The 72,089-nt window shown below is 34.3% G+C and overlaps 6 protein-coding genes and 1 pseudogene across 6 annotated transcripts; 5 read left to right on the top strand and 2 right to left on the bottom strand.

Annotated features, from left to right (window-relative positions):
- Positions 1 to 19,133: 19,133 nt before the first annotated feature.
- On the top strand, positions 19,134 to 22,310 carry LOC111399020 (histone chaperone ASF1B-like). The gene is made up of 3 exons (XM_023026217.1): positions 19,134 to 19,455; positions 21,597 to 21,712; positions 21,790 to 22,310. Exons 1-3 carry the CDS (start codon positions 19,347 to 19,349, stop codon positions 22,174 to 22,176), a joined length of 612 nt encoding a protein of 203 aa, XP_022881985.1. The 5' UTR covers positions 19,134 to 19,346; the 3' UTR covers positions 22,177 to 22,310.
- Positions 22,311 to 23,368: 1,058 nt separating this feature from the next.
- Positions 23,369 to 24,517, bottom strand: LOC111398377. The gene has a single exon (XM_023025290.1). The coding sequence runs from the start codon at positions 24,515 to 24,517 to the stop codon at positions 23,369 to 23,371; it is 1,149 nt and encodes a 382-aa protein (XP_022881058.1).
- A 1,769-nt stretch (positions 24,518 to 26,286) lies between these two features.
- Positions 26,287 to 26,867, top strand: LOC111398376 (ATP synthase subunit beta, mitochondrial-like). Its single transcript, XM_023025289.1, has one exon. The coding sequence runs from the start codon at positions 26,382 to 26,384 to the stop codon at positions 26,865 to 26,867; it is 486 nt and encodes a 161-aa protein (XP_022881057.1). The 5' UTR covers positions 26,287 to 26,381.
- A 40-nt stretch (positions 26,868 to 26,907) lies between these two features.
- On the top strand, positions 26,908 to 31,224 carry LOC111399018 (ATP synthase subunit beta, mitochondrial-like). The gene is made up of 9 exons (XM_023026215.1): positions 26,908 to 27,464; positions 28,470 to 28,545; positions 28,635 to 28,723; positions 28,835 to 28,952; positions 29,039 to 29,142; positions 29,230 to 29,388; positions 29,480 to 29,704; positions 29,792 to 30,103; positions 30,726 to 31,224. The coding sequence occupies exons 1-9, from the start codon at positions 27,000 to 27,002 to the stop codon at positions 30,837 to 30,839; spliced, it is 1,662 nt and encodes a 553-aa protein (XP_022881983.1). The 5' UTR covers positions 26,908 to 26,999; the 3' UTR covers positions 30,840 to 31,224.
- A 525-nt stretch (positions 31,225 to 31,749) lies between these two features.
- On the top strand, positions 31,750 to 37,026 carry LOC111399019 (fruit protein pKIWI502). Its single transcript, XM_023026216.1, has 5 exons — positions 31,750 to 32,471; positions 33,749 to 33,848; positions 33,974 to 34,069; positions 34,200 to 34,280; positions 36,644 to 37,026. The coding sequence occupies exons 1-5, from the start codon at positions 31,903 to 31,905 to the stop codon at positions 36,704 to 36,706; spliced, it is 909 nt and encodes a 302-aa protein (XP_022881984.1). The 5' UTR covers positions 31,750 to 31,902; the 3' UTR covers positions 36,707 to 37,026.
- A 744-nt stretch (positions 37,027 to 37,770) lies between these two features.
- LOC111398375 (LIM domain-containing protein A-like) lies at positions 37,771 to 41,292 on the bottom strand. Its single transcript, XM_023025287.1, has 5 exons — positions 41,228 to 41,292; positions 41,113 to 41,128; positions 40,241 to 40,319; positions 39,877 to 39,969; positions 37,771 to 38,999 (listed from the first exon to the last, which is right to left on the bottom strand). Exons 1-5 carry the CDS (start codon positions 41,290 to 41,292, stop codon positions 37,975 to 37,977), a joined length of 1,278 nt encoding a protein of 425 aa, XP_022881055.1. The 3' UTR covers positions 37,771 to 37,974.
- An 11,787-nt stretch (positions 41,293 to 53,079) lies between these two features.
- Positions 53,080 to 54,899, top strand: LOC111398374 (annotated as a pseudogene).
- The last annotated feature ends 17,190 nt before the right edge of the window (positions 54,900 to 72,089 follow it).

Below are 72,089 nucleotides of genomic sequence, written 5' to 3'. Positions count from 1 at the left end.
TATGTACGATTTTGCAAATACCTTATTAGTGCCATTCTCCCACCATTTCGATCCTTCTCTTACCAGGAAACAGATACATTGCCCTTAGTCTAAAATCTCCAACCCTGTTCTTCACCTTGCATTTAAAATCTTCTGTTTTTCACACACAACGATTTAGCAGAATATTCTTGCGTTGAAGGAAGCGAATTTTGAGTAATGGGTTACATTGAAAGTTTTTATTGGAAGGGGTATTTTCGCAGCGAAGTAGATGCCCGGAAAAACGATATTTTCGACTTGATCAATGCTTCGATCACTCTCGCCTCTATCGAGGACCCGAAAGAGTTTCGCTCGAGAAGAATGCAGATTATTGAGTCCCTTTTCGATGCTGATTCACAAGGCCCAGCAAAACCCAAGAAGAGATCAAACAAGATTGCAAGAACCACCCCAAGTAAGAATCAAGAGAGGATCGTCATCCATGGTTGCAAAGATCATGCATGTAAGGAAGAATCTACAGTCGATGCTGATTCACAAGCCTCAGCAAAACCCAAGAAGAGATCAAACAAGATTGCAAGAATCACCCCCAGTAAGAATCGAGAGAGGATCGTCATCCATGGTTGCAAAGATCATGCATGTAAAGAAGAATCTACAGATGAATGTTTCGAGGAATTTGATGATCATCTTGAAAGGGAACTTGATGAACATGCTCAACCGATTGGATTCTACAGCGTTAATGAGCCAGACAATATATCAGCGGAGGAAAGTTTCGAGGAATTTACTAATCAACTTGAAAAGGAATTTGATGAAGATGCAAAACCTACGGAGGAAAGTTTCGAGGAATTTGCTAATCAACTTGAAAAGGATCTTGATGAAGATGCTCAACTTGCGGAGGAAAGTTTAGAGGAATTCGCTAATCAACTTGAAAAGGAACTTGATGAAGATGCTCAACCGATTGGATTCCACAACGTTACTGTGCCAGACAAGAAAAGGAAGGCCGAGGTTTCTAAACAATGCAGATCAGGTACAATGTTTGAGGCAGACAAGAAAAGGAAAATTGAGGGAAAACAAGGAAAAAGAGGCAACCCGTCATCAAGGTTGCGTCGCGATGACAAGCCAAAGCGAGGGTTCGGGAGCCGTATGAAGAAGATACAGAAAGCAAGGTTTTAGGAAACAATTATAGTACTGTTCTTTTATGGTTTTCTGATGTAAACTCATTGAGAAAATTTTGTTTCGATTTACAATTATTTAGCTACGTCAATGTAATTCATCCTTGAAATCTTTTATTCTTTAGACCATTTTGAATTCTTTCTGATATCTGTTTCTTAAGTTTTCTTGTTTGTATGTTCTTTAATCTTGCTAGTTAAGATAATAATGTATTCTTACTCCATAATATTGATGAGTGTTTTTTTCCTAATATTTGTTTATTCTCATGCGCGACGAATCAAACTCACGTTACTCAAGACTGCACATACAGAAATGTTCTCCCACCCATAGCGAGAAATCTTATCTTATCCATTTGGAGAGAACCGTAAGTAAGTTTCTCTTCCACATCAATAAGTTGATAGCCTTATCATACTAACAATTTCATTTATATATATTGCAATAGAACATAGTAGCACGAAATATAATTCGCATCTCAGTATTGAACCCAAAATTGAGAATAGAAGATGTATTCTATTATATTGAAAAAGACATATCCATGAAAATTAAGCAAATGGAAAAACAATACAATTTATACATTAAATGAACTAATCCGTCCATAAAATCAATACATCAAATTCTAAACTCTAACGGTGAGAGTAAGATCTGGAGTTTATGGGGACTAAACATGAGGGTTGGAGGAAACAGGTTCCTTCCCATGCACATCGAATTCTGTAACTTGATCGGGTGATGAAGGGGGGCTTTTCCCCGTTTTCATTGTTCTCGGGATGAAAATTAAGTGGAAATTTCGTTACTATAGGTCAAGGCTGATCCATATGTTCTACAATGAAAATTGTCAAGAATCGATTAGTTTTGGATTACGAGGCCCAAGTGATCTTGCAAAAAAGTTGGTTACAACGAAAAAAATGAGGTGTGACCATTAACTTACCGGCTTGTAACACTGACATTAATTCTTTTGGTTACTATTGCTACGTTAGAAAGAACATTTTCTACAATGAAGGTAGTCATTGATTATGTTAAGGTCCAGATCGAAATTATTTCGTGGCTTTGACGTTTTAAAGTAAATTGCAGAAATAACAAAAATCAACACGAGAATTTTTCGCCCCAAAAAAGGGGCCCGAATGTTCAGCCTTTCGACCTAATCACCCATCATGCATCTGTAAATAGATATAGCTCAAGATCCACTAAGAAAAACCAAGAAAATGTTACAAGTGTACGAAGAAACAGAATGTTTGTTCGATATATCTCTCTAGCCTCTTTACAAAGATCAGCCTTTACAATGAAAGCACTCAACTCTCATTTACACAACGTATGAAAGATTCACCACTAAGATGAATATTGAATTTACAGAGAAAGAAATTAGCAAACCCTAACTACACTCAAAGAAAGGGAAGGGTCAGAGAGAAAGAGTCACGAAACTTCTACAAGAATGAAGAGCCAAACCAAGTTAAAATATCTGGTCAACCAAGGGTCGGGATCCAAGGGATGAGTATCATCCACGTTTACGGCTGATACTCAATCCTTAAGAGGCAGTAAAAAGCGTGTTTTGCATAAACACGTTTACTTTAAATCTTCAACAGTGGAAGGAGTAAGCAGCCTAAATAAATGTGACCCGATCCATGCTCAAATGGGCCAAAAGTTGTGAGGCAGCCCAAAAAATTTAGTTTAACATTCTCCACCTTGCTGAACAATTCTTTTGGCGCTAGATAGTGGATCTTGTAATCTACATATGATTACTTCCTTTGCTCTAAGTTCTTGTAAAAGAAAAAAAAAATTAGTTAGAACATATAATACAAATCTGTACTTGAAGAATCTGAATACCACTTCCTCAAGTGATATTGAGGATCTTCAAGCAATTTTTGAATTTATTTAAAGGTGATACCTTTGTCCCCAAATCTGAAGGATATTATTCTGAAGGTATCTTTATTAGTTTAATCATACCCTTTTCTGCCATGTTTCTTAAAAAATGATACTTTATATTTATGTGCTTGGTCCTATCATGATATACATGATTCCTACTTAAATGTATGGTACTCTGATTATCAGTATAAATCTTTACAGAATCATTAATGAAACTTATTTCATTTAATAAGCCTCTTAGCCAAATTCCTTCTTTCACAACATCACATGCAGCTATATATTCAACTTCAGTAGAGGACAAGGTAATTAATTTTTGTAACTGTGACTTCTAACTAATACAACTATCACACAAAGTGAAAATGTATACAGATGTGGATCTTCTTTTATCTAAGTCACCAACAAAGTCAGAATCAGTGTAACCCTTTAATATTACACCTTCTTTGCACCTTTTAAACACTAAAGCAAGATCAGTTGAGCCCTTTAAATATCTCAACATCCATTTCATGGCTAACCAATGTGTCTTACCTGGATTTGCCATGAATCTACTAAGTATACTGATTTCATGTGCTAGATCAGGTCTCGTGCAGACCATAAGATACATTATTGATCCCACAGCATTAGCATAAGGAATTTTATCCATTCTTTTAAATTCTTCATTTGTTTTTGGTGAAAATTCATTTGAAAGTTTGAAATGATTTGCACTGGGTAAAGTAGCAGGTTTGGACTCAAGCATAGAGAATTTTTCAAAAAATTTCTTCACATAAGAGTTTTGTTTCAAAAACAAGATACTATTATGCCTATCTCTTTCTATTTCCATTCCAAGTATCCTTTTAGCTCACCCTAAGTCTTTCATCTCAAATTCAGACTTCAATTTTGATTTAATAGTGTCAATTTCAGATTTATCATGACAGGCAAGTAACATGTCATCAACATATAGTAACAGATAAATGGATTTAGGCCCTCCAGAGCCTTTATAAAATAGGCAGGTATCATAATTGCTTTTTATAAACCCCAATGTCTGCACATAAGAATTGAATTTAATGTACCATTGCCTAGGGGCTTGTTGTAGCCCATAGAGCGATTTCTTTAACAGGCACTCCTTTTCAGTTTTGGGTCAAACCCCATGGGTTGTTTCATATATATTATCTCATCAAGGTCACCATTTAGAAATGTTGTTTTGACATCAAGTTGTTCCAATTTCCAATCAAAATGGGCAGTTAGAGCAAGTGATATTCTGATTGAAGTATATTTTGCCACAGGTGAAAATATTTCATTATAATCAATCCCTTCTTTCTAAGTAAAATCTTTGGCAACTAATCTGGCCTTATATCTTTTATCTTCAGAATTTATATCCCCTTGTTTAATTTTGAAAATTCATTTACAATCTACTATCTTATGATTTTTTGGTTTATCAACAAGAATCCAAGTTCTATTTTTAATAAGGGATTCCATTTCTTCATTCGTTGCCTTTTTCCACAAATCAGAATCTGGATGACTTATAACTTCATCATAAGTAGTAAGTTCAGAATTTAAAGAATCAATGGGAGAAAATAGAGTAACGAACTCATCATTGTTAAATCTGGAAAAGGGAATTATTGCTCTCCTTTCTCTGTTTCTAGTTAACTGATAGTATTCTAGAGTAGGATCAATGATTTCGTTTTCATTTTCATATTCATCTTGCTCATCATTGTTATCAGATTGAGTGGACTCCACCTCAATTTGATCATCTTGATTATCAGCATTTTCAATTTAACTTTGTAAAATGGTTTCCCTTATAGGTGCATTTTGAATGACTTTTTCATCAGGTGATTCTTTACGGGGCACGTCTTCCTCATTAAAAATGACATTTCTACTAATAATCACCTTAAAACCACTCTGGCTTTTGACCCACAATCTGTACCCTTTAGTTTCCTCCCCATAGCCCAGAAAAACACATTTTAAGGACCTTAGTTGAAGTTTGCCTTCACTTTGATGTGAGTAGGCAGAACAGCCAAAAATTTTAAGTTTATTGTAATCAGGTATATGTCCAAACCACAATTTCTCAGGGACTTGAAAATCAATAGCACTGGATGGACTTCTATTTATTAGATAGGTTGCTGTTTTTAGGGCTTCGCCCCAAAAAAAACTTTGGAAGACCAAAACTGTATAACATACATCTCACCTTTTCCAATAGATATCTATTCATTCTCTCAGCAACTCCATTTTGCTGAGGAGTATGTGTAACAGTTCTGTGTCTTAGAATACCAAAAATTCTTTGCAAAATGTATCAAATTCATGGTTGTAAAATTCAAGTCCATTATCAGTTCTCAGTGCTTTAATTTTTTTATTGGTTTGATTTTCAATTATGAGTTTTCATTGTTTGAAGGTATGAAAGGTATTAGATTTTTGTTTCATCAAGAAAGTCCAGATTATTCTTGAGAAATCATCAACAATGAGCAAATAGTATTTAAATCCATTTAATGTGTTTATTGATGCTGGGCCCCACAAGTCAGCATGTAAATATTCCAGAATTGAAGTGGATTTATGGATTCCAGTTTTGAAAGGTAATCTTTTCTATTTTCCTAGTATACAGTTTTCACAAAATTCCAACCCTTCAATTTTATCATTTCCAAAACAACCAAGCCTTTTCAAAATAGTCAGTCCCTTTTAAGAGATATGGCCAAGTCTTTTGTGCCAAATTAAGGACTTATTCATTTCAGAGTTTAAGGTTGCACTACAATAACTGGCAATAGGTTCTGCAATAATGGTATATATACCATTTGTTTTAAGGGAGGACAACACAATATTATTTCCTTGTTGTAGTTCTAAGAGGCCTTTATTAATCATAATAGTGTATTTATCATCAAGCTCTCCTAAGGAAATAATGTTCCTTTTAAGTTCAGGCACATATCTGGTGTTCTGTAGTTCAAGTATATAATTATTCTCTAACTTCAACTCAACCTTCCCATTACCCTTTATTTGACAACTCATATCATTTCCCATTTGAATTTGCCCTCCACTAAGTTCAGGGCCCACTCTTTTGGTCAACCAAGGGGTCGGGATCCAAGGGATGAGTATTAGCGACGTTTACGGCTGATACTCAATCCTTAAGAGGCAGTAAAAATCATGTTTTGCATAAACACGTTTACTTTAAATCCGCAACAGTGGAAGGACTAAGCAGCCTAAATAAATGTGACCCGGTCCATGCTCAAATGGGCCTAAAGTTGTGAGGCAGCCCAAAAAATTTAGTTTAACAGATTACATAATCGGATGGGAGATCAATGGTTGAGTGATAATTTGGTGATGTATATTGAGAACGATGCATATGATAATATTGATAATGATGTTGACTTTTTCAGAGTATGACAATGTATAGGGTGAAAAATGTTTAGGTCCATCACTGACTATAGTTGTGTTAGCCAAAATATTTCTTTGGATCTGAAACCTTCTGAGAAAGTTCCTCTCTTAGTTATTCATTGTCATAATCATGTTGACATGGTATCCTACACTTGGAATTTTCACGAGCATGTCAGTAGTACTATGACTTCAATAATATCTTCTGGCTATCAGATTATGGAGATAGATGCATGGATAAGATGTGATTGTAGAGTGGAGTGGCGAAGAAGAGAACCAATGTATATCCATTGACACAGTAAAATTCCCTTTGGCTAACTATCTTAATTTTTTTTTCTTATTTCATAATCTGCAGTAATTTCTTGTACATTACTAAAGAGAAAAATTATTAACATCACCACAGATAATATAATCAAGTGTGGAATCAAAGCAACATATTTGATCTGGACAAAGTTAGATATATGCTTCTATAACGGTTAAAAAAATAATCTGTTTTGAAAATAAAAGATGAATTAATCGAACAATATACAAGTGAAAGGATAAATATTACATAAGGGTAATTATATTAACACTACAAAAATTGTTAGTTACACCACAATTTTTTTATTTACTCAAATAACCTTAAATAAAATTATATAAGTGGGTTTTTAATATATTTATCACATAAAATAATTTATTCTTCCACCACAATCATAAAACCTTTAAAAACTTATCTTCTTCCCCAATCCCTCCTCCAGCCCCTACCCTCAAGCGCTCAATTGTCAATCCATGGATAGAATTTGTCCTTCATTATTTGCCAAGGAGACCGAAGAGTTTTAGGGTGAGGGAGAAATTAGAGTGAACTACATAAACTTGACAAAATATTGGGGCTACTTCTTGTCAAGCAACTCTACAGCAGGTGAAGAAGGCACTGGTCATTGCGCTTTCTCCGATCATGGATAATGCCAAAACTTTAGGCCTAATATCGCTTCCTGGTGCCTTGACTGGGCTTAAAATGGGAGGAGCTTCTCCTTTGGAAGCCATTCAACTGCAGATTGAGGTGATGAACATTTTAATAGGGGTTCAACTATTAGCGGCATTCTGTCGACATATCTTTGTTGGCCAACATTTTTCACCAAAACTATCAGCATGAAACGAAAGTATTCTCTTTGGATTGAGGTTTGCAACGTCATATCGAAATTGTGTTTATGATGAACCAAACTAGAAGAGAAAACATCATCTTGAAATTGTATTATATTATATTTCGTTTTTACCAAGCATATCCAGTCCCTTTTGATTCAAAAAGTAAAAAACAAAATCTTGACAAAATATTTTGAGCCAATTTCGATGCCTTTCTAATCGACTCTTGTCATTGTGCCAAAAATTTCCAGAATGAGTTGAAGAGGATGAGAAAAATGAGAAATAATGTTAGACTGATAAATACACCGCAATATTATTGTATTTTTATTTTTTATTTTAGTTTTTATTGGATTAGAAGTATAATTGTAAATTTGTTGTGGTGTATTTATTAAAAATATATTTTATTTGTGGTGTAGTAATTAAATTTTGTAGTGGTAATATAATTACCCATTACATAATGGAACAAGTCCACAAACAAATTGCTTATTATTGGTTGGTTTTGAACTTGAGATCTACAATTCAAGTGTCAAATTTTATTTTTGATAATATAGAAATGAATAATTTGAGAAAAAAATTTGTAAGGTCAAGGAATTTACAGGGAAATGGATTTTCTATCTATCGCTGTTTAGAGATGATTCGATGTGTGATTTGCATGTTTGGATGGGCTTACAAGGATTTTACAAAACACTACAGAGCATTTTCAAAAAATCCCTTATTCTTAAGAAAAATATCTTACGTATAATAGAGAATATTTTTAAATTTTTTAAACACTCTAACAAGAGTGATCGCCAAGAGACTCTCAAATATGAGATGCTCTATATTTTAAAGAGCCAACATTACGCTCCAAGAGATTCTTGAAATTAACATTTTAATTTAGAGAAATTCATTCACTATAATTAAATGTATTCAAAATGTTTCAAATTTCAATGCATGAAAATAATAAAATAATTTAAAGAAAAACTAGTTCTAATAAACGATAGAGAAAAATAATAAATATTTTTTTAGAGTAGTAAAATAAAGTGTTACATATAAAGAGTTTGTTGGAGCATTTCAATAATTTAACTTTCTAAATTTATGGATGCTCTCCAGATGATAGAATATGTTTTTTTTTTTTTTTTAAATAGAGTCTATTGGAGATGTTCTAATGATTTCCATTTTGGCTCTCTATATTGTTTTTTTTCTTTTCCAATAAATATTTATTGATTTCTTATTATTATTTATTAGGATAACTGCAATTGCGGTTCCAAACCTTTCATTTATATCACCCCACAATTTTAAATATTTCATTTCATTTCAATGAAAGGACAAATATAAGAGTGCAAAGTGATAACTTTACAATTTTAATATAAAAATATATGTTAAAATAAAATAAAGAAAAGAAAAGAAAAAAAGAAATAAAGAATAAAGAACTGTTTATCTCCCTTCACCACGCACCTAACCAAACCAAATTAACCTACCTCGCCACAACTATCACCACTTGTTGTAGCCTTCCAGTAGCCATTTTCACTTACCAATAAGGAAAGGACAAATCAATGGCAATTATTTAGTTGAATCGGTATACTGTGCTAGAGGCTCTCCTTGAGCCAAAAGATTCTTACAGGAACCAAGCATTACCAAAATCCATACGAAATCATAGATGGAACGTTGAAAAAGCTTGAAGAGGATGTGGGTCTTTAACTGGTTTGCCTGTGATGACAATGAGCGGGATTGTAAACAGACTTTCAACAAGACTAGAAGTTCAAAGATGAGTCATGCTTACTGTACAACATGCATGACAGCTATCTCACACGAGGGGATTGTAAGAATGTAGAGCTGTACGTTCAGAATAACCCTTCAAAGATTATGTGCTTCAACAGTGGATTATTTATCTTGACTGTTATAATTCGGACCAAATCTAAAATCACTTTGTTGAAAATGGAACTGCTCTGATACTCGTTTGTTGTGAAAAGTGAAAGATGATACCAAATTAATCTAATATCAAATTGTTGAAGAAAATAAGAAATTAAGTCACAATACGTAGTAATTGATCACAAAATCATAAGAATAGATATTTTATTATAATACTGAAAAATATTACAAAGATTTTGTATTTATAATTTGTCTAATTTGTAATAGGTTAAACAAGTAACTAAATTGTAAAAAATAGCCAAATATATATAGGGAATAATTCAATCCCTAGAAGTAAAGTTGTAGATGAAATACTATACCAAAAAAATTTCTTATCTTGATTTCTTTAAATCCAACACAAATTTTAATTCTCAATAGGGTTTTCAAATAGTACTTTAACTATAATTTGCCAAATAGATTTCGAATAGAATTTCAAATAGATTTTTTTTTAATGTGCACTTTAATTAGAACTCTCAATTATCCTCTACAAAGAATTCGAGTCACTTCCAAATTCTAACATTGACAAATGAGGTATGAAAGCTCGCCCAATTAATGTAGCATTCTGAATTTTAACTATATTTTCATATGAGCTAAATTTAATGTTGGTCATTTAGCAGATGAAGTAGTCCATATTCAACCTTATTGTCACACTAAAGTCCAAAGTTGAAGTGATAAATGTGACTCACTTATTTACATAAATGATTTATTTTGCTTACGTGTACTTTTAGAATTTATCGTAAGTTATTTAGGTTGAATTAAGTATTTTAGAAGTTGATTAAATATATCAAATATTATACTCATTTTGTAGCTCGTATAAAGTAATATAATTTGGGTTCAAGAAAAAGTAATTTTGAATTAGTCATGTCCGAGTTATTCTAACATAAGAATAATTAGCACAAAATGTACCTACCTTTCGAGGTTTTTATGGAAAACGTCTATATCTTTTGTTTTTTTGGCAGATTTCACCCTCACATTTACCTCATTTTTTTACGCAAAACATTATTCTGTCAACTCTCCGTTAAAATGTTCTGTTAAATCAAAGGGTAATTAGTACAAAAGGTCCATACCTTTCAATGTTATTGTGTAAAACATCTCTATCTTTCATTTTTGGCATAATTAGCACAAAAGCTCCCTACCTTTCAATGTTATTATGCAAAACGTTCCTATCTTTCATTTTTTTAACATTTTCACCCCTACCTTTCACCTTTCATTGCGCAAAGATCATTTTCATTTATTTTTTCAATAAAATAACGATTTTATCCTCATATTCAAATAAAACAAAAAGAAAAGATGAATTACCAATTGCAACCATAGTCCTTAAATTTTTAAAAAATTACAAAGAAATAATAAATTCTCAACCACCACCACTTTCACAACCTATCAAGCTGCTATCTATAGATCCACATAGCACCACCTTTTGGCCACCATGCCCACTGGACTCCATCACCATCCTCTCACACACGAATTTGAAAGATTGGAGTACTTAGGACCCACCAATTTTTGTTCTCTCACCGTGAATTGCTTCCGTAGAGAGTTTTGGACCAAAAAATTGAAACTGTTGAGGGGATAATTTGTTTAATTAGATTCATATACATTGTCATTTGGGTTTGTTGATGGTTCGATTGATGCCAATTTCGAAATTCAGTGTTGTGGGATGCATGAATTGAAGGAAAAGATCTTGGCAAAATGGACGTCGCCACTGTCGAATGTTCTTGAATTACAATAAAATTACTTGAGGCAGTTTTGATTGATGTGAGGCCATGTATAGATTCGTTGAGGCGAGGTGTAACCGTCGATGTTGGTGCATGACCGTGGGTGGCGCTAAAAGTGGGATTCTCTTGAAGGGTTGTATACGATAATATGGTATTTTGGGCTGTAAATGTGCTTGTTTTGATAGATTGGTGACCAATACTATGGAGGAAGATATTGGAGAGAGTGAGGCGAGACTGGTGGTCGTGGAGTCCGATGGGTGTTGTTGCCAAAAGGTGATGCTGTATGGATTTATAGGTGGCGACTTGATGGGGTTGTGAAAGTGGTGGTAATGGAGAATTAAAGATTTATCTATAATGTTTTGAAAGATTTAGGACCATGATTGCAATTAGCTATTTATTTTTCTTTTCTTTCCTTTTTGTTTTTTTTGAATAGGAGGGTGAAATCATCATTTTATTGAAAAAATGAATAAAAATGACCTTTTGCGCAATAAAAGTTGAAAGATAGGGGTGAAAATCATAAAAAAATGAAAAATATGGACGTTTTGTACAATAACATTGAAAGGTAGGTACCTTTGTGCTAATTATGCCAAAAAAGTGAAATTTAGGGACGTTTTGCTCAATAACATTGAAAGGTAGGGATCTTTTGTGCTAATTACCCTTTAATTTAATGGAGCATTTTAATGGGGAGTTGACAGAATGATATTTTGCGCAAAAAAAGGTAAAGTTGAGGGTGAAATCTGCCAAAAAAGAAAGGTAGAGACTTTTTCACAAAAACCTCGAAAGGTATGGACGTTTTGTGCTAATTACCCTAAACATAATTACCATTAACTTTGATAATAATTAACCTAATTAATTCTTAAATAACCTGGAATGCATTGATTTGAATAATATTAACTTGAAATGCATTGATTTGAATTATTAACCTGAAATGTAATGTTTTGAATTTTCTTAAAGGTTACGTGTGAGTGAATTATATAGGATGTGAGATGAGAATGTTTTGTGTTAGAAATTTCATAAATTCATTTTTATTTCAATACACTCACTCTATTTATTTCTACATTATTATTTGAAACCACTTTTTTAGAATTTTGGGTGTCCGTTGAGGTAATAATACTTTGTGGAAGTGGTAGATTCTTATTTTCTTGATATTTTATGGACTTTGACATAAAATGCTTTAAGGCCTTTGGCTCATTTTTATTTTAAATTCTACAGGATGGATAGTTTGGTCAGATATGTAAATTCTACGGGATATAGAAAATCTTATGAAATTCCTTGAGTTATTGGATGTTGCGACCAGTTTACTATAAATCTAAGAAATGTCGGTATGCCATGTCATTTTATATTTATATCATGTTGTTAAGAATATGCACGTCTTTTTTACTGAGTGTTTTATAAAATACTCACTCTTACAATATCTTTTCAAGTTAGAACGCGTCGTGTGGACGTGTGACAGATGGACCGAATGATACTCATAGGTCACCAAGTAAAACTTTTAGAGATGATAATTTACAAACTATCTCATTTGAAGAACATATTTATGTTAACTTTTATGCACATTATTTAATATATCTTTTTTCTTGTGCCATGCCATTTTATGTTAAACTTGAATGGATGGTTTGAAATCGTAGTACTTTAAGATTTTATTTGATGTGTAAACTTTTCTATTAAAAATGTTGGTTTATAATCATCGACTTATCAAACAAATTCCAAATTTTGAATAAAAGTAGATTTCTGCTTAAATTAGGAAAAAATGATTTTTGGTAACTCATCAAGTCTTTTTCTTTTCTTTTTTTAAATGAAATAGATTTTGGGGCATTACAATTAAGGTGATGAAAGCCCAAGCCATAAGTTATTTAGAAGTTCAATGGTTTAAGAGATTAAGTTTAAATAAATTTGATTATAAATATTTAATGAATAATTGGATTGTCACAATAGTCATCTGCATTGTAATTCACAAAGACAACCCAAGTTCAAATCGCCATGCAAATATTTTCATAAAATATTTTTATAAAAGTATTTTTTAATTAAAAACTCCTCATTATGCACATTAAGAACAACTATATCAAGTTAATGGAATGAAATAATTATTTTATTAGTGAGCGTTTATAGAGATAAATTATAAATTATATGAATAGTTCATTTTTTGCTATTTTCATTATGTAAATGTTTTATAAAACATTTAATAAGAAATATTTTTTATGACTTAAAACTCTTTAGATAATTAAAAACTCAATTTAATAAGGTTAGTGATATTATAACTCTCCCATTTAGTTTTTCATTAAAAAGCGATGCTCCAAGAAGAGAAAGTCACTTTTTCATTACACTTCTTCTCAAATTCGAATTTACTCTTATTTTCTCTCAAAAATACCTTTTATGTTAAGCTTAAGGGAATAGTAAAAGTGTGAAGGAGAAAGACTTTTACACATTTTGTTTCTTTATACTTCAAGAAAAATCAAGGTAAATAGAGATGCAAGTGGTTATTTCATTTTCAAATTATGATTTTCGTTAAAAATATGAATAAATAAATATCACCGCGTATGATACTTTGGCACTACTATTGATTGAATTGTCATTCTCCTGCTCCACATATTATGATAATTTTATAGAAATTGAATTTTGTCGAAAATACATCTACGTGTGACAGTATGAATTATAGTTTGAATTTTCTAATTTGATAACAAAATGCACCAATGATATTTATTATGTTTCAAACTCATGTGTTAATTCCCTCCTTACAGGTTGATTTGATTTTCTTGGGCGTGGATAATGATAAATGAAGATGCAATGTGCTGTGGAAAAGTCGGTGACTTAATATTTTCATTCGATTATGAAACCTTTACGTCTTTTTCTTTAAGTAAATAGATTTCTATGAACATCATTTGTGACACTATTCTAAGAAGATGTTTATAAATTAGTTATGTTTAGAAGTTGTTATGTTTTATAGAAATTAACGTATAAGTTACCATTTATCGTAAAAATGTGAGCGATAAGATTCAATGCTGCAGTTTTTAAAATTTCAGCTTTTGTCCTCAACTTCAAAATTTCGCAACTCAATTATTACTAGAAATATTTGGACAAAACCAGAGGGGTTTGATAACCTAATAGGTTAGCTACTGAATAAACTTGAAATTTCGTGAATTCGATGTCAGTAGAATATTGTGAGTTATTTTAAGTGAATTGCGCCAATTTATTTTTCAAACTGAGTCGTTGCGGAATTTTGAAAAATATTTTAGTGCCTTACGCGTTGTCGAAAGATATAGTGTTGTAGTTTTTAAAATCACAGTTTCTGTCATAGGTTTAAAAAATTCGTAACTCACTAATTACTTGAAATTTTTGAATAGAATTGGACGGGTTTGATAGCCTAATGGATTAACTACTGAATAAACTTGAAATTTCGTAAATTTGATGTCTGTAGAATATTGTATGTTAGTTTAAGTGAACCGCTAATTTATCTTTCAAACCGAGTCGCTGCAGGATTTTAAAAAATATTTTAGTGATTATATGTTGTCAAAAGAAGTCAATTTTTAGATATGTCTTATTATAAGAAGTTTCTTACCCTCCCTTAAAATTTCGTTATTGATAACTATATAATGAATTTATTTAGGCACTTGTCATGCTAAATAGAAAAATAAAACAACTTAATTTTATTTATTTTTTTAAAGATGTGCATACTTGAAATTTTTATTTAAGACCTTTTATTTAATTTGTAAACACATGTATGCCATTGTCCATGTAATAAAATTGGTAATATGCATGGAGAAAAATATATTGTTTAGAAGAAAAAAAATAATTCTTAAATTTAGTTTTTATGCTTTCTGCTAAAAGTACAGTTAATTACTATGTTTACGAATAAAGTACAATTATTCAAATGATATTTCGATCTATTCAGATCGGAGCATTACAACTTAATACTCATATTTTGAATTTGTTCAAATGCTTGATTCATTTTGAGGCAAGTGTTGGTCATATGTAGGGGCGGACCCAAGGGGGATTCCTTTTTTTTGAGCTCACTATGGAATATCAAACGAAATTGAAATATTACAATCTTAATATCATTTCGATGTAGCAAATGTTACGACTCGTCAAAAAAGGTAGTTCCAAACTAATATTTCGAAAAATTTAATAACAAACTAACTGATAAGTGTGTTTTTACACACTTATTTAGCCCACAAACATGATTTAAACATGGACAAAGTAGTTGAATTATGACTTAATCTTGTTTAATTCATGCTATGTAGATGTTTCTATGGAAAAGATGAAATTCAGAAGAAAAGAGCCGAAGAATGACCAAAACGGAACAAAGCGATAGTTTGAGGACCAAGTTGCAAATAATCCATAGATGAGACGGGAGATGGAATGAAGATTCAAGAGTGTTAAAGTTCAATCGGATGAGGAAAGGAGTCAAGAGGTGAAATATGGTCGAAATATTATCAAGTATCAAATTTCAGGCGAAAAACTTATGCTCGTGATTTTGAGTCTTTACTTGAGATCCATTTTTGGCATAGTAAAAATTAGAATTTGAGGAAGCCTATTTCTATCAAAAGTGTATATCTTTGAGTTTTCTTCCCAATGCACTTTGAATCACTTCAATAGGAGATTGGGAGAGAAAGTTATGACCAAAATACTGAAAGCTGTCCGGAGGAAAAATTTTATAACCATGCGGCCGCATGGTTATAATTCCTTGCAGCCGCACAGGGTATAGCAGGGATCCAAATGAGCTGAAAAATTGAACCATGCGGCCGCATGGCTTTAAGTTCGCTAAAAAATTCTGAAATCCCGTTTTTAATTGAAACTCTTTCGGGGCTCCGTGGGGACATGATATAAAAGACAAAATTCATCAGAAATAGGGTAGAACGTCCATGGAGAAGAAGAATACAACTTTTGGAGGCAAGGAACACGAACTTGAAGCGGATTTCACAAGGATTCAAGAGGATTTTCAAGGTTTTATTCAAGATTTCAGATTTGAAGTACTTTCATACGGGTGTTCTTCTTTCTATTCATTAAATTCGTTTTGTTTTCTGTAATTATGAATCTTCTAGGCTAGGGTTTTAATTACTAGGTGATCGATGAACCGTTGTTTATTATTTTAATTTTATATTTCATGAACTTGATATAAAGATTCGTTGAATAATTTGATTGATTTACATGCATTGATTTTCTTCCGTAAATAGTGGTCAATGATTGTGTGAGTATTGATGACTTGTTTCTTACATTCGAGAGAAGTGAAATAGGTTCGATAAGGTGTAAATTAACATAGGGTCCGATAGGGAATAGAGATATACCCCTATGCTTTATGTAATTCTTAAATTGTTCACAAAACTACATGCATTCTTGTATGTTTGCATCATCCATAGAAATATAGGCTGGTGGTGTGCAAGAATAGGTCTAATATATATCGAGAGAGTATATTGGATAGAATTAGGAACATTGAATTGACAAATTTTCATCGAATCATTAATTTTATGAAATTAGGGTTTTTATAACTTCAATTGGGGATTCGTGATCCTAGTAACTTTAATTTGATTCATTTTAATAAATTAGCTTTTAAACTTGCTTAATTTCATTTGCTTGAGTGTTTAAGTCGTTTAATTAGAGAAATTTCGAAATTAGGGTTTTCAATTGAAATTAGGGTTTTTAATTGAAATTGGGGCTTTTTGCACTTAGATCACATTTTCACTCAATTAGATTCGGTTAAGGCTAGATTAAATAGAATTGAACTACTCAATCTCTGAGGGACGATATTCGAACTTTTAAAAATTCACTTTATTACTTGTTACGAACCGTATACTTGCGGTAGTTTTAAATCGAAAGAATTATTTCGTGAACACTAACTTTAAAATTTTTTTGACAATTAAACGCTGGCCATATCCGTAAATCTTCTATATCCTCTCAAAGTTCACTTTGATAATTATATCATAAATATATCGAATGATCTAAATGAATATCGAAAATAGTTAAATGTACGTCAAACGTGTATGATAAAAAGAGATGTATAACTCGTCTTTTTTGAAAAAAATATCAATTAATTTTATTAATGTTTATTATTTTTGCACGACAAATTTCTCAATATAACTTATATCATTTTATTAGGAAGTTTTATATGTGGTATAACATCAAATTTTTCTTTTTTGGCGTAAAAATTCTTAATAAAATTTTTATTACTTCATAGGGGTTATAAATTGTTATATTACTTTTTTATTTTGATTATTTTTATGTCTGAAAAAAAAATTTATATATATAAAAAATTCAATAGTTTTTAGGATTTTTTTTATTGTTGTTACATTTTCCTCTCCATCAATTATTATTATTTTTTTCAAATGACGACAAAAATTTTATTAGGAAGTTTACTAGATTATTTTTTAAAAAAAATTAATTGATTGAGAGGAAAAAGTAACAATAATAAAAAAAATCCTAAAAATGATTGAATTTTTTTTTATATAAAATTTTTGAGATGTAAAAATAATCAAGATGAAAAAATAGTATAACGGGTTATACCACATATAAAGTAATGAAAAAATTTTCGTCGCTTTTTTTAAAAATTTGATTGCGACCCCTTAATGTAAAATGTGTGCGTCCCCTTGATCATATGGTTGATTTGTGGGTCTAGTTTTGTCTAGATAGTACCATGCTTGCTGCAAAACTCGTTAGATTTGAAGATAACAACAATATAGAGATGGAAAAGCATAATTCTCAACAAGAAAAAGTGAAAAAAAAATAAAAAAATTTGTGGTGGCTGTGAAATAATTGCCATTGATTTCTAATTTCTTTATTCATAAGAGAAATTGGGTACTCGAGGGCGACAAGAACGAGCGATGGTGGCAGTGGAAGGTACTATGGGCTTCGGCGTGGTTGGTGGGGTGGGAGGGAGATGAATAGTTCTATGTTCTTTACTTCTTTTTATATATTAATTTAAAATCTTAAATTATTTTATGTTCAAATTGTGAAGTTATCAATTTGCCCTTTTTATATTTGATAAAAGTCAATTTTTCTGGTCAACTGCCTATTTGTCCTTCTATTGCAATCTAATGAAAGGGTTGATATTGGGGATGACACATTCAATTAAATTTATTGTTTGTTTCATTGAAAAATTAAAATATTAATTTAATTTTAACAACGACACATACAATAAATTTGAATTTTTCAAATGATAAAAATAGTTTAAATTTTATAAAATATATTAAAATTAAATTTAATTATTGCGTAATTGAGTAATAATTTCTCGTGGTATTGACAATTCAAATTCGTTTGTCCACTTTATTACTTTTATGTGACCCGTGCAATTGTCTGAACGAACAATATTTTGATATCATTTTTATAAATTTAGTGGCCAAAATTCAATTACTTTAAAATTTAGTTAGCAATTAAAGATATTTTTTAAAAGTTAGCGAGTAATTGAAGACATTTTTTTTAAAGTTTAGCGAGCAAAAAACTGCCTACACATACTAAGCCCTTGTTTGAGCTCCATTTTTTTGGGAAGAATGAATTTTGGAATAATGTATTGATGGGAAGTGTGTGGTTAAAAAATAAGAAAAAAATTTAAATTTATGTGTAATATTATTTTATTGAAGAATGTGTGATTGAAATGATATCAAAATACTGTTGAAAAATATATTTTTTCAAAAGAATAGGGCTCAAACAAAGGTTAAGACTATCCTATGGCAAGGCCAATGTGGGAGATACTCATCCCTCTCAACTTCCACAGCATTTCTTTGGCTCATGAGGTATGACTTAAGCTTCCAGTATGAACATTCATCAGTTCAGTTTTTGACAGATGTCACTTAAGGGTAATTGAAGATATTTTTCAAAATTTAGTGAACAATCGAAAACGTAACAATTTGTTAAAAAATTGACGCGACGCCACATCTATATTCCGTTAGTCACGTATCTAATTCCATTAAAGAATTGGAATAGGTGTCAAGGAAGCGAGTTACGTCCAATATTTTGATAAATACAATGAACAAAACTCGATATTTTAAATTTTAATGAGTAATTGAAAACATATTCATAAGTTTAGTAACCATTGAGACAATTAACTCCACACTTCTCATTTTGGCGGGTTTTCCATTCTCATCTTAATAATCTCCCGCCAAATTCCAAGTTCAAGCTTTTGTAGCTCCTTCAATTTGAATACAATTTATATCTATATGTACGCAGAATTTCTGCGTGAATCCAATTAACTAATTTCTTGCTTTCATTTTTTTGCCTCTTCTGTTTCAATTTCATTTCTAGGGTTTTCTAACAACTATTCAAAAGAGCTTGAATTCGCAATTTTCAGAGTAGATTCAAGGGATTCGGACGATGAGTGCAGTCAACATAAAAGACGTCACCGTTTTGGACAACCCGGCGCCGTTTCTTAACCCTTTCCAATTCGAAATCTCTTATGAATGCCTGACTCCCCTAAAAGACGGTAATGACGCGATTCCTTTTTGGCTTTTGGATCTTAATTTTAAGCTTTTGCAAGTATAATTATGTGATTGCTTACAAATGAATCTTACAACTCAAGACACGCTCCCTTCCCGGAATAAAAATCCGTGCATCGAAAGTTTTTCTTGTATAGTTTGTTCTTCGTGGAGCTTGATTAATTGAAATGCTCAAAATTTTGGCTATGAGTTCAAGTTATATAGTACTAAGGTGCTAGTCTCATTGTTACTTTTATGAAAAGAATTTATGGTGGGTCAGATTATTGATTTGGTGGTTTGATATGGTTGGAATTACTTAATATAAAAGTTAATCTAAAAAAGATCAATTCAGAATGTAAAATGGGTTTGAAATAAAGATAAGAAGCTTAATTAATAATTAGTCTTTAGATGTCTAACAGTAGAGGCATTTAAAGGCCTTTGTCACTCTCACCAGCAATGTTTTCTACATGATTGATTAACATTAAGTAAGCTGCAAAACAGGATAATTGAAAAGAATTCTCAATTCAAGTGTTATGTTTCTAATGATGGGAGGGGGTATCTTCAAGTTCAAATAGTAACCACATTTTATGTGAATTGAATGTCTTCCTAAATTTTACATTGAATGTGAAATAAAGTGCACTGAACAATAATTGAATGATTAAAGTCTGAAGTAAAAGAAGATTTTCTTCCTCTTGCATCTCTCAGATTCTACTTTTTTTGACGAGGGGTGGGGGAAGCACTTATATTCTGTAATTCTCTTTTCAGATTTTAGCAGAATATATTCCAGAAGTTATTCTTTAGTCCATTCAATCTGGAGATAATTCAAAAACTTTTAGTCATGACTACATATGGTTAGTTAATTTGCCAACCTTATGTCCATAGCAATATGGATTCTTCCTCTCCTTAAGCCTGGTTAATTTAAGAGATGACATATTATAAGATTGAAGTTCGTAGTGTGGAAGCTGGTTAGAAGTGAAAATGTAACTGCAAAAAAGAGAATATGATCAGGATGTGTGGTAAGGATGAAACTATTCAAACTGAAATTGTATGCTAAGTTCCTCCAGTAGTCAATCAAGACTTGGAACTTTCGAATACCATGGAAGCTTTTTTCAAAAAACAAATAAGAAACCTTCAAGAATCCTGAAGTATGCCAGTTGTAGATTAGTGGATGCCATGCAACAGCCTCCTTAATGCTGATACCGTGAACTCATTAATGGTATTACAAACACATGAACTCCATTGAGAATTCTATTAATCATGTGTTAAAACTCTACTGAAGCACATGGGTCAAGGCACACGAATTGCTGCAAACAAAATTTATCTCAAAGACAGAATTCAGTGATATAAAGTTAACATAATTCAATAATATAAAGTTTTAATGTCTGTCACTGTAAGTGGATTAACTCTCATAATCTCCAATCCTCTAAAACTATAATATTAATGTCTCTTGTTTCCAAACTAATTATATAAATAATAATGGATGAGCTGGCCACCGGAGAACATTCAACATGTATATCCAGATAACTTGACGTGATTTACCCACCAGAATAAAGTGTAAAAAGTTTGAGCTTAATAGTAAAAGTTTTAACATTTTATAAAATTTCAAAAGAAACAGATAGGGTATAGCTATGAATTATAGTATCTTACCACCATATAACTATGATTAAAATTAATTAGTGGTCACAATGATATAACATAATTGAATTTACTGAACAAAACTAATTTTAGATTTCAAGTATGCATTGTCAAATGCATTGTTCATAGCACTCTTACGTATTTTGACAGATTTGACAATAGTTTTCAGTCACAAAAATTTGGCGTCATGACTCATGCTAATTCCAGAATTACCTATGTTGCAATAATATAGTTAGCCATAAGGATCGTTCCTGTGTCAATGGGTATACACGCTTCTCTTCTTCACCACCCTCACTCTAATCATGATCCATGCAATCTATTTAATTTGACTCTGGAGCAGAATTGAAGTGAAAAATGGGTCTGTATTCATTGTGTCCTTTCCAATTTGATTGGTTACATGGTTGTCTCTGAATGATTGTCCGGGCTCTCTCTATTAATTTCCATGATTAACTATCTAACTTTTAGAGAGGAAGGTCTTTTCTTCAGCCATGTAATGTTTTCAAGTTCATTACAGATTTGGAATGGAAGCTGGTTTATGTGGGATCGGCCGAGGATGAAACTTCCGACCAAGTTCTAGAAAGTGTGCTTGTTGGTCCTGTTAATGTTGGCAACTACCGTTTCGTTTTTCAGGTAATCTTTATGCATTTCACTGCTAAGCCCTTAGTTTTAGTTTGAACTGTTCATGAATATTTCTCAAAATTTCCCAGGCTGATCCCCCAGACCCCTTAAAGATCCGTGAAGAAGACATTATTGGAGTCACTGTCCTACTTCTGACCTCCTCGTATCAGGGACAAGAATTCCTTCGAGTGGGATACTATGTCAACAACGATTATGACGACGAGCAGCTAAGAGAAGAACCTCCTCAGAAGGTTTTGATTGATAAGGTCCAAAGAAATATTTTGGCCGAGAAGCCTAGAGTAACGAAATTTCCAATAAATTTTTATCCCGAGAACAATGAAAACGTGGAACAACCCCCTTCATCACCTCAGCAGGTTACAGAATTCGGTATGAACGGGAAGGAACCTGTTTCCTCCAACCCTCAGTCTGATGCTCAATCCCCAGAAACTCTGCATCTTACTCTACCTGGAGTCTAGAAACATTGCTAGGAATTGATGTATTGATTTATTAGGCTATGATATCTTGGCTACAAACTGATTAATTCATCTTAATGTATGAATTGTATTATTTTTCCATTTTCTTAATTTTTTAGAATACACCCTTTCCAATACACTGATTGATAGAAATTATCTTCTAATCTCAGTTTTGGAACATTACTGATATGCGAATAGCACCTGTTTGAATCTCTTTAAAATGAGAATTCACATTTTTAAACAATAACTTGGGCATTAAAAAATTCCGGTGGCACAGTACATTTGTCAGATTAGAGATTTTTGATAGATGCCATTTAAAATTGAAGGACTATTACACCCTTACTTTCATAATTTTGTTCCGAAAAATACCAGTGCACTTATAGTTGCAAATTATTTTCCATCACTATACTTGAGGGTAAGATGGGAATATCAAATTATGAATTTGTCATTAGTAATTCAAAAGTCAAGTGAAGACAATTATTTGCTCCGACTTACCTACACCATCAATCAATGCGGGCCTACAGTGGAAGCAAAAAAAATTGGACCATTCTCATTATAATGGGCTCAAACGGGGCTTAGTACTTGTTTGAGCTCCATTTTAGACGAGAAAATGAATTTTTGAATAATGTATTGATAAGAAATGTGTGGTTAAAAAATGAGAAAAAGTTTTTAATTTGCGTATAATATTATTTTATTGAAGAATGTGTGATTGAAATTGTGTCAAATCACTGTTGAAAAATGTATTTTGACGAAAAAATGGAGCTCAAACAAGGACATCCCGTGCTACAATGTTATATGGCAACATATATAAATGGATTCGTCATTGGTTGGTTTCACTGTATGTGCGCTTTATTTAGTGTGCATTGGGATTGACCTTCAGCTCCACCCCTACGCACCTCAATACACACTTGGATTGGTGAACAAATATCAGGGAAAAAAAAGAAAAAAAAAAAAGAAAAGAAAAAGAAATATCATCAATATTAACGAGTAAGAATACATTATTACCTTGACTAGCAAGATTCAAGAACAAACAGACAAGCAAATAGACAGCACTAGCTATTTAATTGTAAATCGAAACAAAATTTTCTCATTGAGTTATACAACTTTTGGTTTTTACATTTTAAAAAGAATACCAGCACTATCTCTATCCATTCAATCTACATCAGAAAACCGTAGACGATACCTATTATTGTTTCTAACACATGGCCTTCTGTATCTTCTTCACACGTCTCCCGAATCCTTGCTTCGGCTTGCCATCGCGACCCAACCTTGACGATGGAACCTGCACCCTTCTCTTGGCTTTCTCAATTTGGTGATTGTTTTCCTCAAATCTTCTTTTCGAGGCATCCAGTTTGAATTCATATGATTGGACGCCTCTTTTTTCCGTGTTTTCCACAACTCTCCTTTTCTTGTCTGCCTCAAACTTTGCTCCTGATCTGCATATTTTAGAAACCTCAGCCTTCCTTTTCTTGTCTGCCTCAAACTTTGTTCCTGATCTGCATATTTTAGAAACCTCAGCCTTCCTTTTCTTGTTTGGTTTCTTGGCTGGCACATTAACGTTGTGCAATCCAATCGGTTGAGCATCTTCATCAAGTTCCTTTTCAAGTTGATTAGCAAATTCATCTGAACTTTCCTCCTCAGATTTCTTGTCTGGCTCATTAACGTTGTAGAATCCAACCGGTTGAGCATGTTCATCAAGTTCCTTTTCAAGTTGATTGGCAAATTCCTCCAAACATTCCTCCGTAGGTTGAGCATCTTCATCAAGTTCCTTTTCAAGTTGATTAGCAAATTCCTCGAAACTTTCCTCCGCTGATATCTTGTCTGGCTCATTAACGCTGTAGAATCCAATCGGTTGAGCATGTTCATCAAGTTCCCTTTCAAGATGATTAGCAGATTCCTCGAAACACTCATCTGTAGATTCTTCCTTACATGCATGATCTTTGCAACCATGGATGACGATCCTCTCTTGATTCTTACTTGGGGTGGTTCTTGCAATCTTGTTTGATCTCTTCTTGGGTTTTGCTGGGGCTTGTGAATCAGCATCGACTGTAGATTCTTCCTTACATGCATGATCTTTGCAACCATGGATGACGATCCTCTCTTGATTCTGACTTGGGGTGGTTCTTGCGATCTTGTTTGATCTCTTCTTGGGTTTTGCTGGGGCTTGTGAATCAGCATCGAAAAGGGACTCAATAATCTGCATTCTTCTCGAGCGAAACTCTTTTGCGTCCTCGATGGAGGCGAGAGTGATCGAAGCATTGATCAAGTCGAAAATATCGTTTTTCCGGGCATCCTCTTCACTGCGAAAATACCCCTTCCAATAAAAACTTTCAATGTAACCCATTACTCAAAATTCGCTTCCTTCAACGCAAGAATATTCTGCTAAATCGTTGTGTGTGAAAAACAGAAGATTTTAAATGCAAGGTGAAGAACAGGGTTGGAGATTTTAGACTAAGGGCAATGTATCCGTTTCCTGGTAAGAGAAGGATTGAAATGGTGGGAGGATTTCACTAATAAGGTACTTGCAAAATCGTACATAAGACATTTGATATGTTTTGTCATTTTATATTTTTAATTCAATTTTATTATATCAACATATCTGGTTCTGGTGGTCCCTGTTTTGTACCATTTAAAATCTATTTTAATTTAAATCAAAACTAACGATTAATTTTGATCACATACCTTATAAGTTCCACAAATTTTGAACCATACATTTCATCAACTTTTTCTAAAAGTTTGATTTTAATCCATATCAAACAAGGACCAAATATATTTTAAAAGTATTTGATTTTATTTAAAAACGACATCTATCTATTTATGTTAATAACAAAATTTAATATTTTCAATTTCCTTTTATCAAGTTGATTAGACAATGAGTGAACCATTAGCCCTTGTTTGGGCTCCATTAAATCAAAAAATACATTTTTTTTATAACTCATTTTCAATCATACACTCTTCAATAAAATAATATTACACGTAAATCCAAATTTTTTTTTTTTTAACCACACATAAATTGGATCCCAAACAAGGGCAAATAAAATTGAATAAAAAACAATTGCGATCTAATTTGGATAATTCCAACCATGCTTGGTGTGTACATCATTTTTTACACTTTGTTTATAATGTCAACAATAATGTACAAATGACATTGTCCAGATAATTTTATAATTTGAGCCGGGTGGGGCTGACTCACAAAAGGCACAGATATATGCCCAATTGAAATGCGCCCATTTATAAACATGTGAAAAAAACCTTTTTTTTCCCTTCTTAATTTTTAAAATTATTTTTTAGAAAAATAAACTAAAAGCTCGTGAACATCCCAATCTCAACTCAACTCGACCAATAAATCAGCATAACAATGGAATGGCCAAGCTCATTTTTAATGGATGAATAGAGTCCCTATTTTAGAGAGTCCAGCAAACTTGGCTCGATCCATCATATTTCTCAAGTGAAGGCAAATTAAACTTAAAAGAAGAAGGAAAATCCTGTTTCTACTTCCCAATTTCCATTATATTCTTATTCATATTTTGGTCAGGAATGATCTAATGAGCATCGATGTTCATTTTATGTTAAGTATCGATGACTTGTCATATAGATTATAGGTAAATTTTAAACTTAGCCCCTGTTTATTTCTTATTTTTTTCTCGTTAAAATGAAAAATATGTTCGTTATTTATCACATCAAATCATCACCATATTCGGATTTTTATATTTTGTGTGGGGTACGTAACAACTATATTTTTCATTTTCATTTTTACGCAAATGGAAAACAAATGGGACCTTAATTTAAATGTTGAAAGTTCACCATAAGTTTATTCGTTAATGAATTTATAGGCACATTATCGATGCTTAATATACGATGATCATCAATGCTCATTAGATCATCCCTGATATTTTGATATCAATATAGTTTTGGTTTTACTTTCATATATCGTAATTCACGAGGAAAAAAAAAAGAAAAAGAAAAAGAAGGGAGTATAGGAGAAAGTCAACAAACTCAACACGTGCCAGAAATTCCTTGCTCTGAGTATACGATGTCGTTTAATTTGCAACTGCCAAACGTAATTACCATACAGTAAAAACTGAAAAGTAAAATCGCATCACATTGTACGTCTTCTCTTTGAAAAGTTATACAACCATTTACACTAGCCCTAGCAGTCTCTTCTCCGTTTCCGTACTCTCTCTCTCTCTAAAAATCAGCACTCCGCAATGGCTTCCCGGAGGCTGTTAGCCTCAATTCTCCGTTCCTCCGCCTACCGCAACCGTATCTCGAGTTCCATATTCTCCGCCCCCAGGCTCAGGCCACGTGCCTCTCCTACCGGTCACTTCCTCCACCGTGTTGCTCAGTACGCCTCCTCTGCCGCTGCCCAATCAGCTCCATCGGCGCCATCTAAAGCTACTAGTGGTGGACCCAGTGGGAAGATTACCGATGAGTTCACTGGTAAAGGTGCGATCGGGAAAGTGTGCCAAGTCATTGGTGCTGTCGTTGACGTCAGGTTCCACGATGGATTGCCACCGATCTTGACGGCCTTGGAGGTTTTGGATAATCAGATCAGGTTGGTTCTGGAAGTGGCCCAGCACTTGGGTGAGAATGTGGTCAGGTGTATTGCTATGGATGGTACTGAAGGAATTCCTTGCTCTGAGTATACGATGTCGTTTAATTTGCAACTGCCAAACGTAATTACGATACAGTAAAAACTGAAAAGTAAAATCGCATCACATTGTACGTCTTCTCTTTGAAAAGTTATACAACCATTTACACTAGCCCTAGCAGCCTCTTCTCCGTTTCCGTACTCTCTCTCTCTCTCTAAAAATCAGCACTCCGCAATGGCTTCCCGGAGGCTGTTAGCCTCAATTCTCCGTTCCTCCGCCTACCGCAACCGTATCTCGAGTTCCATATTCTCCGCCCCCAGGCTCAGGCCACGTGCCTCTCCTACCGGTCACTTCCTCCACCGTGTTGCTCAGTACGCCTCCTCTGCCGCTGCCCAATCAGCTCCATCGGCGCCATCTAAAGCTACTAGTGGTGGACCCAGTGGGAAGATTACCGATGAGTTCACTGGTAAAGGTGCGATCGGGAAAGTGTGCCAAGTCATTGGTGCTGTCGTTGACGTCAGGTTCCACGATGGATTGCCACCGATCTTGACGGCCTTGGAGGTTTTGGATAATCAGATCAGGTTGGTTCTGGAAGTGGCCCAGCACTTGGGTGAGAATGTGGTCAGGTGTATTGCTATGGATGGTACTGAAGGGCTTGTTCGAGGCCAACGTGTGCTCAACACCGGCTCTCCCATCACCGTGAGTGTTCATTCCAGGTTTTTAAAGATATTTTATCTAAGATTTTGTTTTTTGTTTATTATGTTTTGAAATTTAGTTACATTTGATTGAATGTTTTAGTAATCGGGATCAGGTTTTTCATTGTTTATTTGAGATAGGAGGATCGGATCTAGATGTTGACATGAATTTTATTTTGGGGTCATTTGACGTGTAGATCTGTAGGTGCTTCTGTTCAATTCTCAGTAAGTTGGTCGGTCGATAAATTGACTATATTGAATGTGTTTTAGATTGGTTTTTTGTTTTTCTTTTGAATATTTTTGGACTTTTGAGGCTTTACATGTGTGAAGCAATATCTAAGATTAGGTTATTAGTTATCATGGCTTGAAATTGGTCATAAAGATAAAATGTACATTGTAACAACCCGATTATTCTAGCTTATAAATTGGATTGTAGAAGGAGCAGTACACATTCACATTCTAATGACTTCCATTATATCAATACATCTAAGTTAACAGATAGTAAAAACAACGTACATTTTCTAGCTTATAAATTGGCCCATGACTGTAGGAAGGATTTTTTATTTTTATTTTTTATTTTTTTGTAATTCGACATTATAGTCAAATGAGAGTAGCATTTTCTACGTACAAGCAATTCATAACTGGTTCAAGCATTTTTGAAATGTTATTGTTTAATGGATAGTAATCTTGGTTGTGCTTTTGAAGACTGTTTCTGGGTTGGTTTGTATATTGTCGAGCTTTTGTTTTGTAGGACTGAAGTGTATGAATTGAAATGTGCCCGTTGGCTTTGCAATACCTTATCTGCTTTTATGGTCCAAATAATTAGCAGACTAATGTTGTATGCCTCATCTTTGGTTGGCCTTCTGGTTGTATACCCTATCTTTGCATGTATTGATGAATTTGATTTCTTAAGTTGTTAATCTCTTTATACTTGTACAATAACTTATGCTGAATGGGAGTGTTTATTCTGTAAATGTTGGTAATTATGTCCCTTTCCTTTTGATGATAGGTGCCTGTTGGTCGAGCCACTCTGGGCCGTATCATGAATGTCATCGGAGAGCCTATTGATGAGAAAGGCGACATTAGTAAGTGAACCACACTCTTGAATGATAGGCAATATTTTTGTTGACTAAAGAAAGGTTGTGGCTTTACTAATAAATGGATGCCGCTGCAGAAACCGATCACCAGTTACCAATTCATCGCGAAGCTCCTGCATTTGTGGAGCAAGCAACCGAACAACAAATTCTCGTTACTGGCATCAAGGTAATTTTCATAAACCCCAACAATTATCATTTGCATTCGCCTGCTTCTCATATGCATTCAAGTTCATCTGGTTTTATTATATCAAGATAACACTGTTGCATGTTATCCCAGGTTGTTGACCTTCTTGCGCCGTACCAAAGAGGAGGGAAGATTGGGCTCTTTGGTGGTGCTGGAGTGGGAAAGACCGTACTTATTATGGAACTGATCAACAACGTTGCAAAAGCTCATGGTTAGTTTTTTTATTCTGTGCATTATTTTTTTTAATGTGCTGATATGCTTAAAGCCTGATTTCTACATGTTTGTTTCCCTTGTCAGGTGGTTTCTCTGTCTTTGCTGGTGTAGGAGAACGTACTCGAGAGGGTAATGACTTGTACAGAGAAATGATAGAGAGTGGTGTCATTAAGCTAGGTGATAAGCAGGTTTGTATGTGTTGATTTTTGTCACCATTCTATTTATTTTATCTGGTTTCTGTGGCTTCCTTATACTTCATCAACTAATTTTACCAGGCTGATAGCAAATGTGCCCTAGTCTATGGTCAAATGAATGAGCCCCCAGGTGCTCGTGCTCGTGTTGGACTTACTGGACTGACTGTGGCTGAACACTTCCGAGATGCTGAAGGGCAAGATGTGCTTCTTTTTATTGACAACATTTTCCGTTTTACCCAGGTAGGAATGCATTTTATGATCATTGTTGAACAGATACTTTTGTGTTCGACTGCTTGCTAATAATATATTCTAATTCATTGAAAAATTGCAGGCCAACTCTGAAGTGTCTGCTTTGCTTGGGCGTATCCCATCTGCTGTAGGTTATCAACCTACATTGGCTACAGATCTTGGAGGCCTTCAAGAACGTATCACTACAACTAAAAAGGGTTCCATTACATCTGTTCAAGCTATCTATGTGCCTGCTGATGACTTGACAGATCCAGCTCCTGCGACTACCTTTGCTCACTTGGATGCCACAACTGTGTTGTCAAGACAGGTACACAGACTTTCTTGAAGTTACATAAAATGATATCATTTTCACACCATAATTTTTTGGCTGTTTCAATTGTTGTTTTTGGATTAGATTTCTGAGCTTGGTATCTATCCTGCCGTTGATCCACTTGACTCAACATCTCGTATGCTTTCCCCTCACATCTTGGGAGAAGAACATTACAACACAGCCCGTGGCGTACAGAAAGTTCTTCAGAACTACAAGAATCTTCAAGATATTATTGCCATTCTTGGAATGGATGAGCTCAGTGAAGACGACAAATTAACTGTTGCACGTGCTAGGAAAATTCAACGGTTCTTGAGCCAGCCTTTCCATGTTGCAGAAGTTTTCACGGGTGCCCCTGGCAAGTATGTCGAGTTGAAGGAGAGCATTAACAGCTTCCAGGTACCAAAAGTTTCTGCACTTGCTAAATTTGGTCTTTCTTATTTAGCCCCTGCTTGGCCCCCATTAAATTAAAATTTATTTTTCTCTCTTTTCTTATCAACCACACATTCTCCAATAAAATAATGCTACACGTAAACCTAAAATTTTTTTCTTTCTCTTTAGCCATACATTCTTCAAAAAATTACTATTCATTTCATTATAATTTGAAAAAAATGGAGTCCAAACCAGGGCTTAATAAATTGTATTATTTGTAATATCATCTGGCCTCAAAGGTATTCACACTATGAAGGGATGAGTATATGCACTACATATATTTTCAAGCAAAAAATGTATATGGTGGGATACATTGGGATTTTAGTTCATGCGTCGTGATTCCTGTCCTTATTCTCATATCATTTATACTATTCTCTATGTACTTAAATGAACTGTAGGTGTATCAGGTTTCTCCTGTTTTTCTTTAATAACGTGTCTCCATTGTTTTGTGATCATTGGTTTACTCTCTTAGGAAGTCCGTATTGGTTAATTTAACCTTCTCTTCTTTCTTCACTGTGAAAGTCCGTTTTGGTCAACTTGTTTTTTCATCAGTTGTGATGCTGATGCATCCGTTGGTCGTGTTAAACAGGGAGTCTTGGATGGAAAATACGATGACCTTGCAGAACAATCATTTTACATGGTTGGAGGAATCGAAGAGGTCATTGCCAAGGCAGAGAAGATTGCCAAGGAATCCGCTGCCTAGATAGATCAAAATTTCCATGAGTTCATCATGTTACGGATATTTGCTAATAATTTAATCTGTGGCCATGCCAACATCTCGAGTTATATTTTCTTCCCAAAATTTCTGTTTATGTTTTACATCAACAGCAGGATTGTGATACGGATGTGGAGTCGAGAGCCTCCCTGACATGCCCCCTTGTGTTTTAGAATGTGAAATAATAAGTGGGGTAAGACGGCGGACCTGTATATTTTTTTTCCCCCCTCAAATACCATATTGGATGCTGCGATTTGGACATGATTTCTGTAATCCACTTTCGCTTATGGTTTTCATACTGCACAATTTTTGTTGAGAATAAACACGCTTCGTGAAGTGATTTTGATCATTAAGCCTGTGGCTCGATGAGTGATATTGTGCATTTTAAAACAATCAATTTCCAATGAAAGACCCTTTCAAGAAGTCACTATAGAAGATGAAGTATACTTTTGCTCTTGAAAGTAATGTTGTTTTGTACTTCACTCGCTTGGAATTGATTGGCGAGTATGCAAAATTCAATCAGTAGTCGAATCAATTCTATGTTATCAAGGAAGGGATTTTTCTAATCTCTTAAAGATTGGTTAATATTTAGCCTCAATTTGATATAGTTAAAAAGTTAATTTTTAGTAGATATTGATACAAGTTGATGAAATGTGTAATTATAAATTTGATGAAAGTTTTGACTTTCATGAAATGTGTCGTTACTGTTGACTTCAACAAGTTCATCAATTTTTTTAGCTAAGCCCTGGATGGTTTGTTAAAAATCAAACTTTCATTAGATTTTTATAAAATTGATTTTGAAAATGTGACAAATATGGTGAGCTCTGCAAACGGATGGTTTTAAATTTTTATTTTTCAAGAAAACCTCGAAAATGGTCCCACTACTTATCAAGAAATGCCACGAGGAAGAGTATAGCCGGTATGTAATGTAACAGACTCGCGGCGCATTTTAACAGTCATCACCCAATTCGTCCCCTCTTCCCCCAACCTTCGCGGCGGCGCTTTCTAGTCTGCTCTACGACCAACTCAAACTAATAAAAAGCCATACAAAATGTCTGTTATTACACATACGCCATTTCCAACCGCCCACCTTTGCTCCCATGCTCCGAACCACACTAAATCATTCCTTCCCCCACCGATGATCCTCCCAAAACTCAAACCCCTCCGTCACCTCTCCTATCACCTACGCCGCCGAGGCCTTGCTATCTCCGCCGCTGCCGTCCGCCAAGACACCACTCTCTGGACTTCTGCTCCGCTGTTAGAAGTCTCCCCAGCTGCTGAGTCTCTTTTCCACGTCGCCATCGACGTTTCTGATTCCCTGGACCTCGCCTCCTCCTATACCAAGGCTGGCCAGTACCTCCAGCTCCGCCTCCAGGACCCCAATACAAAACCCTCCTTCCTCGCAATCGCGTCCCCGCCTTCTACCGCCGCGTCGAAGGGAGTTTTCGAGTTCCTCGTGAAATCCATCACGGGGTCCACCGCGGAGATCCTTTGCGGGCTGCGGAAGGGTGATGTAGTAGAATTGAGTCAGGCAATGGGTAAGGGATTTGATATTGATCAAATATCCCCGGCCGAGAATTATCAGACAGTACTCATTTTCGCCACTGGATCTGGAATTAGGTAAATTTCATCAAATTAACTAAGCATTTTGGTTCTAGTTAGTCCGATTATTCTATTTCTCGTCTTCTTAATTTGGGAAAATGCAGTTGTTTGTGTAATTAGGGAATACGGATTACTCTCTGTGTCTGTGTGTGTCTGTGTGTGTATACACAAAACTAGCCATTAATTTGCGTGCGACTTGTTCTGTTTTATTAGAGCTTCTGGGATGCTCACATATAACATTTATAGTATCTTAGAAGTTCTCAAAATTTTTTCCGCCATTTGTAACGAAATTATATTAATTATAGTATATTTGAGAGCACTGGAATGAGGACTCGGGATTCCCACTCTTATCTCCTTACTACGTAGGGACATCCGGGCACAAGTGCGACCACCCGCAAAGAAAATGAATTGAAAAGGTTCAGTATAAGTCTAAAAAATATTTATATTCGGTATGCGGAATCAATTTTGGTGATGATGTACTAAGAAATATCCATCTCATAGTGGTCAGTCCTTGATTGGTCTTGTAAATACGTTTACAGTCTGTACTAATTGTTGTTTGTATGTTGCTAATATATCTTCTTGCAATGCACCTGTTATTGAAAAATATATGTGGCATGCCTTTTTCACATTTCTTTTGATGTATTAATACCAAATATTGTTTCCTTAGTTCCCCTGTATTGTTTTCATCTTCCATATTTGTTGAACTCATTAATAAATTGACTTGAGATTTAGATAGTTTTTTGATAGAAGTTGTAGTGAGTGATGCTCATCTTTTATGCTGGTTAAATTTAATTTCAATATGACTGAATTTCAGGATTGTAGCATGTCACCCGTGGTCCTTAGCTTCATTGTTATGTTATGGTTATCTGTGACAATTCTGTTATGTTAATATATCAATTTCCATGCTAAATTTGCTTATTGTCTTTTGTGTAGAAAGAATTCAGAATATAGAATGATCCCTTAAAAATCATTTTAAGAATAGGAACAGTGACAAAAGATTGCAGAGTACATGTATAGTGCATTTACCTTCCTGCAAACCCTAATTCAGTTTGACAGACTATTGGTTATTTCTGATCTCTCTTGATTCCCGTCAATTTCACAAGAGTGGTTAAGTGAAAGGTTTCTGCCATTTTCTGTTCTGTACTTTTTTTAGTTTGATCTTCATTTATGGGGAATCTCCATCCTGTGCTATTGTAGATCGGAAGTTAACTTGTTTTGCTATTCTAGTGTACCTATTTGCATGCATATTTCTTTATCCATGTTTTATTTATTTCTTCCATCCTTTTCACCTGCAGCCCAATACGGTCATTATTAGAATCAGGTTTTGGTGCGGAGAAGAGATCTGATGTCAGACTCTATTATGGTGCTAGAAATCTTAATAGGATGGCATATCAGGTACTATATAGTTTCTTGCTTACTGTTTAGAATTTATTCCTGTACATTTGTGCTAAAATATTTAATTATATATTATCAATTTACCTTTCAAGCTGTGTCTTATCTGAGTTTTATTTACTTTGCAGGAAAGGTTTAAAGAGTGGACTTCATCGGGAGTCGAAATTGTGCCAGTATTATCTAAGCCAGATGATAGCTGGACAGGGGAGCAAGGTTATGTTCAGGTTGTAATACATGGTTTCATTTTTACCTCTCTCTGCATGTGCCATTTCAATTGGTTGGGGTGCAGCTGTTTTATTTTGTTGCACCATCTAGAATGGAAAACACAATGTGCTCATACCATTGCTTTTGCAGGCTGCATTTGCTAGAGCCAAAAGAATCTTCAGTCCTCGGTCTACTGGGGCAGTGCTTTGTGGACAAAAACAGATGGCTGAGGTTTGTAGTTTCAATTCCAACAATTTCTGAGTTGTAGTTATTTCTAGATACATCTCTTGCATGGTACATGATTTTTTTCTGCTGTTCGACCTAACTAGTTGGATGCTTTTCTGTGTTATGAAATCTTCCATTTACCTTTCCCATCTCATTTTAAGGCTATTTTGTGAGAACTTTGGTGTTGACTATAATTTTTTAATCTCCATTCTGCTCCTGACTCGAAATCTGGCTTGTTACTACTGAAGGTTCAAGATTTAATGTATTTCTCTATATGTCTAAATGTTCTAGTTGTCGTCCGATCATGTTTTTTTTTCCTTTTTTGTATGTCTTGGAAGAAAATAGAGTGTTTCTCCTGTCTCAGTCACACTATGTTTGGGCTTCATTTTCTAAAAAATTCATTTTCAAGCACACATTCTAGCTACACATCCTCCAAAAAATTCAATATCATAAAACATATTTTTTTCCCCAAAAATGGGGCTCAAACAGGGGTATAATATTATTGAAAGTTTTCTTTTCTGGTGAACTCGACCATTTTTTGAAGTGAAATTGCTCTTAATATTCTTAGTTTTCAGAAGTAACATTTGAAAATATTATGTAGTTTTAACATTAATACTAATTTTGAAGTGAAAATATTATGTAGTTTTAGCATTTATACTAATTTTTGAGTCACATTTTCAATAAACAAAGTAGATTTATATTATTTAATACTCCAAAAATTGTTCGAATAGACCAAGACACTCATCAACCAGAACTGGGAGACAGTGAATTCTATTTTGTTGAATATAAATACAATGTTAAGAATGAATTTATCTTCTATTTGATAATTCAATTTTAATAAAACAGCTTACCTTATATTTTCTGAGTTGCCATGTCTAAAAGTGAGAAATATCCCAACAAACTACCAGTTAGCTAAAAAATATACTGCCTTTATGTATTATTTGTTTCCAATAACTCTGTTTGAGAGGACTGCTAAATATACCCGTCCACAACTTGAAGAGAGACTTGCAAAATACTCTAGTAATTTGGAAACTTCGGGGAAGTGAGGTGATAATGGAAATTTTACATGTCAAGTTTTGATGCAGAAATATATATCAAAGTAAATTCAGTTTGCATAGCATGCTGATTGATTCTAGAAACTTAAAATTGAATTTTAAGCACTGGAGCAGTTTGTAACTTGTTTCTCAGGAAATTTTAGATTTGGAGTTTCTTTGGCAGAGTAGGTACACCTGGGTTCATGGACGATAGGTGCTGGACGTGAAAAATAAACAAAATGTAAGCTGATACAAGAATGGAAAGACTATACCGCCTAGTGTTCACCTAATTAGAAAGATTAAAGTAGTGAAACTGAAAAAATGTCAATGTATGAGGAACTAAAAGCGCAACAGAAATTTAACGGCCGGATTGTACTGTGGACAAATTTAGAGACCAACCTGAATTTTCTTATTTGCCCACCTTTACCTGAAGATTATGCATCCTACTTTTTTCAATAAGAAGTTAACTATTTTATCCTCTATATTTAGAGAAGTAATACATGCCTTTACTGAGCCCTGTTTGAGCCACATTTGTTGAAAAAATTCATTCCTAAACAGTGATTTGATATCATTTTAATCACATATTTTTCAATGAAATAATATTACAAGCAAATCCAAAATTTTTTCTTATTTTTTTAACTACATATTTTCCATCAATACACTATTCAAAAATATATTCTCATGAAAATAATGTGGCTCAAACAAGGGCTAAATTTTACCTTGTCTGTACAACTCGGACACAGTTCACAATAAGAATACAACCTAACAAGGGTAGAACAACCAAGGGCAACTCAATGTATTCATGGAAAGGTATAGATTAGGCAGGCCTAGCCGTATGTAGTTAATATAGTAGCCAGCACAAAGGATCATTAAAATGACTGTAGGCCTATCTCACAGAAGCGTCCATGCTTGCACATAGACATAATCATAGTGGCAGTTTAACTTAGGGATGTTAAATGGGGCAAGCCACAAATATGATAGGTGGCTGCTTTTTGAAGCTGATTTGAGTTAGCGACTCTCAGTATTTGTTTGTTACTAGTTTCAATTGACTTTTAATCCCCATAAAGAAGAATCCATAGTCAAAGGAAGTGGCTGTGAGCGTCAATGCTTTAGCTAGCACGTTAGCTGGTTATATGTGTAAGTATTGCTGTATTCGGTGTCTCTCTGTAACTTGTTAACGTAATGTGTATCTTGATATCTTACTCGTGAATTACTGGATTCTGTGTTCTATTTCTCTAGCATTAGAGAAAGAAAATGAAATGATACTTTTGTGTATATTTTATGTACCTAAAATGGTCAAAATTCCAATGCTTGATTGATGTCTGTTTCTTACAGGAGGTTACTTCTATTCTTGTGGGTGATGGTGTATCGAGCGAGAAGATTCTAAAGAACTTCTGAATACCATAATTTTGGAGGTTGCAATGTTGTATTATTGTAATTACTCCTCGCATTCATTCATTTTGAGCTGCTGAGACTCAATTAGCTCAGTTTAAAGCTACAAAATAAAACCAATTTTTGCTACACCTCATAACTGTTGCAACTTTCAATCCGATTAGGTAAAGGATGCATTTTAAGTTAACCAATTTTTATGAAAATTATAGTCCTACTTAATATGGGAGAATGTGAACAACTCAAACTCATAAATGTATTTCATGGAAAGAGAAGACAGCAATTTTGCATTCTATGAATTGAGAGTACAAAGGATGGATTGCATTTTCTATCTTCTTTTGGTTCAATTGACATCGTGTTTGTCTAGATCATGCTGCATTTATAATTTCATATATGTTCTTTAACAACTATTTTCGACTAGAATTCCTTTCTTGAAAAATGGTTCTGCTTGGGGTTTGCAGCGATAACTTGGTATATCTACTATATGTCCATTACTTATGACAGGCCTACTGGATTTTATTGTTAATGGTCTTAATGGGTAATCAGTGGGGTGGTTTATGTAGTTGTCTGCATGGTTGTGGAGGAGTTATCTCCCAAGTTACATCGCTATTTGGATTGGCAAGTTGAGATCAAATGAAAAATCTTGATGATTCTCGAGGAGAACCATTGGCAGCAGCGCATATGATATGGCCCTCTCGTGGCAATGAGATAGGAAGGCTAGAAGAACTCATCTTCCTCACCGGGAGGCTCCTGTTAACATGATTAACAAATTCGCCAATGGTCTTGTTTCATTGCCATAAATCTAACATATACTTTAACGTTGTGGAAGTAAAACAATTTTTAGCGTGAGACTTTCAGTTTGGAGAACAATTTCCTTATACCCAGAGAAAAAGAGATCCTTCCGTTCTAAAAACATCACAGACGCACATGTTGAAAACGCAAGTTTTTATCAACCAAAACACCTGACTTGTTGGGTTTATTGTTAAGTGAAAATGATTCTGAGAAAGAATGCGGAAATTTTCGTACGAGTGCATCAAATGTATTCTTTTCAGTGCTTAACAGCATCAGCAGTGTGGCAACAATATGCACGAATAAATTAAAGCTCAAAGTCAGAGATCTCACGTTAACACAATTCAATTATAGTTCTGAATTGGTTTTTGGTATCCAGAAAACAATGGAAACAATAAAAACAAAGTCTAGCCGAGCAGTAATTATGTTTAAAGAATCTGATCATTTTGATTGATATGACCATTCATATTTGCCGCCTCAGAAGCATGTCATATGCATTTGCCATTGGCTTCTGCAGGCTGCCTAACCGGATCATTATCCTCTTGCAGCTTAGTAGTATGGCAGTGTCCAATCTTGTGATGATGGGGAGGATGACCATGTCGATGATGATGAAGATGACTCCTCCTGTGCTTTTCTTTACCTGGTTCAGCATTGTCATCAGATGATTTCCCCAGAGATCTGCTACTCTTTCTCCTCCTGCCCCGTATACATTCATAAGAATCTGAAGAGTCGTGATAGTCTGATCGGCGTTCAGATTTGTTGTGCTTCGCATGACTATTCTGTCTCTTAGCCCCCTCGTCGCTGGAAAAATCTGAACTTGAGTGTACCAGTCTATAATGTTTACGATGCTTTGCATGGCTTCTTTTTCTGGTTGCATCATCATCATCACCACCACCACCACCACCACTTGAAGATTCTGGATGTCCAGACTTAATCCACCTATGATGTTTGTGATGCTTTGCCCGGTTAATTTTTTTGACAGCATAATCATTCTCGTCGCTTGAAGAATCTGAGGCACTAGAACCGGAACTCATATGATCATGCCTGTGTTTCTTGTGGTCATGCTTCTTCATCTCCTCTTCTGAATCGCTATCATATTCATCACTGCTATAATCTGAACCGCGTGATCGTCTCCCAGGCTTGCGCTTGGATCTCTTATCCTTCCTCTTTTCATGGTTGCCTAAGTTGGAATTGTTGTGCTTTCTTCGCTTCTTGTGGGATTTTTTAGTCCTCTTTCTCTCCTCATCACCACTGTCAGAGTCACTATTGCTATCTGACCCAGATACAGATATTCTCTTGTGCTTAGCAGCCTTTGCCTTCCTCACTTTGGCTTCAGCATCAGCTTTTGCCTTGGCAGCAGCTTCAAGTTTCTGCTCCCATTTCAAGGGGGCTTCTCTCTTTGCCAAAACTCTCTTCTTTTTCTCTTCAACCAACTGCATAAATTTTTTGGCGTCCATTTTGATGTAAAACACAACTCTTCCTGCATTTGGTATGATGATGACCAGAAGTTCATCTCAAAAAAGAGAAGGAAACAATGTTAGTTCTTCCGCCACTATAACTACAATCGGGTAAATAATAATAATAACAACAACAACATCAACATAAGGAAAGAAAAAAAAATGATTTCAAAGAAAAGAAAGAAAATTCCTAACATAGTTTCATGTTGAATGGAAACAGAAACTTAGTAGCGATAAAATTATTAAAGTAGCATCATGAACAAGCGAATAACAGTGATTATGAGAACACAGCTTCTAAATTAAATCAGGAAATTTGAGAAAGGCAGCATACAAAACACAGTTATTTCATTTTTTTTTCATCACTTCAGTCAGGAAAAGCTAAATACACGAGATAACAAGAAATTATGCTATGCATGCATAATTCAATAATTATTGTTTGTGTCATTTCATTGACTGCCTTGTCAGCAGAAAATTTACACTCTTTCACAAATTAGCTTATCAAGTCATTCAACGTACACGATAGCTAATGAGCACTTTTTCAGCCTAAAACAAAGATATGAATGTGTGAAAGTTCTTTAATAACCCAAATAAAGACTTCTATTAAAACATCATGCATCTCCAGTTATATTTTATTTATTGCTAATTACTATAAGGGATTTCATATGATTTTTAATCACTTAAACCAGGATTCGTATACATAGCCCTACTTCAAATAGTCCCAGGTCATTTACTTAGGAAAAATGGGGCAAGGGGTTATCACAGAATTTCAAGATAAATTTCTAGGATAACCTCAATCAACCTGATTAAGTAGCTGTCTCTGAAATTTGTGTAGTTATAAAACATTTTGCCATAAACAAATAGTACATAAAAAATTAACACATGAACATTAAACTTCCAAAACAAAACAATGCAAACTTGAAACGGGTTTCTTACCTTCTGATGAGAGAAACCCACAGCTGCAACCAAAGATCAATTTGCGTTTTTCACACCAATATTTCAACAAAATCTGCAAATAGCAAACCCAAATTGTAGCAAATGCAAATCAGTAAATGTAAACCCTATATCAGAAAACACAAACATACAATTGACGAAAAAATCAACAATCAAATGGTTGACTAGACCTCTTAAAGCCAATGTGAAATAAAAGAAGAGAAAACCAAAACATCGGATAAAAACAGAAACCCTAGAAATTAACCTCTACAAGATCTCAAAAAATTACAGCCCATAATTCAAAAACTAACAAAAACGTATCTTGAACCCTGGAAAAAATTCAAACAAAAGCAATAAAAACACATACCTGGAGAAGAAAGAGAAATAGATCCAAGACAGGCAGCTTTCAGTTCTACAGAAAATAGAGAGGATCTCCCTTTCTCTGTCTATATGTGCATTACCAATTACAGGCTGCCCTTTTCACCAGAAGCTTCGACGAATTGAGGTGATGACTTTGAACATTTGTCAAAGGAGGAATTACGAAGAAACGTGTTTAATACGGGTTTCTTGTGAGTTTCGTTTGAATCCATTTTGCAAAGCGTGTTTTCCACAGGACATCAAGATAACGTGTTTGGTTGAGTTTTTCTCTTTTCTCTTTCTTATTTTCATTTTTTTCCTCTTTAATTTATTTTTATTATTCTACTTAATTTGAATAACATGCCACGTGTACCACACGAATAAGTGACTTTTTACAATTTTTAAACACAATTCATATTCATGGACTCAATTACTAAGAAAATTGATTGTCAGGTGAGTTTGAATAGCTGTGATCCGAGCTTGTTAGCAAATTAGACACGATCAAGCTAAATCCACTAAATTCGTTGATTTTATGAGTTGATCTGCGGGTTGACCGACTTGCCTACGAACTGGCTAGTGGGTCAATTAGCAAAAGACACAAATTTATTCTGGCTAGAGGCCGCTGCTCTTGTTGAGTCTAATTTGACAACATGTTGCATTTAAGAAATCCTTTGAATCTATTTTGTGGTGCAACTTTTTTTTACGAAAAGAGCCAAGATATATTTGGTATGCTTGATTAAATATAATAATATAAGATTAAAAATATTGAGTAACGCCATTTATACATCATGATTTACAGATTGATGTACAGAATTATGTCATGAAAGAGATAGAGAAAAAAAATAAAGAAGGAAAAAAAAAGTCAGTTAATATACACATCACCATTCTATAAGTTAATCTGTAAAACCATTATGTAAAAATATCATTATTTACACCATAAATTTTAATAGCTAGACTATATTTTAATTGTATGAAGGGTTGTGCTGTGTGTACACACAGGCTTACACCCCTCTCACTTGGAGGGGGTCCACATGTAATAAAATATTCGTGAGCCCCCTCCATGTGAGGGGGGTGTAAACTTGTGTGTACACCACAAGGTGTACACACAGCATTTTCCTTGTATGAAAAGATCACAACCATGCACGTTATCATATTTCTGTCTCAAACATTTTTCCACCCAATTCTTATTGTCAAATTAACATAAATTGTTTTGATTGTGGTTTCTCTCTATTTTTCCCCAAAATAGAGTATAAAGACTTATTTGTCTAATATATTTTTTAAATAAGCAAAACAAATAAAAAAGCAAAAATATAATTAAATATTTGACCTTCATGTTAAAGCACGTTAACAATATTGTAATTACACAATGGTGACATCTAGGTTGGAATTGTAATACTAGTGGTGTAGAATAGCGTTACTCCAATATAATTAGTATTGAGATACCTTTTTTTTTTATTGAAATTTTTTTTTTTTTTGAGTTTGTTCAGTATTATGTAATTTAGTTTAACCTACGAGATGAAATTTAAATAGACTACAATAGTATGAATAAGAAACTGTTTGTAACACAAAATCGATGTTTGTGATGAATGAAATATCTTTATAATTTTATTTTAGTAGATTATGTTGGAGACGACTTATAAAAAGGGCTATGTAAGAGTTGATTTTTGATATATTTGTTTGATTAGTTTTAACCCATAAGAGCGTGATCAAAACACAATTTATATAAATGAAAATTGGGATAGAGTTTCGGTATAAAGATTATGCAAAACAAAGATTAAAAAGGAGTAGAAATAGAGAATAATTCAAGGCGAGACATTATCTCTTTCCTTAAGAGAAATTGTCCCGCTACGATGCTCACGGTGAATGGCACTTGTCTCCCAAGATACAATGGATTCACAACTTGTGGTAGTAGCATTTCAAACCACAAGAAACAGACGAATTTTTGACAGAATTTCCCCTCTACAAAAGAAATGTATGAATGCTATGGAATTAAAAAGGAGAGAATTGCAAGAGGAGAATGAATGCTCAATGCAATTGGTGTACCCAAAATCATATCCATACGGTTCTATTTATAGATGTAGAAAGAGTGCAAATGAAGTAGTGTGAGCCAAAACTATGGATAATTCAACAGATAATCATTGATCAAGAGTAATAGACAGCCTAAAACCGAGCCCATATCGAATCTAACTCTAAATTTTTATCTCATCCGAAAATGTAATTTTAGGTTTCCCCATGCATAGACAAAGTTCAGGTCCAAAGTCAGTATCTGAAACACATATTCCCCCGATATATCCATCACGTTGGCAAGATTTTTGGCACTCTTTTTCTGTTTGAAGACAAACCCCTATAATACAGTCACCATCCTAATCATCATCACCTGCAACTGGAATTCGAAAAAATATTGTTAGCTTGGGAAAAATTCTCCGTAATAAGAAAATGAAATTTCGAATAAATTTACCAAAACTCATTTCATTTGAAGAAAGGACCAATGCAATGAAAAAAAGTCTAATGAAAAGAGATTCTTCAAAAGAGACCATTCTTCTGTTTGAAGTTTGAATTTTGTGTAGAATTTGATGAACACACATTTACCCCATATCCCATCTATAAATAATCGGTTTTTGACTTTCATATTACATAAACTAGATTATGGTAATTTATACTGATTGTGTAAACGTATAGTTATATATATTAATGAGAGGGCTTTGTTAAATTAATGCCAATCCACAGCCACAAGACAGATGAGCTTCTCCTCTTTCTATCAAACAAATATTGATAAACATCCGCATAGTCCCATCCGTTTCGACAAATAGAACTGAAGCACCCCCAATAACTAACCTGGGCAGTTTCTTTGGGAGCACACAAGGGAATTCTTGAAATATTGGAATTCTATTTGGGAAGATTTGTTGAAGAGATGAAAAATTCCTTGGTGATTTTACTCATTTTGGCCTCATAACCGATTTTAATAGAGAAACTAATAGAAATGGACGACAAGGGTGTATTATGAAGATTTGATAGTACTAAAATGAAAAGTCAAAGGGCACGTGCAAAAGAGCTAAAGATTAGGGGGTAATGTGCCAACTACTTCTAAACTTGTAGAAACCTTTGGTTACATGGATCAAGATAACTTTGAGTCTAGCATTTACAAAAAAAAAAAAGTGATATTTACATCTTCAATGTTGTTATGGTTGAGCTTTTAACTGACGCGAAGCAATCTTGTCGATTAAATCACACGATTGGGGAAGGAGTTCAACACGAATTTCTTGTAATCAATGGAGGAAAATGGTTTATTTGATATTGTTGATGCTAGGTGCTCAAAGAAGGCATGAAGGAACAAATCGTGGCTATTGCTCAACTCGCTAAAAGATATCTACATCTGAATGGGAAGAGGAGGCAACAAAGAAGTAGCAACAGAGCTCAGAGGAACTCTATCATTTGTACAAGATAATGTCCCTGACATAAAACAACAATCAATAATTGCGACATACTGAAAGATTTCAATTTACTCAGTGATATATTATTATATATAATTCCCCCTCAAACTCACGATACTAAAGCAAAAAGTAGCGAGAGTTTGTCACGCAGGAAATGAAATCGATGAACCTGATGGAACTTTAAAAGTCAGCAAACTGCAACGATGAAGAAACAAAATGTAGGGAAATAGTGTCAATTTGCAGATGATGATGAACTAGATGACAATCAATATCAATATGTTTCGTGCACTCATGGAACACAGAGGTGTGAGAGATCTTTATAGCACTTATATTATCACAATACATAGGGGTTGGGGAATAATGAGGAACACCCATGTCAGTAAGTAACCATCGTAACTACACAATCTTAGTGATAGTAGATGACATAACTCGATACTTAGCCTTAGTAGCATATACAAAAATCAGTAGTGGACTTGCGATCAATGGGGTTATTGGCCCAATCAGCATCAAAGTAGGCACGGAGTACTGAAGAAGAGGTCAATGAAAAATAATTTTTAGGCAATTCAATTATCTGAAATTCACTTTCTTTCCGTTCAAATTCCATCTTCGCAATCAAACGGACCCTAATAGATATATTTTTTTTGTAGACTTTCTGAATTATATGGCATGGAGATCTAATTAAATTATCTGTCAATAAATGTTAGTTTTTTTTTTTAATCTTATAATTAATGTTTGAAACATATGGTCAAATACTTGTGTGCAAAATTTTAGTATTAGAGAACATTATGCCTGTGTTCTGGGCGCACTACTTTACCCCAGCGTAAGTGATTTTGTGACCGTTGATGCCTCCAACGGTCACAAAATCACGAGCCACCTGCTATTGGAAAAAGTAGTACTGCACATGTGTCTTTTGCAATTTCCCATTTTTACCCTCCCAATTAACCCCCTTTGTTGTGGTCTGCAGAATGGAAAATCAAAGCCAACACTCTCTAAAAATTCCTCCACTCCACGACGGTGCCGACACCGCTGCTCAGAGGGCTGACGCCGCCGACACTGCTCCTCCACTCCACGACGCTGCAAAATTTAACTACTTTTCGACCGCCGCAATATCTTCAATTTTACCTTGCCCGACCGTGACAAATCATTCGGGACGCCGAACGGTAAAGTGCTCCGACAACCTGTTGCCCCACCCTACTCCGACGATAGCAGCGGCCGGTTGATGTACCCCCTGCAAACAGCTGCAACCCCGACGATGTGTTGACGACGTTCGAGGTTACGGGCCACCGATTGAAGGAACTCCACAGTCACATTCGACGGCCAACAGTCACAATCTGCGCTTCCAGTTTCTCCAGCACACTCACGGTCAGCTGTTCATAAATAACTGCTCACCCACGTCAAACAACCATGGACCCAGACATGTCCCCGGTACGATACTCGATCTCAAACCTTTTGTTGATTTTTCACTCTCACTGTACAATGGCATGGGCGTTTATTCTGCAGATGGAAATTGACTAATTTTCCTCCCATTTCGCAGCAGACAAATTATGGTTCACAACCACACCCGATCTCCTCCACATCACACGGCCATCTTGTTGACAGCGAATCGGGCCGTCGGAAGCATGCACAATGGACGGACTACGAGACGCAAATTTTTGTCGCCGCGTTCGAGACCGTAATCACTGATGGGCACCGAAATGGGAAGTGCTTCACGAAATTCGGATGGCAGACATTGGTTCGGTTATTCAACACCAACTCCGGTCACAATTGGAGCAAGCAACAGCTAAAAAACCGATGGGATGCACTCCGCTTGAAACACAAGAGGTTCGAAGAATTGCTCAACAGCAGCGGCGTTGCATATGACACGTCCACAGGCCTGATCAGCGCCTCAGCCGAGTGGTGGGATCGAAAGACGAAGGTACCGTTGTATACTCATCAGTACTATGTTTCTGTAATTGATATCCGAAATTGAAATGGCCTGTGTTATTGCAGAACTGGCTGTCGTTGTAGTATAGGGAGGCATATGTTATACAGGCATGTGACAAATGTATGAAAATTCTGTTGTTTGTGTTGAATGTTTGAACTGAACAACGTACTACTTAGCGGGATAGGATATGTATTCAGCTTCGAGAAACTGTTGCCCATTTTTTTCATAGGAGATGCATGCCCTTGCTTTTGATGTTATGTACACTGTAACACCTGTAATAACACAAACTCCACCACGTAGGAAGTGAATTGTTATGTAGGGACACCATTTCGATTATTCCAGCCAACGATTATGAGATTTCTCTGTCATGGTTTTCTAAGAGTTGGAAGTATTACATACACAACCTCTACTATAGCCATATGCTGCACGGCTGTACCTGTGTCTGTTGGAAGAAATTGTCTGTGTATTCAGCTCTTAAGCCAGTTAACTCTGCATAAGTTCCTTCTGTGTTTCCCCTGCATGCGAATCTGTTTTGTATGTGAGGCATAAGAGCTGAATTGCAGCACAAGGACTGCCGCATATGTGCTGCCAGTAACTGAAATTTTTTTCTCTTCCAATAAACTTGGGCAAATTTTTTATTTCTCTACGTTACTGCTTAGGGCTGCTGTCGTTCATGTTTCAAATCGTTGTCGCACAGTTGGACCTAGCATTTTAACTGTGTGTATGTCTCGTTCACACATTCATGTGCTCGAATTGGAATGACCGACTTCGCTGCTGTATTGTGAAATTGATGCATTCCCCATGCTTTTTCTCGTTCTTTCTATTTGTTTCTCTCACACTTCATTGTGAACCTTGTCTACTTTGTATTGCTTCAGGACAGGAAAGAATACAAGGACAAGGATTGCCGCGAGTTGTACCGCTACAAGGTTTTATTCGGGGATGTGTTCGACGTCGATAAGTACGCAGTCACCCCTACCCAAGCATGCCGAACCGGATTCGCCATGTTTGAAGACAGTGCGAACGAAGACCACCGTGATGAGGTCCCGGTCAATGTTGAGAGTAGCGTCTCAAGCGATGAGGGCCGTGATGCCGCACCGCGCTTGTCGGCCAGGGATGAATCCGGCCCGCACAGCGGGGACAAACGGAAGGCCGCGGGAAAGCAAGCGAAGGAGAAGAGGAAGAAGTTTTCATCTCGTGACGTGTCATATTCAGTGGACCGTGCGACATCCGCCAGTGAGAAGGTTGCGGCAAAAATTGACCACTTCCTTGGAGCATCTGTGTCCGACCCGAAGACATGCATGACCAAGTTGCTCGCTACGAGTCGACTCCAGAAGCAAATGGATTTGTACTTTTACACATGCAAGTTCCTTTCTAACAGGGCCAATAGAGAGGTACTTGACATGCAAGACAACGTAAATGACAAGTTTGCTTGGGTGGAGTGGAGCTACCAAAAATACAGGAAAACGCAGCCGCGGTGAGATATGGTGCGGTCCATTGCGTCCACGTCCGAGGGAAATTTGTATTGTTTGTTACTGTTCTTGACTGTGACATGTAATGTTCGGTTGATGTGAGGACTTTTTAATTATGTACTTTTATATGTGAAACAGTTGCCTATGTTTGACTTTTCCATTGCCAAAATTAATCACATGCGTGCTTCCAGATTCTTAAAGATTAAAAGTATATGTGCTGACAAAAAAACTTTTGAATTTTTTTCATTGTTGGGTCACTCAAGTGGTGCATTACTTGCTGGACTTGTCGCATCAGTCCCATCTGCACCTCAATTATTCGTTGCCATGGCCGTGGCAAAATTTCTATAAAAGGCAGAAAAATGTAGTAGATCTTTACAACTTCCAAAACCCAGTGGCGGATTGCATATTCTCATTGTGTTCTAATGGCACATACGGAATTCACCTGCGAGTTGCATCCAACCTCTGAAGCGGAGGATGAACAGGGTGACGACGCATTCATGGAAGAATTGCAAGTTAACATTATGGAGTGGTTTCGTTACTGTCAAATGAAATGAGGTTACTCTCAGAAACTATTACTGCGAGCAACGCACACGCGTTTCACGATATCCATTCGCGCGAAATGGTCACATGTTCATGTTGGACGCGATGAACTATAGTCCTCAACAATGCTACGCAGAGTTCCGCATGTATCCCGTCATGCTGCGCGCGTTAGCACATATGCTGCGTGACGAGTATGGGCTGCGCAGTCATTAGCACGTAGATATTTATGAACATGTTGGTATGTTTCTCTGCATACTAGCACATGGGAAGGGGTACAGACAGGTGCAGACGTTGTTCAACCATTCATTGGAAACCGTTGGACACTACTTCAAGCTTGTGCTTCAGGCGGTCCTCGAATTCTCGCAACGAGTAATTCGACCAGATCCGAACTACAATAATTATGCCGAGCATCACGTTCCGAATCTTAATAAGCATCCCATATTTAGAGATTGCATTGGTGCGATTGACGGAACCCACGTAAGAGTCGTGCTTCCACGGGAGCAACGCGTGAGTTTTATCGGACGAAAAGGAATTCCGACACAGAATGTGCTAGCGGCATGTGTTTTCAATTTATGCTTCACATACGTGCTTGCAGGTACGACGGGGAACTCCCACGATGCTCGCATCTTGGCGCGGGCTATACATAATCTCGAGCTTGAATTTTCGCACCCTGCACCGGGCAAATATTACTTGGTTGACTCGGGATTTGCTCATCGACCAGGGTATATGGCGCCTATAGGGGCTCAGATATATTGTACCATTTTCAGCAATTCTATGACGGTGACATTGGGCGTAGACGTAACTTTCGAAATGCCCGCGAAAAATTTAATTTCAGGCACTCGTCATGCAGAAACGTCATTGAACGTGCATTTGGCGTCTGGAAAAGTCGTTGGAAAATACTGGATCGTATGCCCAGTTATGCGTTCGACGTGCAAACACATGTTGTAATTGCAACCATGGGCATTCATAACTTTCTTCGACGGGCGGGCATGGTGGACGAAGCTTTCGTACGAGTGGAGACAGACCCCGACGCAGCAGAAGTCGAGCTACCAAGCGCACGGGACGAAGCTTCAGCGGAAATGAATGCACCGGAGTCACGACGAGATGAGTGGGATATGTTCAGAGATTATCTGGCTCAACAATAAATACGTGTTATATTTTTTTTGGTTGAAACTAGACGCAAAAAAAATGTTACCGTGTATAAAAAAGTGTTGTTGCACTTCAAATTACCGTGTATAAAAAAATAATGCACTTGTTTGTGGGACCCCCACTTTTCATTCTCTCACCATTATTTCCTCCATTAATCTGGTCAAAAGGGTGCAGTGCATGTCAGTGCATGGGGAATGTGAATGTGGGCAATTCTGTAATTTTGTAAATGAAAGTATTGCATGGAGAAGCAAAAATTCTACATGTGGGCCACCTGAAAATAGAGGAGAATTGATTCTCCAAAAACCAAATCGCGCCCAGACGCCCCCTATACTCCATTCGTCCCAATTATATATGTTGAGTTTCATTTTTCTCTTATCCCAAATATATAGGTCCGTTTCCTAACTTAGAATTGTTTTGTTCCTTTATCAATGTACCCTTATTCAATTTTCCTCATTTAATATGCCAATTTCTTGAAATCATCCAAATACACACATTTTTTCACTTCTTGGAAACATGGAACAACTCTCATTTCTTATTATTCAAATTAAATCATTCAAATTCTTTATTAATTTCAACAATAATTTAGTAATACATACTAAAAATTAAATGGGGTAAATTAGGAAAGTATTGGCAAAAATTAATTTTTTAATGATATTAAAGAAGATTTCTTAATCCGTGTAAAAAACGAAATAAGTCTATATAATTGGGACGGAGGGAGTACATGTTTATTATTTATTGGGTTAATTATAAAAACATTACGAGTCCAAGTTGAAAAAAATAGCATCTTCAAATTCTATGTTGATTTACGTTTAAATTGGGTTACATATAATTTCTTTGAAATTTTAACATGCACTGTATGTTACTGACTTATTGTTGTTACTTTTCTTCAATTTGTGAATATCGAACCACCACTAAAAAACTGCAATCACCTTCGCCACCCAAATTTGTGAATATTTTTTCAAAATCAAATTACTGCATCTACCCTATTACTTACGCAGTTGTTCAAAAGGAAAACATACTGACCTGGCGAGGTTTTTGAACTATCTTGTAGAGGATGTTGAGATTGGAAATGAAAGAGGATGGATCTTGATGATGAAACGGCAAAATTTTTACAAAATGTGACAAATGAGTTGTTTCCTGAGGTTGAGCATAGATCTGTGTACGATGCATGTACACAAATTTTTTTAATGCTAGTTTCAATGGAAAGACTTTAAAAAAAATTATCTTAGGCGTGCTATAAACTCAGCCACCACCCCTGATTATAAACGTTGGATATAACAAATTCATAACATTAGTGAGGACGCATATAAATGGCTAATAGATAGGCCTCTACAAGAATGGAGTAAATCACATTTCTCTCTTCATGCAAAGAGCGACATATTGTTTAATAACATATGCGAAGTGTCCAATAAGACCTTGAGGAGTGATAGGGAAAAGATGATTTCACGATGCTCACTTCAATGGCAGTGTTTAGCAATTCATCACTAGCAATCATATTGATCTCTTTGCGGATACAACATGAGACTTGCAAGTGTTATGACTAGCAATTATATTCACATCTGTATGATTAATATGTTTTGGATTGTTAGCAGTATCATTACGAGAACAAACACGTAGAAATAAAAAAAAAAATTTCAATAAAAGCACAGCAACTAAAGTCTCGAAATAAATACTTCAATTGACATTGATAAGATTAATGTACGACAACATTCAATATAGCCAACAACATATACCAAACACAATTTAAACTGAAGCTATTGCCAATTACACAAATATAAAAATTACAAATGAGTCTTATGTAGACCCTTTTCTCTTAAGCATGGTTATGTTCGAAGATATCTCCACATCTTTTTCTTCAGTTATTTGAGCAAATGTCTTGAACATGCATGTCAAATCTTCACCTTGAAATTGCAACGATTTTGCCCTTGATGACGAAGAACATTCCAATAAAAAAACACATGATCTCTAGTACAACATAAGAATAACCGTCCTATGTATTTAGTATTCTTCTCCACCTCCATACATTTCACGAACCCTAGCCCACAATCTAGGCATCGAACTTTTAGGCCAAAAACCACCAAGTTCACCTAGGGTTTGCCCTTCGTTTTTGGGGATTTCCTTTCAATTGCAAAGAGAAGAGGTCGTGAGGAAGATGAAGTAATAAATGAGAAAAGCGTGTTATATTTGCCATTTAAAGTTAATTGCTTGCCTACTTGGCATTGATATGGCACCTTATTAACAATTTAACATGCCATGTCACCTAATCATCAATCACGTGGCAAGTTTACGAATGGTTTCCATCCGGTGGCCAATAGAGTTGGATGAAGTAAAGTTGAATGGCCAATGGGATAAGTTTTAAAAAATAACGAGTAAGCCACGACTTGTATCAAAGTTCAATGGCTAATCAAATATTTAACTCCAAAAAATACGTAAAAGATGAAATGTAGGATCTGTGTGAACGTGTTAAAGATAAACAGGGACGAATTCTTCTTTATGATTAAATGAGGGGGTTATCACAGTAAAACATACACTTAAATTTCATTGATAATGTGGGCTTGGAACCTCATAAATGTACTTTGAATCTGTGTGGGTTTGCGGAAGGCATGGACCCCAATTTCCATATTGCCACCGGTCTCTTTGTACTCAAATAATTAAAATAGTACAAGGCACATCAAAGAAATTTTTTCATTGACATTTTGGAGTATTTTGTGGAAAAATAAGCAAAATGTTAGAGAAGGAAAGGAGGAGGAAGCAGCTATCTTGATAGAGTTTTGTTTATTCTGAGTGATGTACATTACTTTTCATCATTCTATAAATCTGACTCATTCCTCATGCAAAAATTAAGTAGCTGCCAGCAGAAGAGTGATTGTAGGAGAGGATACAATCAATTTGTTCCATTATATTGTTACTCAAGGACAAAATAAGGTATGTCAAACTCCCTTGTCATGGCGGTTTTGAATTTTTCATTACTTTAACATATAATTGATAGATTTCTACAAGCTTAAATTAATATGGAGATTCTTAGGGCTCGTTTGACAATACTTCTGAGAAGTCAAAAGCGACTTTTGAGAATAAAAATTCACTTTTAAGGATCCATTTTGATATGGTTTCGGCTTTTGCTTCCTGTAAAAAAATAAAAACTTTTAGAAGGAGTTACTTTAAGGGTCCATTTGATTGTAAAGATGGAATTGAAAATAAATTTCAGGGAATTGAATTGCCTAAAAATTGTTATCCTGAGAATTGTAAATTATTATGTTTGATTGGTATAATTTTTCACGTGGAAAATGTTGAAATAAAAAGTGTTTTTGGTGTTTACTTGGCTTTATTTTACATGAAAATTGTCAATTAAAGAGATAAAATTTCCTGGTATTGGAGATAAAATTTGTTTTCATTGCCAAAAAAATGAAAATAAATAAACAAATAAATTCAAGAAAATCATCTATCTTTTGGTGTTCTTTTGACTTTGTTTTACATAAAAATTGTCAATTAAAGGGAAATATTTTTTTATAATAATTCTTAGAATTTGTTAACTTTGCCAAAAAAATAAAAAAAATAAATAAAAATAAAATTATTTCTTTACTCTTGGAGACAATTGCATAACTTGAAAATCTCAATTGCAACCTTTGGTTACACTATCCAACACTGAAGCTGAATATGTAGCTATAACCGAAGCTCTAAAAAAAATTGTATTTGGTTAAAAGGAATTTTAAAAGAATTGAACTTCATGCATGATACACCTGTTATGTTTACTGATAGTCAAAGTGCTTTATTGCTTTGTAAAAATCCTGTTTACCATGAAAGAACTAAACATATTGAGGTAAAGTATCATTTTATACGTGAGAAACTGTCTCAAGGTGAAGTTAATCTTGTTAAAATTCACACTGATAGGAATCCCTCTGATATGGGAACAAAAATTCTACCTGCAAGTAAATTTAGATTGTGCTTATCTTTATTACACATTGACACTGGTTAATTTTTCTTGCAGGTGGTGGGCGATGATGATGAACAGTTCTTCCATGTGCAAATTCGCAACCAAGAGAGAGTGTTAGGAGAACCAAGGTGAAGAATGTGAAGATATGGTTCACCTAACCCCACCACCTAATGTTGTGAGTTGATGGGAGTGAGGTTGACACAATAAGGTCTTCCCTTCCCTTGGCAGAGGCATGGTCTTTCTTCCTACCCCTTCATTATGTACACTCTACCATTTTATATAAGAAAAAGGGGGCAGCTCTCAGTCTGTAGAATTCCCAGCAGTAGGAGCTCTCGTTTTTCATAGAAGGGTGGTGGTTCTTCATTGGTTTTTTCCCCTCTCTCTTTGGAAGGCAATTGGCATAACATGGGGCTGTTCCTGAGCCTGGAAAAACACCCATAAATCGAAGAAGGAGCTGCTGAAACGAAGCAGAAAAGCTGGACAGATTTTCGGCCAAAGAAGGGGAGTATTCTTCCGGTTTATTTTTCTTGTTTTTGCCTTGAATCTTGTTTGTTGATTGTTGTTTTGGTTTGTTTGAACTCCTAGGATCCCCAACAATTACTTATATCCATTTGACGAGACATTTGTATATGCACCAGCGGTACTTGACTGGAGATTCCCAATCCCTCGCAGAAAGGGGATTTCTTGCCAATATGCCGATTTCTATTACTCAGATTATGTTAGTTTAACTGATTATGCGGACGTCTCTTTTTTACGATGCTTTTGCGCACAAGGCTTTGTAGGGAATCCATATCTGGATGAAGGATGCCAAGATATTGATGAGTGCAGCAATTCAACCCTAAATTTCTGCTCACATGGGAAGTGTGTCAATACAATAGGGTATTATAAATGTGAATATGGAAATAGTGGCAATAGATCTCGTATGATTGCAATTGTTGCCGTTATGATCGGGTTTGGCGCAGTAGTTTTACTGGTTGGCTCTTGGAGGTCATACAAAGTTATTAGAAAAAGAATTAAGGCGAACCGCAGGCAAAAGTTTTTCAAGCGCAATGGCGGCCTATTGTTGGAACAACAGTTGTCCTCGACTCAAAATGGTGTAGATAGAACTAAATTGTTCAGTTCAAAGGAGTTGGAACAAGCCACAGATCATTTCAACGTGAACCGTATACTTGGTCGTGGTGGCAAGGTACTGTCTACAAAGGGATGCTTTCAGATGGAAGAATTGTGGCAGTGAAGAAGTCCCAGAAGGTAGATGAAGATGATCTGGAGATCTTTATTAACGAGGTTGTTATTCTATCCCAAATAAACCATAGAAATGTAGTCAAGCTATTGGGATGTTGTTTAGAGACTGAAGTTCCCCTTCTAGTCTACGATTTTATTCCGAATGATACACTTTTCCAACATATCCACAACCCAACTGAGGAATTCCCATTAACATGGGAAATGCGGTTAAGAATTGCCACAGAAGTAGCATCAGCAGTTTCATATTTGCATTCTGCCGCATCTGTCCCCATCTACCATCGAGACATCAAATCGACAAACATACTCTTGGATGATAAATACCGGGCAAAAGTTTCAGACTTTGGAACATCGAGGTCAGTTTCTATTGATAAAACTCACTTGACTACAAAAGTTATAGGAACCTTTGGTTACTTGGACCCAGAGTACTTCCAGTCGAGCCAGTTGACAGAAAAAAGTGACGTTTACAGCTTTGGGTTGTCATGGTTGAGCTTTTAACTGGGAAGAAAGCAATCTCCTCTATTAGATCACAAGATGAAGGAAAGAGTTTGGCCACAAATTTCTTGCAATCATTGGAGGAAAATTGTTTGTCTGATATTCTCGATGCTGCGGTGCTCAAAGAAGGCAGGGCAGAAGAAGTTATGGCTATTGCTCAACTTGCTAGAAGGTGTCTTTATTTGAATGGAAAGAGAAGGCCAACAATGAAGGAAGTAGCAGCAGAACTCGAAGCAATTCAAATGTCAAAACAAGTATCATCTGTTCAAGATAATCTTGCTGAGACTGAACACCACTCAATAATTGAGGTTTCCGAGGTTTATGATTTTGCAACCATCTCAGGAAGCATCAATTTTGATAATGTCGCAACTTCCTCAACATCTGATGTCGATCCACTACTATCTTCTACTTCATGAAGAATTTTATGCCTATGTCTGTCTGCTACATTTTCCATCATATCTGCACTGAATGATTAGATCTTCATTAGTAAGTAATTTGCTCCTTGTACGCATTCTGGAGTTGTTAAGTGTCTTTTTTTTTTTTTTTTTTTTACAAATCCTAGTTTTATTATGAAGACAATGGAAATATTCCAATTTCTGTTAAAATTATTTTGCTGAAATATTGTTTGCGTTATCTCAAATTTGAGTGGTAATATGTCCATGCTATTGACATTGCTGAAATTATTAATTTTTTTTTTTTCAAGATAAATCCTTTTGGATCATGTATTTTCCTCCCCTAATATGTCCATGCTAATGATGCTATCAACATTGGAGTCTTAAAAGTAATAAAAGAAAAATCTCCTTAAAAAGAGTAGCACAAACTCTTATACAATTAATTATTGATTAGATTTCATATTTAGCTCGAGTTGTATTTCACCCTAACTCATTCCACAAGAATAGAGATGGCAATGATTTGGGTTTGGGTTCGGGTTCATGGCAGCACCCCCATTATGCTTTTATATTTACATTTTCAAAATTTCGAATTAAATCAAGTTTTTGGTTCTTGGTATTAGACTAGATATCCAATTCTCAATTTTAAATAGAACTTGAGTAAACTCGAACCGAACTACTCCGTTCCAATAACTTTTGCTCACCCAGAAAATGTTATCAATGACCATGGTCACCAAAAGAAAACTCCTTTATGATCACTAAAAAGTATGCCATTGGTGAACAAACACCAACATAAGTTCCTTTAGTGAATAGTGGTGCTATAGAAAATTCATAAATTTCTATAGCGAAAATAAAAATCTTATTTATTCATGCTATATGTTCAATACAATTTCGTGACGATTACTAATCTTCATGAAAAGTCCACAATTATTTTAACCAGGGAAATTTGGCACAATACCCTTCAAAAATAAAAAAAATTAGAACAATAATTTTATAACTAATTAAAATTCGTAATCCCGTAATTAATATGGTTAAAAGCCCCCAAATTACCAAAACTCTAGAAGGCCCAAATCAGCTGCTGGAGATATTCAGGATCTCACAGGTGAAAAGCTAGTCGAGGGTTCTCATATCGGAGTCTCTCTCAATATCACTAGTGAATTTGATTTTATACTCAATTCTTCCTTTTATCATCTCAAAATATTAGTCTGTACGTCTAGCTTTTCTCATGCCTACCAATTTCCTTTCCTTTTCCTTTTTTTTTTCTTTTTTTTTTTTATTTAATTCTAGTTCTTGAAAATTCAGCTTGGGTTAATACCCTAATTTAATGTCTCAAGTACATGAACTTGCTTTTACTTTTCGGTCATTTTCCACTTTTTGGTTAATTCATAAATATGGAGCGTTGTTTCCTTGTAACACAGATACTAAGAGCCTGTTTGAGCCATATTATTTCAAAAAAATGCATTCTTAAACAGTGATTTGACATCATTTCAACTACACATTTGTCAATAAAATAATATTACATGCAAATCAAAAACTTTTTTTTTAATCACACATTTTTCAATAAAATAATATTACATGCAAATCAAAAACTTTTTTTTTATTTTTTAATCACACATTTTTCATCAATACACTATTTAAGAATGCATTATTACCAAAATAATGTGGTTCAAACACCCTCTAATTGGGAAAGCTGAGTGATTTATGCACTTGGGGATTATTTTTCTATTGATTTCTTAGTGGATTCATTTATACTACATTTCAATGTTCATTACTTCAGAATATTAGGTAAGAGCTTATTTGGTATAATTGTTTTGTGCATAAGGTGGTGCTTTGGAAAAATTGTTTCGCCCCTCTGTTCTGTTCACATAGTTATTCATGTATTTAAATGTATTGCACTCATGATCTGCTTTCTTGTTGATGCATGCGTTTGGCATGTGTTAGATGAAACTGGATTTCTTTCTTGTCTATTTTAGAGAATTATAAGTGAAAATTGTTGGGAATTTTATGTCAATTCCCTTTATTTCTATTTACCCGCAGGATCTTTTATTGTTCAGAAGAATATTAACAAATAGAAAAAATAAAGAATATAACGCACAAATTAAACGGACCGTCTAAACTTTTCACTATATGAAAAATTGTTACAATCATATAGATTTTCACTCACCAACCCAATCCCCCAAGTATTACAAAGAAAAGAATAAATTCCAACTTTATCACACTTACTTTTTCACCCAATGTGCGAAAAATTTCAAAATACTAGGCTCATAATATTTTTCTCTCAAATCAACTCTCTGATCACACCCAAAATAATGAAATACATCTACTATTTATAGGATCAATAACCAAGTAGAAGAGTTTAATATAAAGTTATAAACTCAAATAAGATTCCTTTAACTCACCAATAATTCTTTCATATGCAAAACTCTAAAACTGATTGTAAATTGGATACCAAATTCTACAAGGATTTTGATATCAATTTTAATTAGGAGTCTTACATACAATAACTGTCTTTTATTATTTGCAATATAAGTCCTCAAACTTTTCACTTTTGAGACAATTATCCAACAAAAATACCACGTCATGACGATCGCTATTCTAACACAACACGTCTCTATGTTGGCCATTTATCTTCAATGCCTTGATCTCGTGATCTGGAGGACATCTTTCATAGATATGGGAGGTAATTAAGTTAGCATAGGCTTATGATAATTTATGTTTGGTGATGAAAGAGTTTGCAACTATAATCTACTGTAAGTACTCTTTGTTGTTTATGTGAGTTCTTGGTTTTTGATTTAGATGCAATTCTTTTCTATCATTTAACCCTCGTCAAGTTGGTTGTTGTCTCCGTCCTTGGATGGGCCTACATCAAGTTGTTGTTGGGAATTAAGTTCCATTATACCAACATTTTCTTCTGACATTAATAATTATGACTTCTATGTTCAAAATCAGGGAAAATGTCCTAAACGACTGTAACTTGATTGAGTCTTTGAAGGTCTTTGGAGTTTTTAGCCAACAGCAAGGTCTGCTGAAAGGTGTTCTTGGTGTTGATATCCATGCAGAGTGTCTGGTGACTTCAACAATTCTTTTGATTGTGTTATTGTTTGCTTATGATGGAAATATTGAATGTGTGCAAATTTGAAAGCTGAAACAAGGCTGCATTTGAGGTAATTGAAAGAGCAGGCAAATTATTTTTAGAGGTCCCAATTGTCAACAATTTTTGCTTGTGTCAAAAATTTTACTTTGATCAAAATTCATTTCATATTCTGAGATTGGTGTCAAAATATCTTAATTATAGTTGGTGTTCAATAATATTTGTCAATTTTTTGAATATTTATCACTTTTTTTTTTATTTTTTATTTTAATGATTAGCTTCCAAATCCAAGTTAATATTTTAGTTAATAGAAGTGAAATATAATAACAAAGAAACAACAACAACAACAACAACAACAACAACAATAATAATAATAATATTTAAAAATCAACTCTCTCTTGGATCTATTCTAATGTTTTAAGTTATTTGTCACTTTTTTGAGTGTTCTTCACTTTTTTGAATTTTTATCTTTCAAATCCACGTTAACATGTTAACTAATATAAATAAAATATAATTAAGAGATGACATGAAAAAGAAAATCAACCATCCATCGGATCTATTCTAATGTTTTGATTTATGTATCACTTTTTGAGTATTTGTCATAGTTTTTAGTATTTGTTACTTTTTTTTTTTTTGGTCCCATTTTTAACTTCTATCACTTTATTTAATTTCTTCCATATTTAATGCCACAGGAAGAGAGAGGGGTAGAGATAATAAGGACTATGATATAAACAATGATTGAGTGCCAAATGAAAGGCATATATGATATGTTGATGGAGGTAGAGATGAAGACGTATTTGATGAGTCAAAGATATCATGTAAATTGCATTGACAATGGTCAATGATAGATGTATAGGATTAACAAGTTTTGATAAAGAGTGATGGCTTTTATACACTATTTTCTTTTTAATTTGCATTTTGTGAAACTTTTATTAAAAAAAAGTGACATAGCATATTGTACCATTATCTTTTTTTTTATTAAAATGTCACACACAATGAATAATTGAACAATACATCTTTGACTAAGATTTTAATTTGTTTATATGGATTTCTTTTAGATGTTAATTTCTATCATTTTTTTTAATGACAAACATCAATTTTTTAGTGAAAGTGACATAGTATGTCATTTTTTAATAAAAAAAAATGACAATTAACTGTAAAAATGGCACACACTGTGTCACTTTTTAGTGTCATTTTTTTGGGAAAAATAACATTTAATTTTACACAGTATTTTTTAATTCCAAAATACTTTTTATATGATTTTTCACAAGATCTCTAATTTTAAGAGTATTTTTGTAAGTTACCCTACATTGTCTCTCTCAAACAGTGGAGAAAAGTCCACTTATATAGTAGACGGGTAGGTCACCCAAGTGACCCAAGAAAATATTAAATGGGCCGAGCTCTAATTACTACTTGTTGAATTCTCGGTCCGTCTTGGTTTTATGGGCTGCCAATTGTTATCTCAGGTCTATTGTTAAACAGTATTCAATAAGGGAAAATTTCATGAGTAAGAGATTAATTATGACACATTCCAAAAATAAGAAAACAAGTTTCAAATTTCAAAAATCAGATTTTTATTAAAATTATTTATTATTTAATGAATAAATTAATTATATTAATAATTAAATATATTGAAGTAACAGATATATATAATTTGATCACAAATTCGAAATTTTATGTCACAAATTATTTTACGGTCAAAATTCAAAAAATTTATAAGTCACAGTTTATTTATCGGTCACAAATCACAAATATTACGAGTCACAACTTCTTATATAGTCACAAATTATAAAATTATCGGTCACAAATTAACAATTTTTTAGGTTACACATTATTTTTTATCACAATTTTTTTTATTGGTCAAATATTATTTATTAGTCACATATTAACCATTTTAATGGTCACAATTAACTAAATAATTTGTGACAACCACCAACACTTATGATTCATGGTTACAATTTTCAGGTCACGTATCCAATTGTGAGTCACAAATCAATCAAATTGCCACGACCATCACCATGACCACCACAACCACCTCCGAGACCAACTGTGACTCCCAAATTGTGAGTTACAATTGGCAGTCACAAACACAATTTTCAGGTCACGGGACCAATTATTTGTCACAAAATCAACCAAAGCACCACGACTACCACAACCACTGCAATCCACCACAACTACCACCGTCACCACAACCGAGTCAAGTAATTTACTGGTCACAGACACTATTGATCAACTCGATCGATGCTGACGCTGCTGCTGCACCAACACCATGCCGCCGCCACCTACATCGCATCCAACAACTAAGAAAAAAAATCAACACCACGATCTACACCAATATAGCCATGATCTGCGCCATCAAATCACCCGATTTGCCAAACACCACCAAACCATCAGATCTGCCACCTCAAATCCAACCACCATCTCACAACAACTAGTTAGCAGTCAATACCACCGCACCATTGCACAATAGCACACCCAACCACTGCCCTTACACAACATCGCAACACGCACCACTACCTCTCCCACATCCCATGGCACCACACTAGCTCAATATCGCCACCACCACACAGCCCATGACACTACACGATCACAACGCACACATCACCACGTCACATCATCTCTCACATCTAGACACATGTCGCGATGGCGGTGTGACGATAGTCACGATTCACTTCTAGTGGCTTCGAGGAGAGGGAGGAACATGAGGTAGACATGACACTGCTTCACTTCGACAGCTACTAGTGGCTTCACTTCGGCACCGGTGCTCTAAGGTTGAGCTCAGTGAGGCGGTGGAGAGAGTTGTTGATAGGTAAGGCAGCGAGTGAGGGTTCTTTGGTTTAGAAAGAGAGAGTGAGGTAGAAAATGAATAGATTAGGGTTTGAAATTATTATTGATTAGATTAATTTTTAAATATATTAATTAATTAAAAAATTCTGATTTGTGAAATATTAAACATGACATCTTATTTATGAAATGATGATTTTTAATCTATTAGAATCTGTAATTTCCACATTCAATAATTAGCTCAAAGCATGTTGAATTAATTTGACCTGTTTTTTCATCACCACCCCAAATTTATTTGGTATCAAATACGTAACAGCTTCTTGCTATTTGAGATTTTAAAAGATATTCCATGTCAATAAGTCATAAACTCAGTGGATTAGGAATAAGCACTGTTCAAAACTTAATCCTTCTGATATATTATATGCCATGATCTGACTTTATGTCCTGTTTTTGTTGACAAAATAATGGTTATCTCAAACCCTAATTATAATGGAAGACAATTTGGACGACCTTAAATTATGCAAAATGTCACTCAAATCAAGAATTGAAAAATTAGATGGACGATCATTATATCAGCATAAATGATTATTTAGATGTAATAAAGTCAAGGTGGCTATCAAAACATTATAGGCAGTAGTCCAGATGGCATGCAGTTGGAGATTTGCCAGAACTAAAGTCCAAATTGCTTCACTTTTTATCTAGATGTTCAGTTGCATTTGGGCAGCAGACACCATGTAAACATATTGCATGCTTCACTGAAAAAGTGACCTAAAATTATTTATCCCATTATGGATCGTTCAGCATGTTTAGTATATAATATTTGATAAAATGTAACTGTTAGACCTCCTTTGACCATTAGTTCTATCGAGTACAATTATATTCAACTATCAAACATGTCAAGGTACATAAATGAGCCCCGAAACATGAAAATGTTGTGGTCTTTGTATATTCTAGCCAACGACAAGTTTGTCGCTTCAAAGAATGGAGCAACTCATAATATTGTTGGTGATTAATCTTCCTAGAACAAAGCGGCTTTGTTGAGGGAAATAATATTTAGAAAAACAATTTTCATGTGGTTGGTAATAGTTTTTGTTATCAGTTTAGACACAAGAATGTAGAGGTTGTCACGTGGAGCCTAATTATTATTACTTTGTGGAGTTACCATGTGGATCAAACTTCATAGCAAGGTCGTCGTGGAGGCTGCAAGGAGGATAGAAACCACTATCCCAAGAGGCCAAAATTTTATTTAGGTGTATAGGAACTTCACATTTATAATTTCGACTTTTTTCCTAGTTGGTCTTATAAATAGTGAGATGTCATTAGGATATTGAATTATTTATGAGAGAGAGAGAGAGAGAGAGAGAGAGAGAGAGAGAGAGAGAGAGGAAATGATATATATTTTAAAAAAAATTTCATCATATATAGTGAGTTACTGCAGTAGCGGACAAAGAAGTAGACTCACACTGAGACAAACATCTATAAATCTTTCATGTCTATTTTCTCAGTACCATTTTAAATTCTCAATAGAGGTACATTGGCCTAAATTCTTCGTTACTTTATGGACTCTCAGATATTTCTCGAACTAGTGACCTTCAATATTAGTGTAACATAAGCATCATTGACTGAATTAAGAGGTCGTCCCTCATTAAAAGACTCCAAAGAGAAGTCGACCACATCCAACCAAGCAAATGTAAATTTCATTAGAAAGTTAATGAGAACATGATTACGGTCGGTTTCAAAGAAGAATAATAATATGATTATGGTCAAGGACAAGGACAAGTATAGAAATTAATGACTTGCGTATTTACGTAACACTTACATGGATGATTAGTTTAATTTCACACACAATTTCTTGCCGAAGAGTAGAAGAAATTTTATATAAAATTCTATTTGTGGGGTGATAAATTTCTTTCCAGAACATTCAGTTTTACAGATTTCATCAAAAGATAATTCTAAGTGTACATAATTTGGTTTACCAAATGATTTACATGCTCTCATAAGCACGTGGATCCCGCGTGAATAAAATAATCCCAACATGTCATCCCCACACCCCTATTGTGAGTGTATGTAAAACATTAGGTAAAAAAAATTAGATACATCTAGCATAGTCCTTCATCAAATGTATTAGATCAAATAAAACCTTAGGAAGGCAGAATTAGTTCTTATCATTGAAGAGAATATCAGCCTCAGTTTAATTTAAAAGACCACATTTTATAACTTGTAAAATGAAAATCTTCTCATTAGTTTGAGTTGGTAAGAAATCTATGCTTGTAAGAAAATATTTAGGATTGCATACGTTGGGAATTTACTTAACATGTACAGCAGAATTTAAACAAAATGTTCAATTCTCAACAAGGATCTATTTTGTGTTTAGATATAAACTGTGATAGAAAATATACATTTGATGAATTTCTTGAAGAACAGTTCTGATCTACAATGCACAGTTGTTCAATCATCCAGCCTCTAATGAAAATTCACATAAGGATCAAAATTGAGAAAACTATGATTTTTCTTTTCTTATGCTAACAAGAATATATTTTTGTATTCTTTCTATTGAATTTTCAAACAGTAGCATCCTATAAATATAACTTCGGGTAGGCTTGGTCTGTCTCTTGAACTTAACCTTGACTATTAATTCAATTAATTAAATTTAGTCCATGAATTAATAAATCCAAATTTCATTATTCTAGTTCCTCTTTTGTGTGTGATCCATTAGATTTTTAATAATGATGCCTAACTATGTGAATTATTATTTTAATCTAGTCAAAATCGACGGATTAAAATGCCTTTTTTCAATTTATCATCAGTTCACATTTATCGTCCAAGATTGACATCTAATGATGTGTCAAGACAATACATATTATGTGAAGTGTTACATCGTATGACAAAATCAATTTTGTTTGTTTATCATGAAACTATAATAATTTGTCAGTATGATTCAATGAAAAACGAGATATTGATATTTGTCAATCTCAATTATCGATAATATCTTTCATTCCACTATTAAGACCCTGCTTGAGCCGCATTATTTGGAAAAAAAAAACGTTCTTAAACAGTAATATGAAATCATTTCAACCAAATATTCTTCAATAAAATAATATTACACGCAACCCCACACTCTCGATCAATTTACTATTTCAAAATACATTCTTAGAAAATAATGTGGCTCAAACACACACTAAGTAGGGATGTCAAACGGACCAAACGACTGGACGTTCGACCTCTCGGCTCGTTAAAATCTGGCTTGTGGGCGGCTCAGGTTCGTCAAATGACGAGCCCTAGCCCGAGCCAAGCAGGAGGCTCAATCTCACGAGCAAAGTCTACTCTACTCATCGAGCCCATAAGCAGCTCGTGGGCTCGTCCACAAATATGAATTTTTTTTTAAAAAAAGGTGAAAAAAAAAAAAAAAAAGAAAAGAAAAAAAACATGAGCTCGCGAGCGGCTCGTGGGCTCGGCTCTAGCTCATTTTTCACGAGTCACAAGCTCGGCTCTGCCCATTGCCATCACTAACACTAAGTCAATATAAAGGTGTGTTTGAGCCCCATTATTTGACATTATAATGAGATGAATAATGTTTTTTTTAAATGAGTGGTTGAAATTTTTTTGATTTACGTGTAATATTATTTTATTGAAGATTATGTGGTTAAAAGTAAGAGAGAGAAAATTTTAATTTAATGTAATGAAAAATAATAAGGCTCAAACAGGACTTATGAGTATACCTGGGCCAATGGTTTCGTTATCAACTTAATTGAATAAAATGTAGATTATAATATCTTACTATGTAAGAGTGAAAAATTCTCAATTGATCATTCACAACCTTTAAATGATTCTTGACATACCGAACGATGTCGTATTAGTAATTCTTTGCGGAACAACATCCAACATCACCAAAGTATGACCGCTCTCATATAAGGCACCATGATGACCTCAAGTCGAATGACCAATTTCACCATCGAATGTTAGAGATTAATTATTGACACTCAAATATTTATTTATGTGGAATCTCTTCAATAGGTATCCAGTGTTTTGTTTTATAACAAAACATTTACATGTTCATTTGAAGTGTCACTGTACTTTAACTTGTGAGATTAGTTATTTACTTCACAAGTAAGAAATATCACATGTAACGATCTATCCGTAATATCGATATCTATATCTCATTATAACTGACGACCACGGACGATGTAAGGTTCAGTCATATATAATTTGTATTTCACAATCACAATTTTTTTTATTAACAGATTACTAAAATTTGAATCTACGAACTCTATTATTTAATTTAATTGAATATTAATTAAATAATAAATTAGCCATAAATTTGCATTAATTATTTAAAGTATTTATGTTCATAGTTGATTGGACTTTGGACACTTACATTATAGTCCACAATAATTAATATTTAATACCTTAACTGAAAGGTCAATAACTAATAGCTGCGGATGAGTACTAGTCCCTATTTGTCATCCATTTTTTTCCTTATTTTTTTTTATTATTTTTTCTACAGTACTCATTTTTAACTACACATTCTTCATTAAAATAATATCACATAAATCAAAAAAATTTCTTTCTTTTTTAACCACATATTTCAACATCAATCATTATTCCATAATACATTCTTCCCAAATAATGGGTGACAAACTCACCCGTAATAAGTTATTCTGCTGTTTCAACAGTCAATTAAATAGAATCAAAATTTTGCTTAAGACTTTCAACGAAAGAATAAATAAGTTTAGAGACTTATTGGAAACATAATTTAAATAAATTTTGTCTCTTTTCTTTTAACCGTTTAAATTTGAAATATGAGGATATCATCATATGATCCGAATTATGGTGGAAGAGACTTTCAATGCCATAATTTGTGCAAAATGTCATTGAAAGCAATAATTGAAAATTTTAATGGAGGATCATTATATCGGCATAAATGATTATTAAAATGTAATTAAGTCAAGGTGGATAACAAAACATAATGGGCATTTGTCCAAATGGCATGCAGTTGGAGATTAGCCAAAACCTAAAGTCCAAATTGCTTCACTTTTCATCTAGATGTTGAGTTGCAGTTGGCCAGCAGACACCAAGAAACCATATTGTCTGCTCCACTGAAAAAAGTGACCTAAAACAATTGCCCATTCGGCTCTGGCCAGTTTGGCATGCCTTAAAAGCTTCATGTAAAAGAAATTTTGAAAATATTATCTTCATTTTTGTTTGGAAATCAATTCTTAACGGAGCTTCCTACTTTCGAAGTACTTTTAGAAAAAGTTATATTAGACCAATTTCATCTAAAGACTTTTATAAAAATTAGTCAAACAGTCCAAAAGCAAGTTTTTGATCTCAAAATCTTCTTTTAACTTTTCAAAAATCATTCCAACGTGTAAGTCACTTATTACGGCATAGTTAGTATATCATATTTGATCATATGCCAACGTATTCAAATTTTAACTTGTTTAACTATGAAGCCCCGTGCGAAGGTGATCCCATTTTTACCATTCATTTATATGTTGGAAAGACGGAAATACCCTCTTCAATGTGCGCTCGAGATTAATTCACAAATGTAGCAAATTTCATTTCAGAAAATTTCCAATTTTCTATAAGAAATTATAGAAATTATATTGCTTAAGTGATTTTCTGAATTAGCATCATCACACAGGCACAAATACAATCGAGTACGGTTATATTCAACTCATTAAAATGCCATTACTGCAGGATGGAGTCCCTGTAACATCAATATTGCAATGTTTATCCATCTTCTAATTTAAAATATTTTGTCTTGTCAAATGTCGTTAATCTGGTTCCAGCATTCCCAACTTATTTGACTGTAAGATAATTGTGGATTTAGCTGTAACATTTTGAATTGTTCAAGCTTTAACTTAGAATCATAAATGGCACGACACGGTTTGCTGACTTTAGAGAACTGTTTGAGGTCAATTCTTTAGAACTCATTTTTTCTCAAATATATTTTTAATCATACATTCTTCATATAAAATAATTTTATATGTAAATATAAAATTTCTCCTTACTTTTTAATACACTTTCTCCAAAAAATTCATTTTTTAGAAAATATATTCTTAAAAAATGAGGCTCAAACATGGGCCAAGATTCTTGGTTGTCTTCAATTAAACTTAAAAAAGTTTTTTTTTTACCATTAAAAAGACTTAAATTTTTCTTATCATGATCTTTTCCCCTCTTTATTCCCACTCTCACTCCGAATTATAGCATTTCGAACAACTTTCTGTTGGAAAATAAAATGAATCGAAGTAATATATATAGCACGATATGAAGTATATGTATATGATCATTAACAAACAACAAGATTAAATGTAAAGAATTAATTAACAGAAAGGAATATTTTACTCAATTGAGTAACATGGAGAAAATGAATACAATAATTGTGCCTACATAATTATTCTATATTTCAGTAATTCAAAACTTGTGAAAATAATTTAGTATTTATAGGGGTGCATGTCAAACTTTAAAAATACTACAAACATAAAAACAAGATAAAAAAATCACGTGGACTAAAGGAAAAAAAATATTTTTTCAAAAATTCAACCTAATTTGGGTCTAAAACCCAACAATCTCTACCTTGACACAAATTCAGATGTAGCGAACGAAGACCGATAATTTTCTACCAAAAAAAGTAAATTCGGCTACAAAGAAAAATTGAACTGTTCAACAAGAATCAAACTTTCTTAAACACAGAATACTCCTCATCTTTCATGGTATTAAACACAAGATACATAAACCCAAATTTCGGGTTCTCCAAAATTCACAAAGAATAGAAATTACCAAATAATGTCAAAGCACACCCTTTAGTAGTTGCAACTCTCAATGCTTTCATAAAAAGTACCTGGCTAGTATCAACATATTCAAAAACACTAAAAGCATGTGCAACTGCATAAGCATCCTCGTACTATCTCCAATGGGTATGTCCCTAGTAGTTGAATACGATGGAACTGTAGGTAATGGTGGCAAAGAAGAATTATCCATATCCTCCAAACTCAGGAGACTCATCTATAAATCCATCATCGGCTGCCATTTTGTTAGAATCATGCATGTTCTTCCGAAAGAAATGTGAATTATCCATATCCTCCAAACTCAACTAAGTAGTATTATTTAATATAGATCTCGAACCAAATTCCAAAGGCATAATACCAAACTAAATCTCCATCACAGTACAAAGTTTGTGTTGACTTTTCTTAACAAATTCTGCCCGACCTTGCAATATGTGCAGTAGGACCTCTTCTGCCCCTCTAATACAACATAAATACCCTTCTGAACCCTCAAGATTTCACATCCTCCAGAGAACGTATACCCTTTTGAATCAAGAGTACTTAACAAAATGAGATCTTCTTTAAGTCTGGAATATGTCAAACGTGATCAGATGTTCTATATATTCCATCCACCATCTTCAACTTGACTCTACCAATACTAGTTACTCGACAAGATTCGTTGACCTTGACAACGACATCTTGTATCACCGTTTCATATGTTTCAAACAAATTTCAATTGGGACACATGAACGCACAAACTGCATCCAAAATTCGCTTTTCCTTAGGTTTGGATTCTATGTCAGAAATTGTCAAAATGTCTCCATTACTCAAATAGCTTTCGGCTATGTTGGTCTTGTTTGAAGTATTTAATTACTTCTAATGATTTGTAGTCAAAGCACCTTTTTCTGCAATTTGTCGCAATTTCTCTTTATGTGTCCTTTCTCATTTCAATAATAACAATCCCGATTTATTGAAATTTGATCTTTACTTACTCCTTCTCCGATTACCATGAACAAGAAGGCATTCTCTATCTCTAGCCTGAGATCAAACTAGATGTTTCATCTTCTTTTTTGAAAACAAGGCATCAAAGGCATCTTCAATGGTGAGAGTATCACGACTATACAAGATCGTGTCTCTAAAAGAAGTAAATGAAGCTAGCAGTGAACACAAAAAGAATTAAGGCCAAATCTTTTTCATCATACTTTACATCTAAATTCTCCAAATCAGCAAGGATGTCCTTGGACACAATCAGATGATCTTTCCAAGATTCACCTTCGATCATGTGATGAGAATACAACCTCCGCTTTAGATGCAATTCGCTTGTTCAACTTTTAGTTATGCACAATTCCTCTAACTTCAACCACAACGCAGTTGCTGTTTTTTCTTCGAAACGTTCCGAAGAATATTGTTAGAAAGATGAAGATAATTATGTGAAAGCACCTTCCGATCCTTTCGTTGTTTCTTCTCTGTCGTCCAAATTGTGGGTGTTTTGTCAAATTTCAACAATGCATCATCGAAGTTTATTTGTGCGAGTATAATTCGCATCTTCACTTGTCACAACAATAATCTTGTATTGCAATTTAAAAGTAGAATTTTATACTTCATGACTGCTATCAATAACAAAAATGTCAGATAAGTCACAACCAATAGCTCTGATATCACTTATTGGAAAATAAAATGAATCGACGTAATATATATGACACAATACAAAGTATACAATCGCAAATAAACAACAAGATAAAAGACAAAAAATTAATTGATAGAAGAGCGAAATATTTTATTCAATTTACTAATATAGAGAAAATAAATACAATAATTGTGCTCACACAATTATGATATATTTCAATAATATAAAACTTGTGAAAAGAGTGTAGTATTTAATAGGGTACATATCAGACCCTAGAAATAACACAATGATGAAAACAATATCAAAAATCGCGTGGAATAAGGAAAAATATATTTTCTCAAAATTCCATTCTAATTTGGGTCGAAAAAAATCCGACACTTAACATCGGTGTAATAATGTTTGAACAAGCTTTAGTTGAGATTGATAAAATTAAAACATATTTGTTCATACTGTCTATTTACCCTACTTACCGCGTCCTAAAAAAAATATACAGAATTGGACCTTTTTTTAAATTGTTCAAAAATCAAAATTTAAATCGGAATAATACGTAGTATTGACAATTCTAAGACGCATTATCGCGGAAGGTGCACTTGACAAAGAAATCCGCAACTTCCACACATTTTTGCCTAACGCGTAGATAACATTCCACAACCGCCTGCACACGTCTTTTTCCCTTTTCCCTCGAACAATTTTCACTAAACAAATAATAAATGTAACCTATGCTTCTTGTCATTTTCTGCAATTCCGCTAAATTCTTTATATATTTACCTACCAAAGGCCACAACTCTTCAAACTCCCAAACCATTGTTTTCAAAAACCCATAAGCAAAATTTCATCTTATCTCAACATGGGAAATTATTTTTCATGCAGTTTTATGATTGCTACCATGAAGAGTGCCAAGGCAGCTCGGGTTATGCTTCCAGGGGGCCAAATCCGGCAGTTTCGCGAGCCAGTGAAGGCTGCTGAGCTTATGCTAGAGTCACCGAACTTCTTCGTAGTAAACTCCAAGTCTTTAACCATTGGCAGAAGATTTTCTCCTCTAACTGCAGATGAAGACTTGGAGTTTGGCAATTTCTACCTCATGTTTCCAATGAAAAGGGTGAACTCAGTAGTTACAGCGGCTGACATATCGGTGTTTCTGATGGCGGTGAACACCGCGCCTAAGCGGATATCCGGTGGCAACACCATCAGAATATTGCCGGAATTGGTGGCGGAGCCTGCAGTATCAGGCGATGACCAAAGTGAGAATGAGACGGGACGGCTGGGAATTAATTTAGAAGGTGTAGACGGGTTCCCTACAGCAGAGAACAAGTATAGGTTCTCAATGTGCAGATCAAGAAAGCCATTGTTGGATACAATTACTGAAGAACCAGTCAGTTCAAGATGAGAAATTAATTTAGCATTAATTCTAGGATCGTAAGTTAATTTTATTAGCTTCAGTTTGATCCTTTTGCTTTTTAATGTCTTCTTTGTGAAGAAGGAATTTTCGATTGAAACAAAAGTCATAAAATACTGCAAAATACAGTTTTTTTTTTTTTTTTTTTTTTTTTTTTTTTTTTTTTTTTTTTTAAAAAAAAAAAAAAAAACCCCCTTTATAAAAAAAAAAAAAAATTGCATGCCTAGAAAAAAAAAAAAAAAAATGTTTTTTTAAAATTTTTTTTTTTAATTAAAAAAAAAAATTTTAAAAAAACATTTTTTTTTTTTTTTTTTTTTATTTTTTTTTTATTTTTTTTGTATAAAATCTTGTTCGATAGAATTGTCTATATTTTTATATTATTAAGAAAGTTATGTATATGCCCAGGTCCACTGCACCAAATCATGTGACTCGGTAAATGATTATTTTGTTTTTGGCAGTCCAATATAGAAAAGGCTAATTCATATGAGTCCAATTTATCATGTTTTAATTTATGAGGTTAGAATTTTCTTGGGTTGGTATTGGAACACTTGTTTTGACCAAGTGCAGAAAATTTGAAATTTAAAGCTCCATGGAGTAAAAGGATGAAGGTTCTACCAAAAAAATATTGCTTGATTAGTAATTAGTTATTTTCATGATTCTATCAACCACAAGTCTTGATATTAGGAATTTGTCGAGCTTCTAGAATAATGTTGCATTATTTAACTATAGAATAATAAATGCTATTTACAGTCATTCACTACCATAGTCGTCTTACGTGATATACATGTACATCAAATCTCTAACCATTAAATGTTTGTGACATAGGATAACTATACAGTTGACGACTACAAATAACATTATTCTTAACTATATTTATTATGTAACTTTAATAGACGTCAACTTTTATTAGAATGGAGAATACTGTTAACACCTTGGATCGAACTAGCCATTACGTTTTCTTTTGCAATAAGTGGACCGAGATACTCAATTTGATCTCAAATGTCTTATTGCATTAACTAACTAGCATTGATTTCTCTAACTCCATCTTTAAAAATGTTGACTGCAAAATCACGATAAACAGATTCCTCTCCCGTAACGAAGATTTTCTATACATAATCTCACTATACTTGATGCTTAATAAGGAGCAAGTGTGAAAAATGGTTATTTGGAATGTATAAAATCAAATTCGCATGAATTTCTCCTCCTAATCCAAACTATTTATAGATTTCTTTCGGGGGCCCTAGGGCAATTGAGTCTTTTTAATTAATGACAAGTGGCAGTCATCCAATACTGAATTTCTAATTAATTATTTTACATATTCACATTTTATTTACCAAATTATGTGTCATTTATTCACTTGTTTTGAGTCATGCTTTTTGAGTCTCTATTCATGTGCGCCTTGCTAGAAGCTTCCAAAGTTCGAGCTTAATTATTTATTTTTGAGCTCGAACATGTAATCTTACTATACTTGATGCTCAATAAGAAGTAAGAAGCGAAATGGTTATTTGAGAGGGTGTATTAGCATGCCTTTCTCCTTGTAAACAGGACTATTTATAGATTTCTTTTGAAATTTTGGGGCAATCGGATCTTTTTGATTAATGACAAGTGAGGATCATCCGATTTGCAA

This window comes from Olea europaea, chromosome 8 (genome assembly GCF_002742605.1).
Source record: "Olea europaea var. sylvestris chromosome 8, O_europaea_v1, whole genome shotgun sequence".
In the NCBI taxonomy this organism is placed as follows: Eukaryota; Viridiplantae; Streptophyta; class Magnoliopsida; order Lamiales; family Oleaceae; genus Olea; species Olea europaea.
Note: the sequence above shows the minus strand (reverse complement) of the source record. Positions and strands in the feature narration are given on the sequence as shown.

Excerpts from the sequence above, each read along its gene's own strand:
- LOC111398375 (XM_023025287.1), bottom strand. The coding sequence starts at position 41,292 with ATGGAGGGGGCTCACGAATATTTTATTACATGTGGACCCCCTCCAAGT. Across the intron at positions 39,970-40,240 it reads TATTTCTCTTTCTTCTCCAG|TTTGGGTTTGCTATTTGCAG; the intron begins GTATGTGTTTTT and ends CATTTGCTACAA. Across the intron at positions 39,000-39,876 it reads TGGGTTTCTCTCATCAGAAG|ATGAACTTCTGGTCATCATC; the intron begins GTAAGAAACCCG and ends CTCTTTTTTGAG.
- LOC111398377 (XM_023025290.1), bottom strand. The coding sequence starts at position 24,517 with ATGGGTTACATTGAAAGTTTTTATTGGAAGGGGTATTTTCGCAGTGAA.
- LOC111398376 (XM_023025289.1), top strand. The coding sequence starts at position 26,382 with ATGGCTTCCCGGAGGCTGTTAGCCTCAATTCTCCGTTCCTCCGCCTAC.
- LOC111399019 (XM_023026216.1), top strand. The coding sequence starts at position 31,903 with ATGTCTGTTATTACACATACGCCATTTCCAACCGCCCACCTTTGCTCC. Across the intron at positions 32,472-33,748 it reads GCCACTGGATCTGGAATTAG|CCCAATACGGTCATTATTAG; the intron begins GTAAATTTCATC and ends TTTCACCTGCAG. Across the intron at positions 34,281-36,643 it reads GACAAAAACAGATGGCTGAG|GAGGTTACTTCTATTCTTGT; the intron begins GTTTGTAGTTTC and ends TGTTTCTTACAG.
- LOC111399018 (XM_023026215.1), top strand. The coding sequence starts at position 27,000 with ATGGCTTCCCGGAGGCTGTTAGCCTCAATTCTCCGTTCCTCCGCCTAC. Across the intron at positions 28,953-29,038 it reads CAACGTTGCAAAAGCTCATG|GTGGTTTCTCTGTCTTTGCT; the intron begins GTTAGTTTTTTT and ends TTCCCTTGTCAG. Across the intron at positions 29,389-29,479 it reads ACATTTTCCGTTTTACCCAG|GCCAACTCTGAAGTGTCTGC; the intron begins GTAGGAATGCAT and ends GAAAAATTGCAG.
- LOC111399020 (XM_023026217.1), top strand. The coding sequence starts at position 19,347 with ATGAGTGCAGTCAACATAAAAGACGTCACCGTTTTGGACAACCCGGCG. Across the intron at positions 19,456-21,596 it reads CCTGACTCCCCTAAAAGACG|ATTTGGAATGGAAGCTGGTT; the intron begins GTAATGACGCGA and ends AGTTCATTACAG. Across the intron at positions 21,713-21,789 it reads ACTACCGTTTCGTTTTTCAG|GCTGATCCCCCAGACCCCTT; the intron begins GTAATCTTTATG and ends AAAATTTCCCAG.